Source organism: Malus sylvestris, chromosome 1 (genome assembly GCF_916048215.2).
Source record: "Malus sylvestris chromosome 1, drMalSylv7.2, whole genome shotgun sequence".
Taxonomy (NCBI): domain Eukaryota; kingdom Viridiplantae; phylum Streptophyta; class Magnoliopsida; order Rosales; family Rosaceae; genus Malus; species Malus sylvestris.
Window position 1 is genome coordinate 12,671,607 of NC_062260.1, and position 72,089 is coordinate 12,743,695.

Consider the following 72,089-nt stretch of genomic DNA (forward strand, 5'->3'; position numbering starts at 1 on the left):
CCCCTTTGGTTTTCTTCACCCCACCGATGTGGGACAGTTTAACACTCCCCCTCACGTGTAACCTCATTTAGTGGTTCACACGTGGAGATCCACATCGGTGATTGAAACTCAGAGGTCGGCTGACGTTGGGCCCACTTGTTTTCAATTGGAACTCAGCGGTCGTCTCTATATTAAGAGCTCAGACTTGTTTCCTTCCGGGTGGTGACAAGCTCGTTGGCTTGCACGGGCCCGCAACCGTGGGCTCTGATACCATGTTAGTTTATAGATTTTATGCTGTTTTGGGAGCTTTCTTGTATAAAAGAAAACAAAGAGTTGCAGAGAGTATTCACAAAGATGAGTGAACAAGAAGTTTCATTTCTCTTCTTTCTGGCAATCGAATGGACATTACCGAAAGCACTCACATTACAGAGCATTAGCACATTTCTCTCTCATATCAGAGAAAATACATCACAACCATTCATTTCATCTATCATATGAGATAGCTACAATTGTCACTCTATATCATTAACTCTCACTTAATCTAGAGCATCCATTTGGAATGTAATCCAAAGGCTATAATTAAAACAGGTAAACTGAAATGTTTTATTTCAGCTAAAAAACACTTAAACACTAACATGGTATCATCTTAAATAAAAAAAAAAAAAAAAAAAAAAAAAAAAAATGTTAAACTGTCCCACATCGGTGGGGTGAAGAAAACCAAAGGGGTTTAAATAGTATTACCCCACTCTAACTAATACCGAGGCCTTTTGTGGTAAAACCCCACACCTGAGGATTGTGCAGGTGGTTAAGTGGGGACAGTATCGGTGTCGTTAGAGTGGGGCGGGCCCAGCGATCCAAAAATTCCAACATGGCCTCAGAGCTTGGTTGCATCCTCTGCAACTGGGCGTGAATCTGTGAAGCTCACAGTGAAGAGCTCGAACTGACCGTTGAGTTCTCACTGAAGAAAACGCGGAGAAGAAAGTGTAGTGATCTTAGATCTCGTCTCACATGGCTGGATCGAGTGGAGCTGATCTTCGTGCACCGGTTTTCAATGGTGAAAACTTTGATTTCTGGCAGATTCGGATGAAGACAATATTCCGATCGCACGAGCTATGGGATATCGTCGAAAATGGTGTCGAAACTTCGACGAAGAAGGATGAAGAACTTACTGTAGCTGAAAGCAAGTTATTGAAGGAGAATATAGTCAGAGATGCGAAGGCACTTGGAATCATTCAAGGCGCGGTTTCGGATCAGATCTTTCCGAGAATCGCAATCCAAGAGACTGCAAATGCTGCTTGGAATGTGCTGAAACAAGAATTTGTGGGAGATAAACAGGTACGGGCTGTGAAACTCCAAGGCTTACGCCGGGATTTTGAATATACTAGAATGGGTGAAAATGAAGCTTTCTCTGCATATCTAGTTAGGTTATTTGATTTGATTAGTCAAATGAGAAGCTATGGTGAGGAGATAAGTAATCAGAGAATCGTTCAAAAGTTGCTAATAAGTTTACCTAGGTCCTATGATAGTATTGCTTCTGTGATTGAAAATACTAAGGATCTAGATATTGTTGATGTTCAAGATGTGGTAGCTATTCTCAAAGGTTATGAGCAAAGAATTGATCGGCATGATGAATCTCATACTGAGAAAGCATTTGTTAGTCTCAGTATTGCTCCAAAACAGAATAAGTACAATGGGAATCAAGGGTTCAAACCACAGAAGAATTGGAAGTCTAAATGGAAGAAAGGAGATCATAGACCTGCAAATCAAACTGGAAAAGTTGCAGGTACTTCTGAAGGAGCTAAGAATCCCTGTATTCATTGTGATAAATTGCATTTTGGTGAATGTTGGTTCAAAGATAAACCAATGTGTCATAGTTGTCATAAGTTGGGGCATATTGCAAGAGATTGCCGAGTCAAGAAGGAGAAGACTAATCAACATGTGAATTTTGTTAATCAAGTCAATGATACTCCTACCATGTTCTATGTCTGCAATAATGTTAATGTGAAGAAAAATGAAGATATATGGTATGTAGACAGTGGTTGTAGTAACCATATGACTGGGAGGGAGGAGTTACTGATTGACATTGATAGAAATATGACTGCTAAGGTAGAGATGGGTACAGGACAGCTCATTGAAGTCACAGGGAAAGGAAGTTTAGTAGTTGATACCAAAATGGGAAGGAGATATATCAAAGAAGTGATGTTAATTCCAGGGTTAAAAGAAAATTTGCTCAGTGTAGGGCAAATGATGGAACACGGTTACTTTCTTGTGTTTGGAGGTACAACTGCAGAGATATATGATGATAGTTCAATGTCTAATCTGATAGCTAGAATACCAATGAAGGGAAATAGAAGTTTTCCTTTGAGACTTATACCTGAGATGCAGGTTGCTCTAAAGACTAGTGTGTTTCAGTCTTCTAAAATCTGGCATAGGAGGTTAGGACATTTGAATTTGAGCAGTTTGAAACAACTCAAAGAGCATGATATGGTGTTGGGTTTGCCGGATCTTGAAATGACAAATGAGATATGTGAAGGGTGTGCTTTTGGGAAGTATTGCAGAGATGAATTTCCAAAGGAAGCATCATGGAGGGCCACACAACCTCTTGAACTCATTCACTCTGACATTTGTGGACCCATGCAGATTTCTACAAAGGCTGGAAATAAGTATTTTCTCACCTTCATAGATGACTGCACTCGGATGTGTTGGGTTTACTTCTTAAGGAACAAGTCAGAGGTGTTTAGTGTATTCAAGAAATTCAAGCTCACAGTTGAATTGCAAAGTGGATATAAATTGAAGAAGTTGAGAAGTGACAGAGGAGGAGAATATGTATCTGTTGAATTCAGGGAATTTTGTGAAGAAATGGGCATGGAAAGACAGTTTACAGTGGGATACACACCTCAGCAGAATGGAGTAGCTGAGAGGAAGAATAGAACCATAGTTGAGATGTCAAAGTGTATGATGATTGAAAAGGGTGTCCCATTTGAATTCTGGGCAGAAGCTGTTAATACATCAGTGTATATTTTGAACAGATGTCCTACCAAGTCTCTTGATAAGAAGACTCCTTTCGAGGCATATAGTGGAAGAAAACCAGGGATCAAACACTTAAAGATTTTTGGTTCTGTGTGTTATGCATACATTCCAAGACAGGTTAGACAGAAATTGGATGAAACAAGTACTAAATGCATATTTTTGGGATATGGCACATGTGAGAAAGGGTATAGACTCTATGATCCTATCTCAAAGAAAATAATTGTGTCAAGAGATGTAATAGTCAATGAAAATGCTTGCTGGGATTGGGAGTCACAATCTGAGAAAATCATCAGTGTATCCATACCTGGAAAGAAATTGTGTGAACAAAATGTGGAAGGAAATTCAAGTGATAAGAGTGATGAAAATGATGAATTCTTAGCATCTTCATCTGAAGCAAATGAGTCAATTGAAAATGATTCAAGACTGGTGCAAATGCAGAGTAACACAGGTCCTCAAGACTATGATCATACTCCTTTGAAGTTCAAAAGTTTGACAGAAATATATGCAAAATGCAATCTGTGCATTATTGAGCCTGAGAACTTTGAGGAAGCAGTAAAAGATGAATCATGGCAGAAGGCAATGGAAGCAGAAATAGGCATGATAGAGAAGAATTGCACCTGGGAACTTGTTGATAGACCATTTGATAAGCCGGTTGTGGGTGTCAAGTGGATCTATAAAACAAAATTGAACCTAGATGGGTCTATACAGAAGAATAAGGCAAGGTTAGTGGCTAAGGGATACTCTCAAAAGCCTGGAATCGATTTCAATGAGACATTTGCTCCTGTGGCAAGACTTGACACTATTAGAACTTTAATTGGGCTTGCTGCACATAAAGGATGGAAGCTTTTCCAACTTGATGTGAAGTCTGCATTTCTGAATGGAGTTCTAAATGAGGAAGTATATGTAGACCAACCACTTGGCTTTGTGATTAGAGGCAAGGAAGACAAGGTTTACAAGCTCAAGAAAGCTTTGTATGGGTTGAAACAGGCACCAAGGGCCTGGTACAAAGAAATTGATTCTCATTTCTGCAATTCTGGTTTTCACAGAAGTCCAAGTGAAGCAACTCTCTACATCAAAGCAACTGAGGCAGGAATACTTATTGTTTCTCTGTATGTAGATGACATCATATACACAGGAAGTTCAGCTGCATTGATGAATGAGTTTAAAACAGAAATGATGGGAAAGTATGAAATGTCTGATTTGGGACTATTGCATCATTTCTTGGGGCTTGGAGTCATTCAAACTGAGAGTTGTATTTTTCTGCATCAAAAGAAATATGCAAGGACTCTGTTGGAGAAATTCGGATTGAAAGAATGCAAACCTGTTGCAACTCCACTTGCAACAAATGAAAGATTAAGCAAAGAAGATGGAAGTGAAATAGCTGATGAAAGTCTTTACAGGCAGATAATTGGTAGTTTGTTATATTTAACAGCTACAAGACCTGATATCATGTTTGCTGCAAGTCTACTTGCTCGGTTCATGCATAATCCAACCAGGAAACATATGGGAACTGCAAAGAGAGTGCTAAGATATATTCAAGGCACACTGGACTATGGAATTGCATATGAAAAAGGCAAGGATGCTGTGCTTATTGGATATTGTGATAGTGATTGGGCAGGAAGTGAAAATGACATGAAGAGCACCTCCGGATATGTTTTTAGTTTTGGTTCTGGAGCATTTTCTTGGGCCTCAATCAAACAAAGCAGTGTAGCTTTGTCCACTGCAGAGGCAGAGTATGTTAGTGCTGCAGAGGCAACTGAACAAGCCATCTGGTTAAGGTTTGTCTTATCAGATTTTGGAGAGGAACAAGTGGAACCTACTCAAATTCTATGCGATAACACTTCAGCTATTGCAATCTCTAAGAATCCAGTGGCTCATCATAAGACAAGACACATAAACAGAAGATTCCATTTCATCCGAGATGCACTGCAGAATGGTGAAATTGATCTGATTTACTGCAAAACTGAAGAACAAGTTGCAGATATCTTTACAAAAGCATTGGCAAGAGATAGATTTGAGTATTTGAGGAAGGCTTTAGGAGTGATTTCAGCTAAACACTTAGAAGGGAGTGTTAGTGTTTAAGTGTTTTTTAGCTGAAATAAAACATTTCAGTTTACATGTTTTAATTATAGCCTTTGGATTACATTCCAAATGGATGCTCTAGATTAAGTGAGAGTTAATGATATAGAGTGACAACTGTAGCTATCTCATAGGATAGATGAAATGAATGGTTGTGATGTATTTTCTCTGATATGAGAGAGAAATGTGCTAATGCTCTGTAATGTGAGTGCTTTCGGTAATGTCCATTCGATTGCCAGAAAGAAGAGAAATGAAACTTCTTGTTCACTCATCTTTGTGAATACTCTCTGCAACTCTTTGTTTTCTTTTATACAAGAAAGCTCCCAAAACAGCATAAAATCTATAAACTAACAATTATCTTAATAAAAAGTTGTTAAAAATTATTAAAATTGTTTAAAATTTCAAAAAAAAAATATTTTTTTTCTTTCTATAAATACCTAACCATCATCTTCCACCTTACACCACATTTCAATATTTTCAAACTTTCATCCAAAATAGCAATTTCGGATAATGACATGTGGCACGACAAGTGTAACATCCCACATCGCCCATGGGAGTGGATCCTGTAAGCCTTATATGTATATTCCTATCTCTACCTAGCATGAGGCCTTTTGGGAGCTCACTGGCTTCGGGTTCCATCGGAACTCCGAAGTTAAGCGAGTTCGCGCAAGAGCAATCCCAGGATGGGTGACTCACTGGGAAGTTCTTGTGTGAGTTCTCAAAAACAAAACCGTGAGGGCGTGGTCGGGGCTCAAAGCGGACAATATCGTGTTACGATGGAGTCGAGCCCGGGATGTGGTGGGGGCCCGGGCAAGGATGTGACAACAAGATTGGTTAAAACTCCTATCCGAAATTAAAACTATTTTTTTAATTTTATAAAAAAATTAATAATATTTTAAATGGGCTAGGTGCCAAAGCATTTTGTAGGGATGGAGATCGTTTGTGCCAGCGCATTTTTTAGACTTTGTGCCAGCACATTTTTTAAGGGTGGAGATGCATTTGGCCAATTAAATTGTTCATGGGGTCTCTCACTGTTCACTAAGTGGATTAAATAGGTTGGGTGCCAGCACATTTTTTAGGGGTGAACTTGCTCTAAATATGCTACTAGCCATGGCAAAAAAAAATATTAACCTACATAAGGGAGCTTTAATAAAAAGGGTTTGGGCTAAGTTTATTTTAACTATAAACTATCTTATAACTTTGTTTAATGAAAAGAATTTAAACTTTAATGAAAATGACTTAAATTTTTATGAAAATGACAAAAGTTTAATATAATAAAAATAAAATAGAAAAAAGTAATTTAAACTGAAGTGAGTCTTTCACACACACTATTTCAGAAACTAAGATGTATTAAGCTATTCTTGAAACTAAACGGTACTTTTCTGAAACTGAACATTATTTCTGAAAATTAAACACTAATTATTTCTGAAATTAAACACGAGTACTACACTGTTCTTAGAATTGAACACGGATACGACACTATTTCTGAAAACTGAACACTAATTATTTCTTAAACTAAATCCGAGTACTACATTATTTCTGAACTACACTATTTCTAAAAACTGCAGGGATGGTGGTTTTGTGGTAATCTTTCGTCGGGAAATAGAGGCGTTGGTGTGCCTCGGTGTTTATAGAGAAAAGAAAAAGGGAGGTCCAAGAGTGGCAAGTTATGATGTAGACTCCGGCCTCTCGGCCACTGGGTTTTACAGAGAAGCGAAAGATGGTGAAAGTTGAGAGAGATGGAGAATTGGGTGTGATAGAGATGAGGGCAAAGCAAAAATGGTAGAGTGATGATTGCACAAGGAGGAAGACAAATGAACATAGGAAATAGGGGAGTGGAGGTTGGACTAGGATTCGTCCTTCCTTTTCTATCTCCTTCCATCATTTTCTCTCATATTTTTTATTTTGTTTTTCTCTTTGTATAAAAAATTAACTAGCCGATGAGCACACACTCTGTGTGTGTAAATAATTTCATTTTATTTTTTGTTTTTTTATTAAGGAGTGTGATTAGTTTTTAAAATTTTAAAAAGAGTATGAAAAAATAATGGTGGGATAATTTCTCTTAATAAGTGCATATTTTATCTTAATATTACATAAAAATTTTAAAAAGAGTATGAAAAAATGATGGTGGGACAATTTCTCTTAATAAGTGCATATTTTATCTTAATATTACATAATTATTGTTTTGTCCTCCTTATGTAAATATTGTGTTCAAAAGTGAGGGTAAAACAGGAAAAATAAGGATATGATTGTCAATTTCTCAAAAGATACAAAATTACTATTTTTGCCCTCATTATGTAAGTATTCTGTATCAAAAGTATGGGTAAAATAAGAATAAATAAGGAAAAAAGTTGACAATGAAGGTTCTCTTAATAACAGTATAAATATAAAATGTTGACGTGATTTAACCGTAATCTTTCAAATAGAAAAAAAGAAAATAGAAGGGAAAAAAGAAATGAGATAATCCTATTTCACGGAGGTTAGAAAAAAAAACAAAAGGAATGGATGTAGTGATTAAAAAGCAAAAGAAATGCCAATGACGTTTAAAAAAAGCAAGAAGTTGCAATAACAGTGTTTTTTCGCATCCACTGATGTGGTTTCCACCAATGAAAACTGTTGGAAATGTGCCCTAAAACCAATCATATGATGATACTTTACGGACATTTCAAATGTTAAACTAATCTAGTTTAACATATAAAGGGCAAAGATTATTGTTTGAGCCGTCTCATATAAATGTTATATGCTTAAACGATAAAGTCCAAGGAATATGTGATTGGGAGAATGCAATCTAATGAAGTTAGATTAATGAGACCATTCTTTCGTAGACACATCCTAAATGTTCCTGATCATAGGATTACCAATTGGGCATTGACAGTCCGTTAAGATCAGTACGTACTGTGTCTTCTCTCAGGGAGAGTGACTAGTCTCGAGTCATTGGTGTGTGTGACATCAAGACAAGTACGTAGGTGCTCAATAAGAGAATGAGTTCACTGAACGTGATCAACGAAGAGTTCTTATATTCCATGTCACATGAGAACTCATGGTTGGGATAATGCAAAGTTGTCCTTTGACCTGAGGCATCACAGTTGTCTTGTGGTTAAGTCCTTAATCTTTGATTATGTCTAATTCACCCCCTCGGGGTGTCACGGCATCGTTGGGGTTAAGCCACTTAGCTATGGAGACAAGTGAATGCGCAACAAGGGATCTCTAACCTTCAAACAGTTGAGGGAGAATACTCTATGATATGATTTGGAATCTCTGGCCAGAGTATGAATGAGATTGGGGAATGCGTTCCAAATCACATTCAAGGAAATCATATAAGCAAACGATTCACATTGGATAGTAGACATGAGTAAATAAACTATCATACCAAACAATGTGGTCAAGAGTATTAGATTAGAGAAGGACCGTATTGCATTTGTAATCCCGAACTGAATAGGTTCTCTAACCTCTTCTGATTAGCTTGGGTAACCATGACATGCTGCTAGGCGTTAACCATGGTTTGTGGAAGCCCTATACGTGTATAACCACTAAAGGGAGAATTGAAAATTGTTTCAATTCACAATCGATGTAAAATGGTTTTAATCGCCCACTGCCTCGCTAAAAGGAACCTAATGGATCGCACACCATAAAAGGTGGAGATTGAAGATTAAACGGAAATGAGTAAGAATGATTAAATGGTTTAATCATTTAATTATGGCAAGGATTAATTAATATGTTAATTAATCAAACGAATAAGTTCGTTAAAGACTTCGGGATAGTTTTGGACCTTAAGGCCCAATGGGCTTCGAACGTCAAGCCCATTAACTTAAATTGTATGACAATTTAATGAATAAAGATTCATTAAAGCCCAAAAGCCCAAACATCCCTAAATGGCCGGGCATATTAGATGAATTAGGGTTTTGGTTGTTTAGGTTACTTAAAGAAGTGACTATATAAATGACTTTATAGCCAAAATTCATTAAGGAAAAATTAAGGGTTTATTTTGGGGGAAAAATTGGTGAGAATTGTCTCTCCATTTTCTCTCTAAAGAGGCCAACACCTTGGAGGGTACATCTAGCAATCCTACTACTCCAAGGTCACTCATTTCTTCTACAATCAAACCTTGGTGAAGAGACTTAGAGGTTCCCTATTTTGGGAACTTGGAGAAACCTATTTTTCCATCCAAATCCATGGATCTAAGAAGCAAGGAATGAAGGCCCTATCTCTTTGGGTGATTAGCCTTTGCTTATGCAAAGAGGAATCTACAAAGGTAATAATTTCAACTCACTTTGTTTTGAGTTGATTATTGGTTCACCAATCTACTAGGCTTTGAATTTCATGGTAATGTTTTGTTTTTGAGTACATGCAAGCATGATTCCGCCTTTAATTGTTAATTGCATGCCATATGATGTTGCTCAAATGAACATGTTTTTCAAAATAATTCCTTCAAGTGGTATCAGAGCCTAGGTCTAGTAGTTGGTGAATCCTTTTGGGTTTTGTAGTTCATAAGTTTATGATTTAAAAGTTGTAATTGTTACAAGCTTTATTCTTGCTTCTTTGAATGTAAATTTTGTTTGAAAATTTGCCATCTCAAATGTTGTAGATGTAGTTCATATGAGGATGAATATTGGAGCTAAAATTTGGTCCCATGATTTTAGGGATTTTCGGCCAAATCCAAAGGGTGATTTTTTGGGTTCATGTTTGTCTTGTTAAAATGGTTTTAAGGTGACTTTTGGAACCCCCTAAGTACCCTAGGATGTTAGCCTCATTTTGAATGATAAAAATTTGAGTTTTATTGCATGAAAACATTCATGGAGCTCTTATGGGTTTTCATGGATGTTCTTCATATGTTCTTGATGTTCTTGCCAAGAACACAAAGGTTTGTGTTTTGATTCAAAGTTTTGATTTATTTCATAAAGTTTATGATATATGTTTTTCAAATGATTTATCATGTATTTAAAGTGTTAAATATTTGTATAAATGATGATGGAAACATCAATCATCAAAACATATATTAATTTTATGAAAGTATTTAAAGTGTTAAATATTTGTATAAATGATGATGGAAACATCAATCATCAAAACATATATTATTTTTATGAAAGGTGAAAGCACTACTTGATTGTTTTTTGACAAAACTAATAAATCAAAACACCCACCACTCCATTTTATCCCTAAAAACCGGCCACCCTAATAAAATAGGGTAATTTTGGGGCTTTTATGCAATTACATAAAGTTTTGATACTTTTGTGTATTTGTACTTTGACCCGAAAGTTTACGTTTTGACGTTAAGGCCTAAAAACGCTAAAGGACAAATTGTTTTGCTCCTTTAATGAAGTTTTTGAATGTATTTAAATTTTGGGTTCTAGTTGTATTTACATGAAGTAGTGACTCCTTTTGGGTTTTGTAGTTCATAATTCCTACATAAGGGAGCTTTAATAAAAAGGGTTTGGGCTAAGTTTATTTTAACTATAAACTATCTTATAACTTTGTTTAATGAAAAGAATTTAAACTTTAATGAAAATGACTTAAATTTTTATGAAAATGACAAAAGTTTAATATAATAAAAATAAAATAGAAAAAAGTAATTTAAACTGAAGTGAGTCTTTCACACACACTATTTCAGAAACTAAGATGTATTAAGCTATTCTTGAAACTAAACGGTACTTTTCTGAAACTGAACATTATTTCTGAAAATTAAACACTAATTATTTCTGAAATTAAACACGAGTACTACACTGTTCTTAGAATTGAACACGGATACGACACTATTTCTGAAAACTGAACACTAATTATTTCTTAAACTAAATCCGAGTACTACATTATTTCTGAACTACACTATTTCTAAAAACTGCAGGGATGGTGGTTTTGTGGTAATCTTTCGTCGGGAAATAGAGGCGTTGGTGTGCCTCGGTGTTTATAGAGAAAAGAAAAAGGGAGGTCCAAGAGTGGCAAGTTATGATGTAGACTCCGGCCTCTCGGCCACTGGGTTTTACAGAGAAGCGAAAGATGGTGAAAGTTGAGAGAGATGGAGAATTGGGTGTGATAGAGATGAGGGCAAAGCAAAAATGGTAGAGTGATGATTGCACAAGGAGGAAGACAAATGAACATAGGAAATAGGGGAGTGGAGGTTGGACTAGGATTCGTCCTTCCTTTTCTATCTCCTTCCATCATTTTCTCTCATATTTTTTATTTTGTTTTTCTCTTTGTATAAAAAATTAACTAGCCGATGAGCACACACTCTGTGTGTGTAAATAATTTCATTTTATTTTTTGTTTTTTTATTAAGGAGTGTGATTAGTTTTTAAAATTTTAAAAAGAGTATGAAAAAATAATGGTGGGATAATTTCTCTTAATAAGTGCATATTTTATCTTAATATTACATAAAATTTTTAAAAAGAGTATGAAAAAATGATGGTGGGACAATTTCTCTTAATAAGTGCATATTTTATCTTAATATTACATAATTATTGTTTTGTCCTCCTTATGTAAATATTGTGTTCAAAAGTGAGGGTAAAACAGGAAAAATAAGGATATGATTGTCAATTTCTCAAAAGATACAAAATTACTATTTTTGCCCTCATTATGTAAGTATTCTGTATCAAAAGTATGGGTAAAATAAGAATAAATAAGGAAAAAAGTTGACAATGAAGGTTCTCTTAATAACAGTATAAATATAAAATGTTGACGTGATTTAACCGTAATCTTTCAAATAGAAAAAAAGAAAATAGAAGGGAAAAAAGAAATGAGATAATCCTATTTCACGGAGGTTAGAAAAAAAAACAAAAGGAATGGATGTAGTGATTAAAAAGCAAAAGAAATGCCAATGACGTTTAAAAAAAGCAAGAAGTTGCAATAACAGTGTTTTTTCGCATCCACTGATGTGGTTTCCACCAATGAAAACTTGGGCACAGTCCATTGTTTTGTCCACTCTCGCAAAGCATGGAAACACGCGTCTTGTAAGTTTTTTTTTTTTTTTTTTTTACACTTTTCTTTCTTTTTTTTCTTGATAGATTTTTTTTATTAAAATGTAAAATTTTGTAATCATTTTCATTAATTTTCTTTTTTAAAATATAATATAATTTAAACACGCTTTAAATCTATATTTGCTCCGGCACACTCCTTATATTTGATTTATACAAATAGAAATCAACTAGCAATTGAAACCTCGCGCAATGCCGCGGGTTTTAAGACCATTTAAGGTGGTATTATTATTTATATATATAATATGTTTACACAAATTGATGAAATTTTTTACGGTGTTAATTACAAAAGCTGATACTATTTACAATGTTGTTTACATTTATAACATACTTTATATGCTGCTTTTCATGTTATAGTAAGTCTTGTGCTATTTACATGTATACATATCTACTGTTTGAAAAAACTAACTTACTGGGATGTAGATTTTCCTACTTCATTACTCTCAAGCTCATCTCCATCTTCACTATGTAGAGGGGTTTCTATTCTATGTCTTCCTCTGCAAGTGTTTTCAATTAGTTGCTACAAATTTTGAAAAATAGAGTTGTTAGTGCGGGGGATGGTTTGTTAAATTTAATTTGAAACAGTACAACATATGAGAAAACAAATGGGGACAACATAAGTAAAGCTAAGACTAAATGAATGCATTCGAACATTGGAAACAAATAACTCGCATAGTGCAACACTCATCAGCGCTCTTGAAAATAGGCAAAACAGCACACCCAATTTCCTTCCAATTAACCGAGACATAGTCATCATTTCCTTTCGGTTGGCTAAAATTATTAAACAACGTAGTAACAAAGTCGAACAGGTTAATCTTGTCACTGGACTGTGACTTAACAGAGGCCCACAATGTGTTAGTTCTGTCCAATAATGACTCTGCATTTGCTACTTGTTTCCTAGGTTCTGAACTAGAAAATCCCCAAATGGGCAAACCAAATTTTACCATCGAAACCAAAATTATAGTAAAAAAAAAATATCATTTTTCTTTCACAATATACTCAATCTTCTTAGTAATCAATAATTCAAAAAACAAATCCTATCAAATTATAGCATAATCAGGCTAAAATTCAAAACTCTAAACCCACAAAACCCAAATTAAACAAATAAATTTAGAATTCATAACACAAAAACCCAAATTAAACGCAAAATTTAGAATTCATATCACAAAAACCCAAATTAAACACAAAATTAAGGTGCTTTCAGAGAAATAAGTATAGGAACACGAAAAACCGAAACCTTTCTAAAGGGCAGAAAGAGAGAGAAAATGTAATTTAAGTTCGGAAACTTACAGACTCTAGGTTAGTCATCCTGCATTCAGTGTGCAACAGAATTGCTACTTCATGTGGTGATTCGCCTATCATTGTCCGGCAAACGAAAACCCTGCAAGGACCAAAAATTCCAAAAAATTAGTATATATCACTCCTTGCAAAACCCCAAAAATCAGAAAATTGGAATATAAAATTTGATAACATTATACCTGAGAAACCCCAAATTCCCAGTCAAAGGAAAATTAATACAATCTTTGCAAAAAATAATCAGGAGATAAAAACTCAAATCTCAGAAAAAGAATCAGCAAATTAATCATATAAATTGTGATTTGGAAGAAAATTTAGGAGGAGGTAAGATTGGAAACGCACAGAGAGGCAGACCTTGTATTTCTGCCAATCTGAATGCAATCACCTTTTCCCATTGGCCCTTCACAAACTTTTCCGAGTACCCACCTACACACAGAAACCATATCTATTAAACTCTTTCGTACACATATGAATATCAAAACGAAAACCCCAAATTATCATAGCATTCCCTTTCTTAATTTTTGTAAAAGGAAACACAAATGGATGAAACAAAATCAACAATTTTATCTTGTAAATCATTACCACAGAAAGTTAAAAGCACTTCAATTATGGAAGGAGGGAAAAGGGGTGCAAATAACTGGTGCTCAACAGAAATCACTGCCTAGTCATCAACTCTCTGTAAGCAAAGATTTTATTTATTTATTTTTTTGTTCAAACTGTAAGCAAAGATTAGAAACCCTGAATAAGTATACCTGCATAGTCTCAGTAGAAGCCAACTACAAAGAAATTCTGGGTTTTGCATCATCCCTTTAAATAAGAATTGGAATCGACCATGCTACGTAACTGGGCGTTGAGGACTTAGAATTTGCAGTCAAATAATGTTAAGAAAGAATAAATTTCATCCTCAATTAATAGAAAAATAAAAAACAAATTCAAGGCTTCAAAATAAAATATAAAAAAATTCAAAAGAAACCAAAACAATTAATAATTCTAACAATTCTTAACAACTATTCAGTAAAAGGATAAAAAAGCCCAATTTCCGATCAAGAAAAGTACAGACTTTGTATGAAAATTTAAGATTTACCTCTGATTCACCTTAAACCATAAAGAATCGCATGCAACGGGTGATTTTGGTTTTTGAGACGAAAGGTAGATGATTGATTGTAACGGGGAGGTCCGATTCGTCAGCGTTCGGCCAGAAACAGTTCGCCTCAGGCACTAACTTAATAAATAAAAATGGATGAGAATTTTTACAAATAGATTTATATTGAATGTAAGGAGAGGGTTTCTTTTCGGTGGTTTGTTGGCTTGTAGATTCCGGGAACGACGAACTCGTCACCGACCACAGTGGTGACTCGCAGAGAGGAGCGAGAAGAAACGGCCAGAAGGGAGAAGAAAAAGGAAAGAAAAAATAAACTGTATATACTTTCCCATCCATAAAGTGGCACAAAAGTACTAAAACAAGCTTATCAGGGGCAAAATAGGGAGTACACTGTTCTTGTGAGCAGTGAATCAAAGTTTTTTGAGTTTTAGTATAGATTGAATTTGGATAAGCTTCTAGTTGTCCATGCTGTCTACCACATCGAGATTTTTTTCTTTAATTTTTTTTATGCTACAACATTAATTTGAATTTCCTCTACAATTAGTTCAACTTCAAAACTCTTATTCACCAAGTGATAAGTATGGTGGTTAGGAGAGATGTGTAAATGTGCTTGTCACATTGCATATAATTGTTACGGCAACAGTGTATTTGTGCCATGAAAATTGATCATTTGTGAGATGATCCATATACTCAATTATGCAGAAATAGAATTTATTCACACTACACTTGGATTAAAAAAAAATAAAATAAAAAATAAAAAAAATAAAAAATATGGACCTACATGTATTGTGCACTCTCGTGTAGCAGCCGTGCCCAATAATTTCTCCACGCGATTATTGAGAAATAAGAAATAGAGATATATCCATATTTCTAGGAAGTTTAACTCAAGAAGTTGTAAGAGGATTTAGACTTTTGGTTAAGGAAAATGCAAACTCAATGACTTTTGTGTTCTTGAAGGAAATTGTATGCAACCATTTACAAAACTTGATCATTTTTTTTATTAAAAGAAATTTATATTCGAACAAGATATATTTGTCTATTCCCTCAATATATTACAGTCATTGTAAATTCTAAATTATCAAATCTTGCATGCAATTGCTTTGGAGAAAGAATATAATGATACTGTTTGGGTTAATATTTGAATATTGGGCTTGAATGAAGGAAAGCCTAAGGATGCCAAATTAAAGGAAGATTTGCCCGAAACCCAGCATCAAGCCCAGAAGCAAACTAAAGCCTTCTCAACCAAAACATAAGCCACGTGTCTATGATGGAAGTGACAAGTGATGGAGACTAACTATCAGTCAAAAAGCACTTTCTAGTCGCAATACAAGTAAAAAGCTGATGATTCATTACCCTCCAAGAGCTTTCGGGTAAGAGCAATGCCCTGACCCTCGGGCCAAATCGCCTATAAAAGGAAGGAGAGACAATAGAGATAAGGATATTCAACCAATCAAACAAACAAGCATACCAACTCTGCTCTTAAGCCAATTCATACTTTTCAAGCCTGAAATCAACTCAGATTCAGTCTCGTTAGCAATAGCCTCATCATAAAAGTTATCTTTTGTCTAGTATAAAAGCTCTGCTACCTCCCTTAGTCTTGTAGTATTGATTCCTTTGTGTAAACTGTTTACCATTCATCCCTTTTAGCATACAAACCTTGTAAACTCAAAGAGAAGTGACTGCAAGAAGTTCAACCTTGCCAGACAAGGTGAAATCTTGCCTGAATTTCTTTGTTTGTTCTCTGAATTAGTAGATCTATTACTTAATGCATTCTCCAACATGTATTCTAGTTATTTTCACCTGTTTTCCTATTTTAAAAGTTCCATTTGCATCTGGAACTGGTTAACTTAATGGATATGTTTTCATTAAGAGCAATTTGGAAACAAACAAATGACTTAAGGGGCTATGGACTCCCTCCATTCAAACATACAAGATCATGAACTAAAAGTCCTTGTTTACAAGGCAAGAAAAGAACTTAATATAGACTTAACCCATATGTGACAATCCTTTGATAACAAGAGGTTTGAGTAACTTGGGGCGCAAGTAATCGACTTGAAACACACTTGTTCTACATCTGCTATACTGAGATAGCAGTGGCGTACGTAAGTATTGAGTTAGTTTTGATTGCGAGCCTCAAGGCCTACACCTAAGGCCCCATAAAAGCACATTTTAGAACTAACTTCAAGCTCTTATTGTAGCACACAAGGCAAGCAAGAGCCCGACTACCAAATAGACATGTCTAAAGTGCCAATCCCTTAGGGAGCTGTGCTGAGGTCCAGAGACCTTATCCAGATAAATCTTTGCCCAAACAGATATGGGCTTCTAACCTGCCCTTCAAACAATTATTTTTCAATCTGTAAAGATTATGATGAATCTCAATTCGCAGAGTGAAGAGAATAAAGAAACGAAAGAAAGTGATGAAAAACATCACACTTGCCCTCGTCGGGTGGTTAAAGAGGATTGTCTGGATTTCGTGTCTCTTTATTACAACACTAATTGGGTTATATCCGTCGTGCACCAATGCTACTTTTATCTGTTTTTTTTCTTCTATCAGCACCTACTTTTCCAGGATCCTCAACAATATACAGTTATCCTAAAAACATAAAGAAAGAAGAAGAAGCAATGTGCTCACTTTTTGATGTGCCAAGTTGCCAACAGCAGCAATAGGCTCATCATTGTTCTTCTTTCTTTTGGTTACAAATGGGACAAAAGTCCAGTTAACACTAACAACAATTAATCTTGGCCTTAATCAAAACAATGCCCATCCAGCACCAAATATGAAGTACTTCATGCTTCTTGGTCCAGGGTTTTCCTAACGGATAATTGGCGGCCTGCCATAAAAATTCAATAGTGTTGATGCACAAAACCGGAGGGGTCTTGGAACAACGTAAATCCGACCGTGAATCTGCAAGAAAGTATATAACACAAGATGTATCGTGGTTCACTCCAATGTTTGGGCTACGTCCACACTGATGTTGATTGTATCTCTCTAACTGTATGTATGGGTTACAAGGGTGAAGGGGAGTCTCCCAGAGAAATAGAGTTTGAGAGTAGGGACTGTGGTGAGGATGAGATGTGAGGGTGAGAGCTCAGTATGTGAGGATCAGGCCTTGAGAGCTTTGCTCTGAATATGAAAGGCTTGAGGTTTGTGAGGGTGAGGAGACCCTTTTATAGAATAAAGGCTCCTCACTTATTACATATTTGCCCTTCCATTTATTACATAATTACATTTGAGTCCCCTGAGTATTTATACGAGGTCTAAATACGGAGGCCCTAAGTATGGTACAAACAGTAATCCCCCAAGTTTTCAGTCAAGAGAGTGTTTTGGCTGGAGACTTGAAACTTAATCCATGTGTGGGCCGAAGTAACTAGATGTCGTCTAGGACTGATACTCGATATGAGGCGGTGCTCAATCTGAAATGATGCTCAACTGGAAGTAGCACATGTTGCGAGGCTGCTCAGCTTGTGGCTTATGTTGCCTTGGTTGGCTCAGCTTGTAGCGTTGAAGGTGAGGGAGTCTCTTTTATATAATAAGGGCTCGCTCCTCAATACATAAGTGATGGGTTAGGAATGATGCTCGCGGTGAGACGGTTGCTCAGCTGGTGGCGATGCTCTCTACTGAAGATGAGGGAGTCCCTTTTATAAAATAAAGGCTCGCTCCTCAGTACATGAATAATGGGTTAGGAGTGATGCTCGTGGTGAGGCGATTGCTCAGCTGGCGGCGATGATCTCTGATGAAGGTGAGGGAGTCCCTTTTATAAAATAAGGGCTCGCTCCTCAGTACATGAATAATGGGCTAGAGTTGATGCTCTCTAATGATGATGAGGGAGTCCCTTTTATAAAATAAGGGTTCGATCCTCAATACATAAATAATGGGTTAAGTCCCCCGAGTATTTTTCATGAGGCCCAGTTGAGGCCCAATATATGGTACATAATGTAGTCCCCTAAGTCTTCAGTCAATAGAGTCTGTTGGCTGGAGACTTCAAATTTGAACCATGTATGGGCCGAAGTGGCAGTTGTTTGGAGGCGGTATTTGTATACCCTGCACTGAAGCTTTGTAGGTGAAGCTTTGCAAGTGAAGCTTTGAAGCTGGAGCTTTTGTAAATGAAGCTTTAAAAGCTGGAACTCTGTAAATGAAGCTTTCGAAGCTATAACTCTGTAAATGAAGCTTTTGAAGCTGACTGACATGAGTGATGCTCATGAATGTTTATGTTGATTGACATGAGTGATGCTCATGAATGTTGACATAAGTGATGCTCATGAATGTTGACATGAATGATGCTCATGAATGTTGACATGAGTGATGTTCATGAATGTTTATGTATGATTGACATGAGTGATGCTCATGAATGTTTATGCATGATTGACATGAGTGATGCTCATGTATAATTTTGAAGTACTGGGCGTACTTTTGATCACCCGGTTGGTGATAATAGCGGCAGGCTGCCGAATAATTTTGGAGTATTGGACGTACTTTTGATCACCTGGTTGGTGATAATAGCGAATAATTTTGGAGTACTGAGCGTACTTTTGATCACTTGGTTGGTGATAATAGCGTTGGACGTACTTTTGATCACCTGGTTGGTGATAATAGCGACAGGGTGCTGAATAATTTTGGAGTACTGGGCGTACTTTTGATCACCTGGTTGGTGATAATAGTGGCAGGCTGCCGAATAATTTTTTGTAGTACTAGACGTACTTTTGATCACCTGGTTGGTGATAATAGAGGGCTTGGCTCTTTTGGGCATATGGGCCTTTGCTCTCCACATAACATTCGAGCCCATTATTTTGGGCTTGCCTTTTTTTTATTTTTTATTGATTACTCTTTGATGGGGTTATACAGATATTTCCGAAAGATAAGAAAAATAAATCACATCATTCAAAAATAAAATCCGACCCTCTGCTCGATGGGTCATGCCCATAATTCTTTTTTCTGCATGCCATCACCACCGCAATTATGTCTGCTTCTTTTTATCTTCTTTTAATCTTCTTTTGCTTTATGCTTTTCTTTCTGCTTTCTGCTTTTGTTTCCTTTTTTTTTTGCTGCATGGTCCACGAGTCCACCGCAATTATCTCTGGTCCTCCCTCACTTTTTATCTTCTTCCCTTTAATGCTTTTCCAATCACTTCCCATGTGAGAATCCACTATCATATTTTGAAAAAGCATTTGAATTTGTCTGACATTGTCCAACGCGGGGGTTTTGCTATTATTGCCCAATACTAGGGTGTTGCTGGTATTGCGCATAACTAGGCAGTTGTGGAATCATCAGCATGAACGACATTGATGAGCTGCAGATAAACCCTTTGGCCGACCAACTTATACACGCCATCGAGAACCGAAGCGTTGAGATCGTTGAAGTGCATAACATTCTTATTCATCAGCACCACAGTCCCATTGATCTTTCCATGATTCCCATTTTGTTGTTGCCATGTGAGCTTTTTAACTATATTCCGCAATATTTTGTTCTTCTGCTTGGGGTTGTACTCACAAAATCAATGGGGTTTGTATCTCCAGCGTCGACACCTTGCATGGGGTCGTCAGAATCAATATCAGCTTCTACGACTTGACTCAGTTGGCGATGACGATGTCTCCGAAGTTGGAAGTACCAGAGAGAAAGAGAGAGAGAGAGATGAGAGAAAGAGTTGATGATGTCTCCAGAGCTGGGCGAATGTTGATAGAGCTTGGAACATCGGTGGTGATACATCCGGCGAGTCTTCCAGCATCAGAACCCATAAGTTTCTTGAGCTCCGACCGGACCTTGTATAACATATGCCTCCAGCTTCCTCTGTTTTCCTCTAGTTTTCTCCATCTTCTCAGAGCTCGAATTCTCATAAAGATGCCTGCAAATCATTAACTTCCAGTTTCTCCAGAATTCTTTGTTTAGTGAGTAGCGGAGATTGAAGAGACAGAATGAGAGTAGGCGTGATGAGAGGAGGAGGAGGAGGAGGAGGAGGAGGATGGGGAGGGGGAGGGAGCAATGAGGCGGTCGTAGATCTACTCGCCGACGAGGTAGACGCCGAATGCAACGATAGCAATGCCGAGGCCGGAAGTGGCGTGGTGGAGTTGATTGGAAAGCATAGGGTGCTTCCTCCACTCATCCCTCCTCCTGAAGAACTCCCATGTCGTCCCCAGCGCCTTTTTACTCCCACCCATTTCTTTCTTGATTGATTACTCTTTCTTGTTGTTGAGATTCCCTTCCTTCAAAGTTCAACAACCTGACTGACCCGGACCTGCACGGCTACACTAGCTTATTGAAATTGAAAGAGCAAAGCAGAGCAAACCCAGATCCAGCCCTACCGATACACACACAGAGAGAAAACCACCATTCCTTAGCTTCCCCAAATCCAATCGAGATCCTCTTGGGTCCTGTAATTGAAGAATACGAAGCGTTGGAAACTGGAATTCTTCCACAAAAAATCAAAACAAACTCCCAATGAATCTGAACTTTTTCTGGGCTTAAAGCTTTCTTCGAATCGGGACCGGATTGTGTTGTGGTTAACAACTTTTGAGAGAGATTGTGCTGGGGTTCGTGATCTTTTTATAGAGAGGATTTTTTGGTTCGTGGTTTGTGAGAGAGAAAACTAGGGAGATTCTGGACACAAATGGAACAAACAGGTATCTTCTAAGAGGTAGTGGCACCCCCAACCAACAAATAGTAAGGGGAAATTTGTAAATCCACTGTTTAACATTAAAAAGCAAAGCAAGAAAGGGAAGAAAAACCAAAGGTATTTTCGTGAAATCACTTTTGGTAAACAGTGCACATTAACTGAAGTTTTCGTATAGATATAATGATACAATACTAATAGTGTCGTATTATGGCGGTTGGAAGCTGATTGGAAATTTCACAAGGCATGGAGGATCGAAGAAGATGCTGGTTTTTGAGGTGCAGAGAGAGAGAATGGAGAGAAAGAGAGAGAGAGAGAGTTTGTGGTGTTTTGTTTGAAGAGGTGAAATAGATCAGAAGTAAAAGAGAGGCAGAGAGAGTTTTGATTGTCTCTTGGGTTTTGCAGATCCATGGTGGAGGTGAAAAAAATGAAAGAGAACCGACACAACTTTTTGTATCGTTTCCCACAGACGGCGCCAAATGTTGATGCACAAAACCGGAGGTCTTGGAACAACGTAAATATGACCGTGAATCTGCAAGAAATGTAAAGAACACAAGATGTATCATGGTTCACCCCAATGTTTGGGCTACGTCCACACTGATATTGTATTTCTCTGAGAGGATTATGAGGGAGAGAGCCTCTGTAATGTGAGAATGAGGCTTTGAGAGGGTGAGGGGGCTTCTGAGAGTGAGAGAGCTCCTTTCTGATTGTGAGGGTGATGAATCCCTTTTATAGAATAAGGGCTCCTCACTTATTACATATTTACTCCTTCTTTTATTACATAATTACATTTGAGTCCCTCAAGTATTTATACGAGATCTAAATACGGAGGCTCTAAGTATGATATAAAAAAATAGTATTTAATTAAAGAACACATAGATAAAGCCACTTCTTAAAGAGAATATACTAAACTTTATCGAGAGAAGATAAATTAAATAGAGTAACCACGCAAGCTACGTATTTTACAAGTTCCGTTCGCAATCCTTTAATTTCGGAAAAATCCCTTCAAAATCCTTTAGTTTTAGAAGATTCCCATCGTAATCCTTTAAAATTCTGGAAACAATCAAACATCAATGTAAAAGAAAAAAAAATTAAAAAAAAAAATCAAATCCACAACATAATCAACCTTTTTTCGGCTATGTAAGTCTGTATAGAGCAGGCCCACAACCCATTTAGGGTCTTCGCCCTCCCAATCTATGTACTTCAAATACCTATCAAATTGGTTTTTATTGAGAGGAAGAAGGCTCATCTATTGATTTGCCCCTTAAAACTAGGGAACTTTAACGAAAAGTAACTGGTACTGTTCATTTTAACGAAAAACCACATTTTTACACTAAAAAGTCAATCTTGGTACTATTCACTTTACCCTTTATTTTGTCTTTATAATTAAAACTCAAAATTTTCTCTAACGAAAAGCATCAAGTACTGTTCACTTTAACGAAAAACCATATTTTTACATTAAAAAGTCAATCCTGGTACTATTCACTTTACCCTTTATTTTGTTCTTATCATTAAAACTCAAAGTTTTTAAGCCATTTTCATTAGTTTTCCTTTAAAACTAGGGAGTTTTAACGAAAAACTCATGGTACTGTTCACTTTAACGAAAAACCACATTTTAACACTAAAAAGTCAAACATGATACTATTCACTTTACCCTTTATTTTGTCCTTATCGTTAAAACTCAAAGTTTTCAAGCTCTTTTCATTAGTTTTCCTTTAAAACTAACATGTTTGTTGACACACCCTTTAATATAGGTACATATTTGCTACCACACAATCTAATATTGATACGTGCTATTGTATGTGAATTTTACTTGTATTAGTGAATATGTCAATAAGTGTGTTAGTTTTATAGATGGATAAAACTTGAAAAAAAAAAGTTAATAGAAGAGTTATGAATGTTAATTGATAAACCTTGAAAATCAAAGTTTTTGAGAAATTGAAAATCAAAGTTAAATAGATTAAAATTAAAAGTGAATGAAAGAGTGATAAAGTATATACCTCTGGTAAATCATGGATACAATTCTTTAGAACTGCATATGATTCAAGCTCTTTAAAGCTATCATCATACTGCGCTTCATCTTGGTCATCAAATGTCTCAAAACTTTGCATCATTTTCTCTACATAAATCAAAATCTAAAACAATTAAAGATTATGATCTGCCTTGTTTGTGATCATGTACAAAATTTTAAATCATCCTTGAGTCCCTTTTATAGTGAAGAGGAAAGATCTAGAGTCGTTTTTTAAAATACAGTGGGCATAAATCTGTGTGCGGTATTTAGTTTTGATACACCTTATCTAGTGTTGTTTATTTAGACATGTTCGAAATGATCCATCCTTATCTTTAGATTAATTACTAGATATTGAAAGAAATCTTCACAAATTAACTCTTACATTCATTTTCCGAAGAGATTCAATGCACAAAAAATATGACAAATAAAAAAGGGTTAATCTTAGTTTATTACCTTAAAGTTTATTGGTTTTCAACATTTGATACATAAAGTTTTTTTTTCATCCTAGAGTGGTACCTAAAGTCATAATTTTGGGATACTTTCATACATCCATTAAGTTTTACATCAAAACCTCTGTTAACTAGTGACGTGGCATCCACATGGACAATGACTTGGCGCCACGTGTCAATATAGCGTCACGTGGATATTAAAATTAAAAACATTAAAAATTAAAAATTAAAAATTAAAAAATAGGGTAAAACTTCTTTTATTACCCTGAAGTTTTTTGGTTTTCAATATTTCAAACATAAAGTTTGTTTTCATCCCAATCTGGTACCTAAAGTGATAATTTTTGGATAGTTTCATACATGCGTTAAGCTTTCTGTTAAAACATCAGTTAATCTATGATGTGGCGTCCACGTTCACAATGATTGGGCCTGAGTGGATATTAAAATTTTAAAAAATTTAAAATTTAAAATAAAAATGAAAGGATTGAAAACACAAAATCGGAGGCGGCTCTTTCAGCGCTGTTGTTTCGAATTCGACACTTGGCTTCGATCTTTGCGTTAACGTGTCGGGGGCAGCAAGGCCGAGTCTACCTAGGTTGGGGTTTAAACACCTTGGGAACTTGGTGTTTTTAATCCCTTCACTTTTATTTTTTATTTATTTACTTTTAATTCTTTAATATTCACATGGGCTCTAGATTGACATGTGGTGCCAATCATTGTTCATTTGGGTATCACATCACAGGTTAACTGCTGTTTTAACAAAGAGCTTAAAGGATGTATGATAATGTCCAAGGATTATCACTTTAAGTACCAGACTGGGATGAAAAAAAAAAATTATGTATGAAATGTTGAAACAAAAATTTCAGAGTAGTAAACTGAGATTTACCATAATTTTTAAGTTTTCCATTTTTAATTTTTTGATTTTTAAAAATTTTTAGTTTGTTTAATTTTTTTAATATCCATGTGGCACCATATTGACACGTGGCGTCCAATTATTGTACACGTGAGTGCCACATCACTAGTTAACGGAAGTTTCTAACGGAAAACAAAACGGATGTATGAAAGTGTCCTAAAATTATGACTTTAGGTACTACTCTGGGACGAAAAAACTTCATGTACCAAATGTTGAAAACCAAGAAACTTCAGAGCAGTAAACTGAGGTTAACCCAATAAAAATTAATGAAATGTGATTTAATTTATAATTAACATACTATACATAAATATAATAAAATATCTTTGTAAAAAAACTCTTGATTTTTTTTGGGTCTTCATTTATCTACTTTGTTTCGTGAAAATCTTTCAAACAAATCGTAGATGCAATCCAATCATGACTATACGAATTTATATGAGTGAAAAAGTTGAGGAGTAAGCACCTTGCAAAATCAGACACAAACGTGTATAAAGAACCTCCTTCCTCCTCTCAATAATCCAACGCTTTGAGTTCATTGCGGCTGTTCAAGTGTAAAAATCTTTTTGATCGGCCATAAGGACCATTTAATTATCCGAGAAGTTGTTCTTAAATTAACCTGGAGAAAGATTGGGCATTTTACACCCTTTTTTGGCCAGAAAATTCCAATTGTGAAATGGAAATTATCCATCTTCGCCGAAATATGTAAATAAAACTTAAATTTACATTTTGTACTGAGTTCTACAGTTAGTGGTATTCATCTTTACTCGTAAATGAGAGGTCTTAGGTTAGATTTTGCCAAACGCGAAGTTGAACCACATTATTATTTGCACATTACGAGGCTAAGCCCACTATTTTCCCTTGATGTAAATAATATCGTTTGTTTAAAAAGAAAAAAAAAACTTAAATTTACATTCATTTTTACATTTTTAAGTGTAGGTCCCCCACTAATCAAAGAAAGAAAATTAAATGGGATCTCAAATTTACATTCTCATTGAATAGATTCTTCATTTGCATATGCAAAAAATGTAAAATGAAATATAAATATAATTTTCGTATCTCAAATTTGTTTTTCTCTTTGGAGATGCCCTTAATTACTTCATCCTAAACATTAAATTATGGGCAAAAGACTGTTTACTACCCTTATGTTTCGTAGTTTTCAACATTTAGTACATCAAATTTTTTTTGTCCCAAAGTCATACCTAAAGTGTAAATTTTGGGACAGTCTCATACATCCATTAGTCAAACTGTTAAGTCTGCCGTTAACAGTGACGTGGTGCCCATGTGGACAATGACTAGACGCCACGTGTCATCCACGTGGAAATTTAAAAAAATAAAAAATATATATATTATAAAATAATAAATAAATAAATTTAAAAAATAAAAAACTTTTTTTTTTTTTCTTCTTCCACCATCCTTTTCCTCCTTCTTCTTCTTCTTCTTCTTCTTCTTCCTCTGAATCTGGGTAGCAGATTCGTTTTTTTTTTTTTTTTCTTTCTTCTTCCTCCTTCCTTCTCCTTCTTCTTCTTCCTTCTTCCTTCTCCTTCTTCCGAATCTGCCCATTTTTTTCTTCTTCTTCCTCCTTCTTCTTCTTTCTTCTTCTTCCTCCTTCTTCCGAATCCTTCTTCTTCTTCTTCCTTCTTCTTCCTCCTTCCTTCTCCTTCGAATCTGCCCAGTTTTTTTTTTTTATCTTCTTCCTCCTTCCTTCTCCCTTCTTCTTCCTCCTTCTTCCTTCTCCTTCTTCTTCTTCTTCCGAATCTGCGCAGATTCGGTTTTTTTCTTCTTCCTCCTTCTTCCTTCTTCTTCTTCCTCTTCTTCTTCTTCTGAATCTGCCCAGATTTAGTTTTTATTTATTTATTTTTATAATATATATATATATATATATATATTATTTTTTTTAATTTCCACGTGGATGACATGTGGTGCCCAGTCATTGGCCACATGGGCGCCATGTCACAGTTAACGGCAGACTTAACAGTTTGACTAACGGATGTATGAGATTGTCCCAAAATTTACACTTTATGTATGATTCTGGGACGAAAAAAAATTGATGTACTAAATGTTGAAAATCACGAAACATGAGAGTAGTAAACAGTCTTTTGCCCTTAAATTTTATTACACAAAGTCTTGATAAATTTTTAAAAATAAAATCTCTCTCGCATATTTATTTTGTCATACGAGAACGTAATATCTTATTATCCCATGTAATTTGTATTATGAAGTCATTAAGAATTATGAAGTTGTTGAAAAACAATCCAAAGTGAAGCCGCAAGTTTGTGCATAGTCCCTTGTTTTTCACGAATCCAATGTAAGGACAACGACAGGAACCAAAAAAGCTCACGTTGTCTGAAACACGACACCAGGCAACTCTCTTTCTCTCTGATAATATAGTCAATGCGGATCTCATGCAGCCGAAATCTTGAAAATGACATATATAGCGACGCCCACACCTTTTTCTCTACTTGTATGCTTACACAAGACATTTACAATGTGCGGCACAGGCCGCCCCGCACCCACCCAATAGAAATAAAATACTCTTTTAGTCGACATGTCCCGGCATAATCCTTTGTCAAAGGATTAGGAAACTGCTCCGGATTCTCTTTGTTTGGATATTATTGATTCTTCTTAATTGGTTGTGTTCAATTTTAAATAAAAAATTTAAAATGATTTCTAATCATGATGATTGGTAAACGGAAAAGATGAACTGATCATTAGGATCCTCACAAAGAGGATATAGTTAGGATCATGTTCCTTTGTCAAAATGTTGTAGATTTGTACCAGCCTTGCCATGAAACCTACACCAATGATGCGTGGACAGATGTTTCTAACAAAATTATTCGAAAAAAAATATCACGTTGATACTCACACCAACACAAGTGAGCAACTACTCGTAATATAACTCTTTTAAAAAAATTGTCTACTAAAAAGTTTACCCTAATTCGTTTATTTATTTACTTATGCCTAATACTTGATGAAACATAATCCTCCACACATTGAGCATTGTTACCATCTACTATACTTTCTTATTTAGCAGTTACAACAAGTTAATTAATTTACACTAACTTATACGTACATATAATTTTGGTTTCCCTAATATCGATATATTAAGATTGTATAAAATATATTATAATAGACCGAAGTTTCTCTCCCGCAATAAAAAGCGTGGACCGATTACCAAAAAGTTTACCCATTTAAAGGCCCAAAAGTCGGATCAGGATCCTCTCCTTGAGTTAAGGGGTGTGTATACTCTGAACAAGCCCATTGAGCAGTTGAAATTTTATCCAACAGTTACAAACAAAAATTCTCTTTAAAAATTATAATAATTATAGCTGTAAAATAAAATTTCAACAGCTCGACGGTATCCTCATCCTTAATTCAAGAGATGATCCTGATCCCCAAAAGTCAACTTGGAAACCACCCAAATAGGAATGTAAATTACACTTGTCCCACTCACTTTCTCATCCATTCAAAATACGGCGCGTATTTTTATATAATAGTCCAGTTCGGATTCCACAGAAGAAACGTGGCTGTTGCTCTCTCCTTTCTCGCACATTTCCCTCAACGCTCCTATATACCTAGTTCCTCTCAACGCGCACTCTTCATCCACCATGACACCCAGTTCCCGGACCCTCGAGATCACGGTCATCTCCGCCGAGAATCTGAAATTAGATCGAAAACCCATCAAGAAAAACGCCTCCGTCACCGTCCGGACCGACACCAACAGTCAGTTTCGCACCACTGAAATGGACACTGAAGGCGGCTCCTACCCTCGATGGAACGAGAAGCTCGTGCTCGACATGCCAACTCACTCGAGGTCCATCACGGTGGAGGTCCAATGCAAGACGTCGTACGGCGTCAGGACGATCGCGACGGCGTCGATTCCGGCGTCGGATTTTGTAGGTGGGTACGTGCCGGAGGGCTACCTGCATTTTTTGAGTTACAGACTGAGGGATCACATGGGGGAGAGGAATGGGATTATTAATATTTCTGTGAGAATGAAGGTTCCGGAGATGTGCGCTTGCTCAAGTTCAACGACGTCGTCTCACTCGAAAATGGGGTTTCCGGCGGCTGGGAATAATAATTCTGGCGGCGGCGTTGCGATAGGAGTTCCCGTTTGGTACGGTGCTTATCAGAAAAATTATTGAAGATTCACCTGCAGAAATCAACAACAACAAAGCTTTATCGTACTACGTATAGTCGGCTGTATGAAATCTACAACGTTATTACGTTTAGTTTTGTGCAAGCTTCTTTTTATTTTGAGTCCCACTCACAATTTTGTGTGTAAATATTAGAGGATTTAGACTTTTCTCGTTAAGAGTTATGTTTGGAAGAGCATCTATTTAAATTATATTTTATAAATTATATGATGTGGTTATTGATTAACATGCTTATTTTTATTAATAACGCATAACAGTTTGCAAATGTTATCTAAAAAATTGTTCTACCTCGTTTTACTCTTTGGTTAAGGAGAATACAAACTCAATGACTCTTGTGTTCTTGAAGAAAATTTTCTGCAACCATTGAATTCATTGTTACAAATTACAATACTTGATTGTTTTTCTTTGGACTAAAAAAAAAGAAATTTATATTCCATCAATATATATAGAGCCTTTAAAGGAAGAAATTCACATTTTTAAGAAAAATAAGAAATTGTGGGGTTTACACGGCATCAAATTCAATTAGACCATTATTATTTTTCTCGTGAATGAAATAGAAGAGTCCGTAAATTTCCTACTATAATCTTAATGTGTAGTCTAATACTTGAAAATGATAAATTAGATTGATCTCATCTCATACTGGTTCTCTCTCCTAATTTCCTCATTACTTCTCTTTACTCTACGTAAACATTGATTATTAGTAGTAATATGAAATTTGTTTGGAACATGTTTGAAAACAGAAGAATATCTGCTAAGCCGCTTAATCAAATCAAACTAGTCATCAATGAATTAATTTGGTCAGGTAGTATTTCTCGTTGAAGTTATTGAAAGATATCTCAATTTCAAACTTTATCTTTCTAAGTAATAGAATATTAAAAATAAAAAATAAAAAACTATCGCGATTGACTTAAGGTATAGGCAGTTCTGTGATGATCTGGTCGATGCAAATTTCGAGCGGTCTTAAGTTATCTAGCCCTGAAAATTGACACGTAAATTACAATATCACCGTCCACCTTTTCCTCTATTTTTATGCTTACACAACACATTTACAATGTGGCAGCAGGCCACAGCCGGAAGTATGTATGTATATAATATATACTATTAACAAGGCGGAGGAATCAACAAGCTTTTACCGTTGAAAGTTGAAACAGTCAGCCGCCAGCGGCGACTGTCGAGTAACGCAGATCACCTTGGACTTTATCAACGGTTGGCCTTCAGAAAAGTCATATGCTTTGCGTCATTGTTAAGTAAACAAGAGGGAGAGAGATGTAGAAACCACAGTTTCTAAATATCCCTCTTATATTTATTCTTTGTAATTAATTTTACAATGGTGTGGCAGTGTATATATAGAGAATATACTGCTCTTACAATTACAATTATACCCTTGTCCAATCTGTCTATTTACATAAGAAACCTAACAAACATTTAACAAACATCTAACTAATTTTATTTGATCCTTTACACCCCCTCAAGCTGAACTTGGATGCATCAAAAGGTCCAAGTGAAAGCTTGGATTGCAAATAGAAAAATTGGGATTTAGACAGGGATTTGGTATGAATATCAGCTAACTGGTCTTGAGAGCACACATACTAAACTTTAATAAGATTTGCAAGTACCAACTCTCGGATATAATGGTAATCAAGTTCAACATGCTTGGTGTGAGCATGGAAAACTGGATTGGAAGCAAGAGATATTGCAGACGGGTTGTCACACCAGAGAGAAGGAACTTGAGGAAGGTGAAGACCAAGATCCTTGAACACTTTACAAATCCATGTTATTTCAGCTGCTGTCTGGGCTAATGACCTGTATTCTGCTTCAGTGGAGGAATGAGCAATCGTTGGTTGCTTCTTAGCACTCCAACTTATAAGATTGGATCCCAGAAATATACAATATCCACTAGTAGACCGTCTATCAAATAGACAGTCGGCCTAATCAGCATTAGAATAGGCAGTGAGATGAATATTACCTTTCTTGAACCACAAACCATGACTCATTGTGGCTTTTAGAAATCTGAGAATGCATTTGGTTGCTTGAAGATGTGGTTCTCGTGGAGCACGCATAAATTGACAGGCTTGATTTATAGCAAAAGATAAATCACGGCGTGTCCAAGTTAAGTATTGCAATGCACCTACAATGGATCTGTACTCTTGTGGATCAGGTAACAATGAACCTGTGTGATCAAGTTTGATGGAGCCAAGAGGTGTGAGACATGGTTTAGCACCGGCCATGTGTATCTTTTGAAGCAAGTCAAGAATATACTTGCTTTGATGTAGGAAAAGACCTGCAGAGGATCTCTGAACCTCTAGACCCAAAAAATAATGCAAGGGGCCTAAGTCCTTCACAGGAAAAATGGTACTTAGTTTCTGAATGAAACTTTGACAAGCGGCAGGATTTGGACCGGTGACAAGAATGTCATCGACATACACCAAAACAATAATAGGAACATGTGCTTGAATCACAAACAAGGAAGCATCAGATTGTGATTAATGGAATCCCAAGGACTTAAGGACTGCAAATAGTTTGTCAAACCAAGCCCAAGGGGCTTGTTTGAATCCATACAAGGATTTTCGAAGCTTGCAGACATGATTAGGATAATTTGGGTCATTGAAACCAGGCTGTTGTTGCATATAGACATCTTCTTGAAGGTCTCCGTGTAGAAAATCATTAATGATATCCAATTGGTTGAGAAACCAATCATATTGGACTGCAAGAGATAGAAGAATCCGAATGGTTACTGGTTTTGCTACAGGACTGAACGTTTCCTTGTAATCCAAACTAGCTTGCTGATGAAAGTCTTTGGCCATAAGCCTAGCTTTGTATCGATCTATAGTGCCATCCGGATGTTTCTTAACGCGAAACACCCACTTACAGCCAACAATATTTTGATGGGAGTTAAAAGGGACTAGAGACCAAGTGTCTGTGAACTGTAGGGCATTATACTCATCCTGCATAGCAGATTTCCAATGGGCATGTTTTGAGGCCTGAAGAAAGTGGTGGGAATAACAGCAACAATGTTGGGTAAATGATGTTTGGTGGCTGAGTAGGCTTTTAGTTTAAAGATGACAATTTTAGATCATGTGATCATAGGATGGATATTAGTGACAGGTGGTGAAAGTGTAGATAAGGGGACTGAAGAGGGTGCAGAAGAATGATGCACTTGAGGATTCACTTGATGTACTAGAGAATGTGTGCTTGAGAGATTGACCAAAAGAGTAGGTGATGAACTTGAAGGTGGGAAGAGAATAGATGGAGCAGCAGGTATAGGGAATTGCAGGTTGACACAAGGATTTTCTTGGGAAGTATCAGCAAGGGAAGTAGGTGCAAGAGGAGAGGCAGATGATAGAACATGAAATGGAAAAATTGTCTCATCAAATAGTACATGCCAGGAGATATAAACTCGTTGTGTAATTGGATTAAGACTGCGATACCTCTTATGTTGAAGACTGTACCCAAGAAAGACACATGATTTACTCTTGCTATCCAACTTGGATGTAGTATAGTGTTTGAGCCATGGATAACAACCACAGCCAAAAACTCGGAGGCGAGAATAATCTGGAGAAGTGCAGAAGAGGAGTTCCCAAGGAGATTGTAGTAGACCACCAAGTGGAAGTCGATTGATTAGATAAGTAACATGTGAAGCACTTGACATTGCACTAAGAGTGTACGAGCAGTTTCAACTAAGTGACGATGTTTCCTTTCAACACATCCATTTTTCTCAGGAGTATGAGGGCAACTAAACTGTTGTAAAATGCCATGAAGTTTAAGATAATTCTGAAACTGATGACTTGTAAACTCACCCCCTGAATCAGACCGAACAACCTTTATTTTATTACCAATAGTGTTCTCTACATAGGACTTGTACTCCACAAAGGTTGAAAATATAGAAGACTTAAACTTTAAAGGAAAATACCAGCTATACTTGTTGTAATCATCAACAATAAGCAAGTAATATCTATAGCCATTGACTGATACAATAGGAGATGACCCCCAGACATCACAGTGCAAAAATTTAAGACTTTTAGAAGATACAGATTTAGGAGTACCAAATGGAAGCTTGTGGTTCTTTGCCAAAGCACAGTTTTTGCAGAAGAAGTCTGGAGACGATCTGCCTTGTACAACAACTTTAATCGTAGATAGAACTTTTTAAAAGATAACAGAAGAGGGATGACCAAGTCTGTTGTGCCAGATGCGAACATTAGCAGAACTAGTTACTAGAGCAATAGGAGATATAGTAGCTTTAGAGGGAGAAGATGAACCTTGAAGAAGAAAGAATCCATTTCTAACTTGGCCCCGCAAAAGCGTTCTTCCCGTAAAACGATCCTTGATAAAGGATCCATGAATGTCAAGAGTCAATGAACAATCATTATCTTTGATAAACTGATAGACAGAGAGTAGACTACGTTTCATATGAGGCACATGAAGAACATTTTGCAATTTAAAAGAAGAAGCATGAGTATGCAAAGTAGATGTGCCAATATGAGCTATAGATAGACCTTTACCATCTCCAATGTACACATTGTCTTCACCATGGTAGGGAGTAGGAAATTGAATATTAGATATATCATTTGTAATGTGAAAGGTAGCACCCGAATCTATGAGCTAAGAATTGGAGGACTTCGTAGTGTAATGAGCACACATGGCAGCAAGTTTAGCTGAAGGAAACTTGCCTGAGATTTCTGGATTCATTCTGTCGAAACAATCAAGAGCTTCATGGCTAGTAGATCCACAAATTTGACAGGTAGTTTTATGACCTGAAGAAGAGGCATGACGGTTGAATCCAGAATTATAAGAACCTCGAGGGAAACCAGAGTTAGAGTTGCCACGATTGGAACCACGATTGTAGCCTCTATTGGAACCATGGTTGTAGCCTCGGTTAGAACCACGATTGTAGCTTCGGTTAGAATTATACCGAAATGAATTCTGAAGTGGTGATGCTCCAAGAGTCTGAGCAGCAAGAGCTTGTGGTGGTGTGGGAAGTAGAGGCGGTTGGCCATGCACAAAAAATGCATGAAAAGGCTCAAAGGATGAGGTTTTCTTACGATGCTTCATGGATAACTCCTTAGTGAGCAACATGCCATGTAATTCATCCAAAGAAGTAGAAGAAAGGCAAAGTAAGATAAAATCAGTAAAGGATTCAAAGTCATTAGAGAGACCAGCAAGAGTCGCAGCAATGAGATCATGATCAGTGAGAGATTCTCCAGCAGCAGTGAGAGAATCTGAGATCTCCTTGATTTGTTAAAGAATAGTCAGACATGATTGAGAGCATTTCTAAATATTTTGAAGCTTCGAACGCAATTGATAAATGTGTGCATTCGAGACACCACCAAAACGCTGCTCAAGTTTGAGCCAGAGATCACGAGCAGATGAGACACCGACTGTAAACGGAATGATTTCCTCAGAGAGCGTCGAATTGAACCAGATAAGCAGATTCTGATCTTTCTCATACCATTGGTCAAAATTGGGATAAAGTGAGCGATTGGGAAGAAAGAGAGATGGACAGGGCTTAGTGCCATCAACAATCCCAAGGAGCTTGTAGCGACGAAGGATCGGAGCAAACAAGGCTCGCCATGGTAGATAATTGGATCGTCGGAGCTTGATCAGAACCATACTGCCGATGTTCTGGATCGTGAGAGAATTATACATGTGAGAGGAATTGAGATTTGGGGAAAAAGAAATAGGGTTTGAATGAGGCATCGACTCAATTTATGAAGAGGATTCAGAGGAAGACACCATTAAGATTCAAGAAAAAGAAGTCGAGAATCTAAATCGAAGTAGAATAACAACTCAATCAATTACACCGGAGAAGAAGATCAGAGAGGAGCAGAAGAAAATTGCAGGATCGAAAAAGCCGTGCGGCGATTTGGCAATGGTACCATGTAGAAACCATAGTTTCTAAATATCCCTCTTATATTTATTCTTTGTAATTAATTTTACAATGGTGTGGCAATGTATATATAGACAATATACTTCTCTTACAATTACAACTATACCCTTGTCTAATCTGTCTATTTACATAAGAAACCTAACAAACATTTAACAAACATCTAACTAATTTTAGTTGATCCTTTAAAAGATAGGGATAGCAATGGTCCTATTTGAGGACGAAAATGCTATATTTATTTTCATAACCACAAAAAATTAACTATATTTATAATCGCAAATTAACTATTAGGATGATCCATAATCATATTCACCAAGAAACGGATTTCCTATCAATTAACGGTTATATCTATCTTCGTCGATACTAAAAATGTATTCGTTTAATTTACGGATTCTAATATAATAGATACTAATTTTATCATTATAAGATAATTACATTGATGATGTTGGCTGATCTTTGATCTCTCCCATAAGCACCATTGAATTCTCGTTGGTTTTGATTCAAAACTTTTGAACTTTCCCACAAATTAAATGCAACTTTATGAATATATTATATGTATATAATATGTACTATTCGGGTCAGTTTCGAGGACGGATATGGATCGAAGACCTCTATAACCATATCCGAAACCATAATCAAATAATATTTCCGATTTTTCCCCATATCTGAAATATAACCAAATTTTCAACCCCAAATCCGTTCCATTCAAACAATTATTTACGATTGTCAAGTTTAACGGTTTGAATTGCCCTTCCTAGAGAGAGAACTCTCAAAGAAGCAAACACTAGTGGTTGGGAGAAACATGTCACTGGAAACGGCACAACATCAAGATAATGATATTGACACACCCCAACCGGAATCGAGGCATGTTGGCCGTCACGTGAAGGTGACGTAACCATGAGCGCAGAGCGGAAGTGATAGTGATATGAAAATGTGAGTAAATAAAAACCAACTAGCTAACTTACACTAGATAAATATATATAAGTGCGAGTGGAGGTACTTAAGGTGTAGATACACATATTCAGAGCATAGGTAACCTAGATGCAGTCTAGCAGGCTAAGTATTAATTATACAAGACATGAAAGAAATTCCTACATTAATTGAAGTCTGTCAGAACCGCCGTAAAGTCCTCGTAAGCCACCAACGTCTAACTAGAACTTGTAGGGGCGCAATACAAAAAAAAAAGTGAGTGGGCAAAAACAAAGCTTTTTAAAACCATTTCTCTTTCCAAAAATAATAACCCCTTACCGTAAAACCCGTATAATTTCGTAGAAATTAGTAATACATATGGATGTAGAAATCATGCTCGAGAGTAGTGAAAACCAAGTATATGCCATGTCAAGTATCTTAGCAATGAAATGAGTAAGCCAGGTGAAATAAATCAATGTAAACTGATATGTCGGCCGAAGTCACCTAACATGACCTGTACGTCTAAGCCTATAGCTCATCTACCAATTCCTACACACGAGTCGGAACCACCTAATGTGGTCTGTAAGATAGGCTGGGTGTAAATAAATACGCTCAAGTGCTACGATCACGTGAAGGCTGTGCGAAGTATCGCAAGTCAACTACGAGTTGGAACCACCTAATGTGGTATGTATGTACGACAGGCTGGCACCTGCCTTGGATCCAAGGTGAGCGTGTGGTGCGGGAGGTGAACGATCACGTGAAGGCTAGGCCCTGGCCTCGGGCGAAGCATTAACACCGGGGTGCAGGATAATGAGCACTAAATGCATCTAAACATAACCATACACACTACAATCACTATCATCAATATGCACTCACATGAAGCTTACCTGGTGTCCGCAACGTCATGCAATAACATGCATATCTATACTAATGCATATACTAAAATGTAATGCAATTGACATGGCATTTAAAAACGTAAATCCATTTAAAACAATTTATGGGAAAATGGAAAACACATATACGTATATATAGAAAACCAAAAGCCCACTCACTGGTATGTAGCAAGGTTGTAACCGCGAGTCTCGTCTGGCTACGCTCGTCCTCCAGAAATGTCTCACCTATATGCGAAACAACTACTTTAATGTTAATTTTAAGCACATAACCAAAACCGTGTAATAACTTCTCATACGTTACTCAATTGGAGTGTTTGAATATACCATCGTGGCCTACTCAACACCACGAGCATCCTTATATTTTTAGAAAAAATTCTAATGTTTCAAGCACCCTCATGCGCAGCCACGCATAGGCACGTGCCTGGCACACTGACGAAATCCCTAACATCGTTACGTAATATTCCGTTAAATATTAGAATATTCTGTTTAAAAACTAACGAAGTTACCTGACGCCATCAGTATATTCCGTCAAAGTTAACGGAATATTCTCTGTCTTCTCCGGTGGTTTCGCCAGAGCCGCTGCCGGCCGCAGTCTGCAACGTCGAATTCTGGAAAATCTTAAAACCTTAGTTTCTACTTCATTTTTCAACCAAAATTCACAAATCTTATATAGATTTGAAGCTCTCAACAAGGAGAACATAATCTTACCTATTTGGGGACGTAAAACCTTCAGGAACTGGTCAGAAAATAGCTCAACACAATCAGCCAAAATTAGAACTCGACAAACCCGAGTATACTAACGTTCAAACCATTCCAAAACTAGCCTAGGATCCTTATAAAGTCGATTAGGACCCCTTTTTAAGCCTTAAAATCTCATGAAATGTCCACGATCATGTCGGAGTAACAGAGTACCTCACCGGAGCTTATGGTTCTTCACGATTCCGACGTCCTTTCTTTGAACAAAGGGTATGGTTAGGCTCGCAGGCTTGCAAGAAACTCAAAGGTGGTCCTTAGAAGTTTGATCTGTGAGGTTTTAATGGAGTTTGAAGATTGGAGGGCTTGGGTCGTACGGACGAGAAAGAGAGTTCGAGAAGGAAGGAGATAGGGGGATTGCACGTGTGTGTGTGTGTGTGGTCACAGATTGGCCAAAAGAAGAGCAAATATCATGCCCTAATTGGACTATAGAATTTAGGGCTTAAGCAATTGAGTCCAAATGGAAATAAAACCAACCCCAATTCCACTTTTTCATTCGTAACATTTATGTTACGAAACCGATTCGGCACTAACTTGCGTTAACACGCTTATGACGACGCGTACAATTAATTACGTCAACGAGAAAAATAATTTAAAAATATATATGTACATCCACGTCACTAAGCCTTGAGGGCATTATCGTCACTTTACATACTCAGGGATAAATAAATATATAATTTGGGACGAGTCGTCACAAATATTCCAAGCGTATATATTCTATACTAACCTACACTATGTTTGACCAAACAAAATACTCATCTAAACTAGGGGGGATAAGAGAGGGTTATTGCAATTAGTTGAAGAAGACCCTTAACTAGCAGAGCAATCTACCACTTTCTAGTGATGCTCTCCCATTGGTCGTTTATTTACTAGTTACCTTGTCAAAATTTGTGGTCCATGATCTAAAATTTCATGAATAATTGTTCTTTCGAGTAAAACCATTAAAACTTCCATTCAGAATATAGAGTGTAAACGGAAAATAGGAAATGAAAGTTTTAATTGATTTACCCAAAAAACCCATTGCTTTACATTGTGACAAGTTCAAAGACCAATACTCATTAAGTTTTAATTAATGGGCCAAAGCTCCAATTCCACTAAAATTTAGGGACCGATCCAATTTTCTTTTAAAATTAAAAATGTCTACTAGAAAGTTTACCCAAATGTTTTTGTTTAATGCCTAATCCTTCATGAAAAATAATCCCCCACGCATTAATTAAGAGCACCATATATTTTATTTTCTTATTTAGCATTATAACAAGTTAGTTTACACTAACTTAATACACATAATATATCGATTTCGGTTTCCCTAATATCGATATAATTGATCCCGTTTACACTTGCCCGATTTCACGTCGGTCATGAGGCTTCAAAATGTTGAACTTACACATGGGGCAGGTAGCATTGATATATAACCATTTGTCTATGCAAGTGCAGTGAAAGTGATGAAGGCAAGGAAGCTCGCGTAGTTCTGCTCCATTCTCGTAGACAGAAAGGCAGATGCAGCATTCCTGCAATTTACGAAAAATATTCGTGTCACAAGGGACAGTCATATACTTTTTCACAGTGATGAATTGCCAAATCGAACGTCAAATGATCACTTGGGAGAATAGTAGATATCCAAACACAAGATTGTATGGTTTCATTCAAATCTATTGTACATGGCCAGCTTCTCACCATCGAACATGTTCCCCGCATTTCATCTAACTTTTTATTGAAACTTTCACATTAAATGACCGGCATGTGACATTTTTGGACAAAAAATGGGGATGGAATGTGGGTAAACATGAAGGTAGGGGGGACGGGGACTGGCCGATATAAAAGTTTGGGGTGAAAATCGGCAGTGGGGTTTCAAGGGGTAAAATCAGTAGCAGATTAAGGGAGAAAATTAGTGAGATGCTCTTTTATAAGAAATCGGAAAGGGAGGGGGATTGTAAGGGAAGGACTATCAACAAAATCCAAAATAAGTTTGGAACGAAAAGCTATGGCAACAACAATCCTATTACTGGACCAGCTATGGTAGCTATGGTGCATGAGCTGCCAAAATTACATAACAGAATACAACTATAAGTATAAGCAATTAGGAAGTGGTAGGATCTGATATAAGGGCACAAGGAAACTTACAGCATCAACCAGGGAAATAGGACGCTCAGTTGGTGCATTGGTGTCACATTCGATCATGAATCCTTCAAAAGCTTGGACCTCACCATTAACTTTCTCTGAGTCACCTACCCTTCTGAATTTGAACTTTGGCAATCCATCAATCTCTTCTTCTGTTGCCCCATCCTGTTTCATCCAGAAGTCGTATGAAGTTATATAACTACATATATGATTGAGTAGAATCGAATTAATTCACTTGTGCAAGATAAGAAAGTGTAATGACACCTCATTCAAATTAATTGTCTCTACAGAAAACTCAAACTCAAACATTGGCATAAAATAGAAAGCATGAGATCTAATTCTTCAACTTAAATAGGGAGTTCACATCTGGTTCGTGACAAAATTCAAGGAGAGAACTGAAGTCATCAACAGGTAAGAATTCCTTATAAACATTGAATGAGATTATGAGTTAGCAGCCTTCACATGTATCGGAGCATGTCCAATGGGGAGATGCAAATTTGGGATGTAAAATCACATTTTACGTCCAAAATTGCATCTCTAGTGGATATATAGAGGATTTTACTCCAGTGGGTTGGATGCATTTACGGGATGTAATATTGGGAATTTAATCCCAGCCGTTTGGAGTCAAATCAAGAAAGTAATTACTGCCCTTTATTTTTCCTTTCTCTTGGCTTCACACGTTTCACTCATTCTTGAAATTGTTTTCATTCGTGGGGCCCTCCAAAGTACGACGCAAAACAGATGCTAATTTGCAACTATTTACACATTTGTCGGCTAGTTGCTGGTTTTATAGCCCAAATACAACTCCCATTCGAGCAAGAGGTCTAAATGTGCCTATACATCTCCATTTAGTACTGGAGATGCTCTCACACTTTGTCTAATAATATAAGAAACCACAAACATACAAAACACAACAATGGCCAGCAAATCTATTATCCTATTGGCCAATCGCTGCATAGTCAAGTATCATTGGTTTCCATTCACATATTTCCATATGTGTGCATAATGTGCATGACACGTGCATTGACGAGATCTATTAACTTGCTATTATTACTGAATATACCATATCATTTTGTTTATTCTCTATGTAGAGGTATGTCATATAATCACGTACAGCGTGAATTTTAAGCTTAGATGAGAGCAAAAAAATTTTAATTAGCTCAAGTCACATGATCAGAGGAAAGATTATATGAAGCTGACTCTTTCTAGACAATAAACTAAACCTTGCATACAATCCTTATGGAGGTCTACCTGATCTGTCACAGCACATAAGATTCCAATTATGCATGGAAGGAAGCAGCAGATTGCAATTCCAACAAGACATGAAGCAGCAACATATACAATGATGAAGGTGACATCAAAAACTAGAAATGAAACACATAGCCTACAAGAAAAGAGCAGAGTGTAAACAGTTAAAACACGTGCGTGCACACACGCACACACATTCAAGACAATCACTCAAAAGAAACCACTTCAGAGTAAAAACAGTTCAATCCTAACCAGTAAAGGCGAGGTGAACTGGATAGCAAAGTCTGGCCGCCATTAAGCACCCAGTAAAAGCCAATGCTCCACCATATAAATGAAAACATGCTAATGGCTGACTCCAGACTCGTGGTGACACTGTTGCACAAAAAATGAAGATAGTTAAATATACTTGATGGCATAGAGCCACACAAGATTAGTTCTAAGTGGAGAATATCACATTCACAACAAATGCACCGCAAAATTGAAAACAGACTGACTTTAGCTATCAGATAAAGGACATCGTAGAATGCACACCCTGCTCGATTGTACGTATCTAAATAGAGAACAGAATTGAACTAATTAAAAAAAAAAAAAAAAAAAAAACAAAAGCTTGCCAAATGAGCAACTATATACTATATATGAACAGCAATATTACTCCACAATTCGAAAAATGCTAACCCTCTTATACCGACTTAGAAACCATACTTCCCATGTCCGTTGAACTAAACCGATGAACACGAAATTTCCTATCCACTATTCCATATAACATTGTCACAACACATGCATAAATGCATACTTCAAAAAAAATTGATCATACATGCAACATTTGAATCAAAAATCAAACTTTTACATCATAAAATCATTGATGTGTGTACTTTTAATCCTAATTTCTACAATCAGTTGAGAATAATAATTATAATCTCCAAAATTGTTTACCTTGTATCATCATCAGCCAAACCATGCTCACCCCCATAACCCCCAACATTACCCCCTGACCCCGAACTCTCACTCCCAATACTCCCCCAACCCAACTCACCCGAACCCGCCTCGCCCTCCTCGCGCCTCCTCCGATACTGCGCAACCACACACCCAACATGAACAACACACAGCAAAATGTACCCAACAACCCAAACCCTTATAGGCACCAATGGCTTCTCCTCCACGCTCAGCCCCAGCACAGTGAACCCAACAATCACGAAAACCAAATTCCACAGCAGGTCCAGAATTATGGCGGGCTTCGAGTAAGTCCAGAAGTTCTGCCGCTCTTCCAGCTCCTCCACCGCATTCTCCCGGACCCGAACCGACGGCTCGCGCAGCCTCATTCGGCGCCCGCTTACGCGTGAAAGGATTCGCATCGCGCCCCGCAACGGTGGCGGGCCGTGGCGCATGAGCCGCCGGTTTTGGAAGAGCTCGTCGCCGAATGAGTAGCCGATGAGTGGGTGAGTGTCTACAGAATTCATCACGATAAAGCAAATGGCTTTCGAAACGGGTTTGATTTCGGGATTTGGGTTTGTGAGGACTCAAATTTATTTATTTGGGTTGCTGTGATTCATTGGATTGAACGATTTGAAGGGTAAAGGTGAGAGCTTTTTGGGAGCTGGAAATTCGGTTTGGGGGAATCAAAATGGGTTCTGGAGTCTAGAGAGAGATGGCTGAAGTTTTAAAATGAAGCATTCGAGGAGAGGGAGAGAGAGAGAGAGAGAGAGAGAGAGAGGTTTTAAAGGGGAGTTACTGGTGCAGAGTGGCAGCTGAGTTGGGTTTCTGCAGTAGGATTTTGGAATTTTTCAGGCTGAATTGATGGAGGTTTTGTTTGGGACTAAAACTGCCTTTGTTCTTATCTCTTGTTCTTTTCAAATTTGAAGTCTGTAAGCTTCTGTTTCTTTCAAATTTGCAGTTCTAGTCATGCTGGTTGGCTTTGTGCGTTTCACTTCATATTTCCTTTGAGAGCAATTCCCAAGCAATACTTATTTGGCAAATAAATTTCCTAGCATTTGTTGGCAAGAAAGAAAATCCTCACCCCTTTCATTGATCAATTGAGTCATATGTGTTCAAATTTTCGGTGCTATGTAAATTCGCGTGTTTTATTAAACATTTGAGTACTGCAATCAATCACTCACGTTGATATGGCTCTAACGGTCATATGTATTCAAATTTTTGGCGCTATGTAAATTCGGACATTTTATTGAACAGTTGAATACTGCAATCAATCGTCCGCATTGATATTGCTTTAACGGTCGGACACATTCAAACTTAAGATGCCACGTAAACTTAACACAAGTTTTTCGTAAATGCAATTGTTCAAATAATGTATTTAAATTTTAACAATGTAAAGAGTGCACAAATTTAAGACAAATTTCAAATTAAACTCGCACGTTTTGTAACATGTAATAGTTCAAATTTCATATCTAACTTTTATCAATATGAAAAAAATAAATAAAAATTGAATTTAAGACTTCTGTTTACAATGGAAAGAAAGTTAAGACCAATTTTTTTTCAAATTTTTTTTATAACTAAATGGAGATTATTCATAATATAGAGTACCGCTGTATGAGGTTTTACAGTATTATACTCTGAGTTAGAAATCCTACTTTTTATCACCTTGTTTTGGCCACTATGTTAAAACTTTAGCTAATTATTATAACACAATAACTTAAGAGAAATGTCATTGAGACTCTCTCAAAATGAGAATCTCTAAAAATTCTTTGTCATCTCACAGTCTCAAGTCGATTTTCATACCAATATTATAAAATATTATGCCAAAAACATAAGGTGAAAGAAAGTTCATAAAAAATCTCTTTTGCATTTCTCGGAACTTAAATGGTAATTAAAGGTGTGATGTGTGTGTACAAGAGTACAAGTTGAGTAGTTTTACGTTATGGATAGTACAAGTTGAGTAGTTTTACGTTATGGATAGTGATGTAAGTGTAATTGTCCGAACTCGAAATGCTTTTCATGAGTTGGGATAAGATTAAAGATTGTACGACACACGCCCGCTCCAACTGCCTTGTTTCCTGCCCTGCTGCCGCCGACTCCTTGTTCCCTAAACTTCCCGCCCAAATGATTTTCATCAACTCCACACTAGCTAGTAGCTTCTATATAATAATATAATTTAATTTTAATTATTTTTCAAAAATTTCATTCTCATCCTTAAAAAGAGAAACGCTAAACTTACTCTCTATCTGTATCATCGATTTAAAAGGGATAGGATCCACTAACACATGTAGGTCTTATATATATTTAGATTATGGTACAAATAGATAATAAAAAATAAACCAAAATTAAGTGAAATGACACATAACAAATGATTAAGTGTATGGTAAGCATACGTCAAAGTTTATGATGGTGAGCAAAAATATTCCTAAATAAGAATAGCATTTTTGTTAAAAAAAAAATCACTTTTAATTATTACCTCATATATTTTTTCTATTTTGAAATTTTATCATCCATTTTCTTCATATGATACCCATGTGTTCACTCATGGTAATGCTTTAAATCATAATTTCATTCGATTCATCTTAGTATATTTTTTTTACAAACATTTCGGTAGACTATTTTTTTATAATGTATTTGGTTAATATGTATTATTCATTTAGATGTATTAACTCACTTAATATATTTACATACATTTTGGTATATACATGTTTAAGTTTTTTTTTTTTTTTTTTTTTAAACGATAAAATTTTATTAAAATTAAATTCAAATAGAAATGTTATAAAAATTAAAGAAAAATCAAACTCTATCTATGGTTGTCCCCCTTCCTATTCACAAACGAAGCCATCGAATGAGCTGCCCTGTTGCATCACCAAGGCACAGATAAGAACTCAATGGACTCCATGTGATGACCCGTCCCTAATTTTCCTATGTAATATCTCCCCGAGTATGTGTATTGACGGCTATGCCCTTAGTGGCAAACGACGTGGACGTGTTTATTTCCTCCTTATTTATTTTATCGTAAATAAATTGTGCACGTTATTACTAGACTCTGTAGATTTTATCAGTGTGAAAACACTATTCCGGATAGATTTTCGATATTCTTTCTGTACAAAATCTAAAACCCTATCCCTAGCCTTCTATTTAGGTCATCCTGTGCACTCCACCAATCCCATCCATTCCCTCATTTCTGTCCTCCAATCAGAAAAAGAAAAAAAATGGACTCTTTCTCTCTTCCTTATCTCTCTCTCTCTCTCCCGTATACTCTCTTTCTCTGCAAACCCCTTGAACCCTAAACCTCACAGATCGAACCCAAAAACTACTCCATTGTACTCCTCTCATCTTCACGAACACAACCATGTTCTTGAAACCCGAAATGGACAAGTTTTCAACGTCGAACTCGTGAGGTCCGAACTCAGTGATCTGAGTTCATCAGATTTTAGGCCGAGTTAAGGAGTTTTGAAGGTAAAGGAAGCCTTCCCACAACTCCCCGAGGCCTCTAGGACATTTTTTAAGAAGCTTGGACATCGAAACAACCGAGTTTCGAGGAGTTCACTTTTGGCCAGAACTTTCGAGGCGTTTTTCGGCTACCTCCGTCCACTTTTTGGACTCCAAATAGGTATAACCCGATTCTACTCTTCATGAGCTTCAAATCCATGTAAAGTAGGTTGAAAATGGATGAGAAATGAAGAAGTTATGCTTATTTGAAAATTTTCCAGAAACCCGGCAAAAATCAAGTTGCAGACGGCGACAACGACGAGGGCAGGTGACCAAATATTCCGTCAGAGTTGACAGAATATTCTTGACAATGTCAGATAACGCCATTAATCTCTGTTAGCATTTAACGAAATATTCCATGGAATATTTCTGACGGCGTCAGGCTAGCTGATGGCACTAGCCTGCTCGCGGGGGCGCGTCTAGCCATGCCATTGTCGGTGCATGGGGGCACATGAAGGGTCCAATTTTTTTTCTAAAAATATGGGGATATTCGTGACGTTGAGTAGGTCACGGTGGTATATTTAAACACTAGGTTTGAGCAAACTATGGGAGTTTTATTTAGGTTTACGTATATGTGTTTTAATTAATTCGAAATTAGTTATTTCACATATAGGGGAAACGTATCCCGAGGATGTTCGAGGCCAAGTTAGGCTCGGGGGCTACAACCCAACGACGTACTTGTGAGTGGGCAGTTTATTTTTATATCTATACATATTTATAGTTTCCAGAATTGCATAAATACATCATTGTACGTTTATATTGCCAAATAATTGATAACTGCGATTTAATTGTGATAAATGTTGCTATATGGTTGAGATATTACTGTCATAACATTCATACATATTTGTACATGCTCATCTTGCTGCACCGGTGTTAGTACTCGTCCCAGGGCCAAGCCCAGTCCTTCATGTGAATGTTCTGTTAGACATTGAGCCTTATTAAACAACCAATCAAGACCAAAACATGAATTACAACTTAAAGATAACTAACCAGAACTTGAAACATAGAAGAACCAAGAAGAAAAGCATACCTGCGCCAGTTCTAGAACTTGAAGCCATTGCACCAAGCTTTCCAGTGAACCTTCTCTTCTCTCGCAGATGACTAAGTACTCGACTTACAAATAGGCTTAAGTTCAGATATAAGCGTGTGTCTGTGAGAAAAGAGGCCACCATATATATACATATAGTTCTTTCCATAATCAGATAGGATTCCCTATTAAAATCCTAATATGAAACAAATACTTGTTTCCTTGTCTCATAAGAACTGATTTAAATGCTATACAAAATCCTTTATCGTAAAGGATCAGCATTCCCCTTGTTAATAAGACTTTTCTACCAACTGAATACCTATAGCCAGTCCCCAAAACTTCCCTATCTTATACTCATTCCAACATTCTCCCACTTGAGTATGAGAACAGTTTTAGGCACTCAACTTATTCAATTTCTGATAGAAGTGATCACTAAGTCTTATACCAAGAGCACTCAATCACAAATCATTCATATACATTTTAAAACATAGAACTCTGTAACCTGAATTGCAGCCATAATGCAAAACCGTTCTTCAGAATTACATATATTTAATTTGCATTTTCCATCATTGTGAACCTGATCATCAACAGCAAAATATATAACAATTTGCTCCCACTATTTCATAGCATTGACAGCACGATTCAAAGATAATCAATTGCCCTAAACAATGTATGAATCAATAATTCAATAACAATTGCTTAAACAGACTAACTGTTATAAAAAGCATCAAATGAATTATCTCAAACTTTATTTCTCAAAATAACAGATCATAAACCTGATCTCTTATTCAAAATAAACCAAAAACAAAACTAGCTAATCTGATACTAGCATAAAACCTGTCTATATAGCCGCACCAGCTCTCTGAACTTCACAGCAGCTATCAACAGCTGTTTTTGTTATGACAGATCACTCCCATTAATCAAATGATTCCAGGATCCCCATCCGAGAAACATGAGCTTTAAACACTCCAATTGGTAGTGATTTGGTCAAAGGATCTGCAATCATAGCATCAGTGCTTAAATGCTCCACCTGAATTGCTCCTTCCCTAACCTTTTCTCGAACCTTAAGAAACTTTACATCCATCAGTCTTGAAGCAGAAGTTCTCCTATTATTCTTGGCAAAGAATACTGCAGAATTGTTATCACAGTACATTTTAATAGGTCTTTGCACAGAATTAACAACCTTCAAATCTGTCACAAATTTTTTTAACCATACTGCCTGTTTCATTCCTTCAAAACAAGCTACAAATTCTGCCTCCATTGTAGACGTAGCTATAACAGTCTGCTTTGCACTTTTCCATGAGACTGCTCCACCACCAAGCATGAATATATAGCTTCCAGTGGATTTTCTATCATCTATATCACCAGCCAAATCAGAATCAGCGTAGCCAACTAATTCCAAAAGCTCATCTCTGCCATAAACCAACATGTAACTCTTGGTTCTTTGCAGGTACCTTAAAACCTTCTTTGCTGCTACCCAATGTAACTCTCCTGGATTTGCTTGAAACCTACCTAACACTCCCACTATAAAAGCAATGTCAGGTCTTGTGCAAATAGTTGTATACATCAAACTTCCCACCAATGAAGCATAAGGCTTATTTGCCATTTTATCCAGCTCCAATTTTGTCTTGGGACACTGAGCCTTAGAGAATTTGTCTCCTTTGTTTACTGGTACTTCACCATTATTACAGCTTGCCATGTTGAATCTCATTAGTACCCTTTCTATGTATCCTCTTTGTGATAAACCAAGTACGGATTTTGATCTATCACGAACAATTTCAATACCAAGCACATAGTGTGCTTCCCCAAGGTCTTTCATTTCAAAATTCTTGCTAAGCATGGTCTTTGTGTCTTTGAGCAGCTTCATATCAGAACTCGCCAGTAGGATGTCATCGACATACAACACTAGAAATATAAAGCTTGGTCCTGAAAACTTAACATAAATACAATCATCTAATTTGTTTTCCACGAATCCTTGTCTTGTAACTACTTGATCAAATTTTAAGAACCACTGTCTTGATGCTTGTTTAAGACCGTAGATCGACTTAGTAAGTTTACAGACCATATCTTCTTTCCCCCTTTCAACAAATCCAAGAGGCTGTTTCATGTAGATGTCTTCTTCTAGTTCACCATTTAGAAAGCAGTCTTTACATCCATTTGATGTAGTTCCAGATTGAAATGAGTAACAAGTGCCATGATAACCCTCATAGAATCCTTGGAAGAAACGGGAGAAAAAGTGTCATTGTAGTCCACTCCCTCTCTCTGAGTGAATCCTTTGGCAACCAACCTAGCCTTGTACCTTTCAATATGTCCCTGAGCATCTCTCTTGGTTTTATAAACCCATTTGCATCCGATGGCCTTGAATTGAGGATTGTAATCCACTAACGTCCATACTTTGTTCTTTGACATAGACTCTAATTCCTCATTCATTGCAATATGCCATAATGATTGCTGCGGACTATTCATTGCCTGAGAATAAGTAAGAGGATCATCCACATCGCCAAAATCAAACTCACACTCCTGCAAATAAACATAGTCATTCGACATTGTGGGTTTCCTGATTCGTGATGATTGTCTTAATGGCAATATCGGTTCATGAGGAACTTCAGTGTTCAAATCCATTGGTACTTCAGAGTTTGAAGTATGATCCCCTTGCATCTGAATTTGAGTCCCAAAATCAACTTCCATTCTGTCCACAGTAGGTGGAGCTGCCAATTGATCTTCTTCCAACTCAATTACAGATGAAGGAGTTATTAAAATTTCCTTGTAAGCATCATTGCTTGAAGACGTCTCTTCATACTCAGGTTTTTCAAAAATGAACCTTCCTTGTGATAAATCTGCAACATCTTGATCTTCAAAGAACCTGGCATTGTTAGTTACTTGAATTCTAGTATGAGCTTGGGGACAATAGAATTTGAAGCCTTTTGATTTCTCTGAGTAGCCAATGAAGTAGCACAATTCAGTCCTTGAGTCCAGTTTCTTCTCATGTGGATTGTAAATTCGAGCCTCAGCTTTACATCCCTAAATATGGAAGTGATCAAAACTAGGCTTTCTCCCATTCCAAACTTCAAAAGGTGTGGATGAAACTGCTTTGCACGGGACTCTATTTAGTATATACGTTGCTGTCTTCAATGCTTCTCCCCATAGAAATCCTGGTAACTTGGACCTTGTCATCATACTTCTTACCATTCCAATCAAGGTTCTATTTCTCCTCTCTAAGACTCCATTTTGTTGTGGCGTTCCAGGTGTGGTGTATTGAGCCACAATGCCTTGTTGCTCAAGATAGAGAGCAAAGGGACCCTTGCATTGTCTAGCCTCAATGTACCTGCCAAAGTACTCTCCTCCTCTATCTGATCTAACAATCTTAATAGTCTTTCCTAATTGTTTCTCTACCTCAGTTTTATAAATTTTGAAACAATCAAGAACCGATGACTTCTCACTAAGTAAATACGTATAACAAAATCTTGAGAAGTCATCAATAAAGTTAACAAAATAAGAGTTTCCACAGATGGTTTTAGTTGGAAAAGGACCACATATGTCAGTGTGTATAATTTCTAGCAAATCATGACATCTCTTAGCATCCAATTTCCTAAAGTTAGTCATTTTGCCCTTGACACAGTCAACACACTCAGTTGCAGTAGTAAAATTCAATTCAGGAATTAACTTGGCCTTAGACAGCTTCAAAACCCTTTCTTTGGATATGTGTCCTAATCTTTTGTGCCAAAGGATGAAAGAATCATCGCCACAGTGCATTCTTTTGGTGCTTATGTTTAAAATATGTTGGTTAATAGACTCCACAGTACAATTCAAACACCATAAGTTGTCACTCAAGTATGCAGTTCCTAAAACACTATCTAGATGGTTCTTTTGAAATTTTTTTAAGCATTCATCATCTCCTAAAAACCCAAAACCATCTTTGACTATTTTAGATGCAGAGATCAAATTTCTCCTCATCTTTGGCACAAAAAGCACATCATTCAATCTTAGTACAAAACCAGATGATAATTTTAAGCAAACAATTCCAATGGCCTCTATTGCAACCTTAGTTCCTTCACCCACAAAAACGTTATAGTTTTTAAAACAAGTTTGTTTTGATGTCATAAAACCCTCTAAAGAATTTGTAATGTGGACCGAGCAACCAGTGTCGAACCACCAAGAATTCACAGTAATTTCAATCAAATTTGACTCAACACAGACATTAACTTGTTCTACACCCTTACTCTTAAGATAGTCCTGAAAAACTTGACAATCTTTCCTTAAGTGTCCTTTAGTTTTGCAGAAAAAACACCTAAGTTTAGCAATATTTTTGGTTTTGACTTTAAGATTGTTAGATCCCTTAAAAGAGCCCTTTACTTTAGCAGATGCATTAGACTTAAAAGAGGTTGTCTTTGTATGAGAATTCTTACCAGAATATCCAGATTGTGAATTGAATGCCTTTTTCCCCTTGTCTGATTGCACGAAATTCACCATTTCAGCATCCTTTCCTCTTTCTTGCTTTTGTCTGTTCTCTTCTTGAACACATTGTGCTATTAACTCATCAACATCCCAATTCTTGTCTTGAGTATTATAAGACACTTTTAATTTACTAAACTTGCTTGGAAGGGCTTGAAGAATCATGAATACTAGTTGTTTCTCTCCAATGTTGACATCTAGAGAATTCAACTTCTCGGCGGCATCGGTCATTTTCATAATATGGTCTCGGATGGAACCTGTGCCTTCAATCTTATATGTGGTAAGCATTGCCATGTATTGACTGATTTCTGCCTTTTGAGATTCTTTGAACTTCCTTTCAATCGCATTCAAATAGTCAATGGCCAAGTCATGCTTCTTGATCCCACCTCGAACCGTATCTGTCATGGCACTTTCAAGTATAGAAAGTGCTACTTTGTTAGCTCTAACCCATCTTTCTACATCAGCTTTCTCTGCCCGAGTGCTTTGATCAGTCAAAACTGGCTTGGGAATGTCGAGAGCTATGTCAAATTCATTAAGTGTCAGTAAGAGTCCAATCTCTCTTCTCCACTTCTTGTAGTTGATGCCTCCGGTGAGAATGGGGATATTAGCCAAGTTCATAGTCCTTAATGATATTGCAAATGCTGCGCCAGTCATGAAATCACCAATATAAACTTATTAGTTTCAGATTTCATTCCAACAGCCATTTGCACATCATGACTATAATCACAAACTCATATATATAGACTTAACAACAATTTATTGATAAGCATACATAGAATAAATGATATAACAAGAACTCAATCAATGCACTGCACAAATCATGTATCCTTGACACCAAATAAATTGATGGTGTCTCATACACGTAATAGTTTCAAAGGTTATTAAAGTTGAATCAAAATTCAAATTTTGCAATTAAAACTGATATCTCTAATGTGTTTCTTCCTTCAGTAGCAAAACACATTCATATTTACTAAAACTTACGCAGGTATATGAAGAAACCAAAAGCAATTAACAACATACCTTTAATTTCTGATTTCAAATTCTCATAAGGAACAGCGGAAGCAATTTAGAATTTGAAAATAGAAATTTCTTAAAGCTTAGTTGAAAAACCCAGATTGTTATCCTTAGAAGGAATTGAAACTAATTCAAATCTGGGAAAAACCCTCATTCGGCAATGGTTTGGGGTTTCCGACGGTCAAACTTTCCTTTAATCTTATAGGGTCATTATTTAGTCGTTTTCCACCACTGCCTTTTTTTTTTTTTTTTTTTGCAGTCTCCAAAACCAAACTTCGATTCTCCATGAGAGCAAAAGTTCGTTTGGTTTTTTTTTTTTTTTTTTTTTAAATGAAAACATGTACGTTTTATCTCGTACAGATTGAACTCATGTTTATGTATCTTGTGGCTCTGATACCACATGTTAGACATTGAGCCTTATTAAACAACCAATCAAGACCAAAACATGAATTACAACTTAAAGATAACTAACCAGAACTTGAAACATAAAAGAACCAAGAAGAAAAGCATACCTGCGCCAGTTCCAGAACTTGAAGCCATTGCACCAAGCTTTCCAGTGAACCTTCTCTTCTCTTGCAGATGACTAAGTACTCGACTTACAAATAGGCTTAAGTCCAGATACGAGCGTGTGTCTGTGAGAAGAGAGGCCACCATATATATACATATAGTTCTTTCCATAATCAGATAGGATTCCCTATTAAAATCCTAATATGAAACAAATACTTGTTTCCTTGTCTCATAAGAACTGATTTAAATGCTATACAAAATCCTTTATCGTAAAGGATCAGCATTCCCCTTGTTAATAAGACTTTTCTACCAACTGAATACCTATAGCCAGTCCCCAAAACTTCCCTATCTCATACTCATTCCAACATGTTCACATCGCACCGTTCGCTCGCCTTGGATCCAAGTTAGGTGACAGTCCTGTCGGGTAGCCTTTACGTGATCGTAGTACTAGAGCATATTGATTACACCCAGTCTTGTTCGTGTCAGAAATTATCTGTTCGAACTCGTGTGTCAACTTAGATGGATGAGCACTTAGCTATACTTGACTATCACATGATTATATTATTGTGGCATTTGATACATCATGACTTGGCATATTTCTGGTTATAATAATATTTCAATGTTGTTGATTTATTGTTTACATATCTACGTAGTATGTTTTAAGGAAATTATACTTGTTTTACGGCGAGGGGTTAATATATTCGAAAATAAAGGATTTCGTATAAGCATTGTTTTGCTGACCCACTCAACTTTATTTTTCGCCCCTCTAGGACCTAGATAGCTGTACTCTTTGTGGCACTCAAGGAATCTCGGTAGTTCTGACATTCCCTTTTGTTTAGACATACGAACTTATCACTGTTATGTAATAAGTGTACTTTAGTTACTTTGACTACTCTTCTGTAGTCTCACTGTCTATTACGCTCTGAATAATTGTAGTGGGTTCATCCCACGATTACGCACTCTTTCACAGTTTAGTATAATTAGTTCTAATTAGTTTTAAATTTATTCACTTTTTACATCACTTACTCTTATGGTTACGTCACCTCACAGTGATGGCCAGCATGCTTCGACCCTCCCAGGTCGGGATGTGTCACTCCATTTGCATAGCTAGCTGTCGTATATCCAATATAATGTTATCAATCATAATATCAACATCCTTCTCACCCTTAAGCGTGGAATCAAAAGTTGAATCAAATTGTTTAAGTAATTAATTCATTTTAATTAATAACAATCTCTTTTCCAAAATAAGAATATTGAAACGGATAGGATGATAAATGATTATCATACACTTTTTTATTCTTTTTAAACGTTGATCTTTGATTTTATCCTTTAAGGAGATGGATCCTCATTCTTGCAAAAAATTCATTTTAATCCAAATCATTTACTCATATAATTCTCATCGTGAAATTTTGATATTTTTTTAGAACACTGCATTCATTAATTTTGATCATCACAATTAGATTTCTTAATCATTTCCAATTTTACTAATATTTTTTAAAATTAAATGATCAGTTCATATCATTGAAGAAGAATGGTGAGTGGGCTCCAGAACTCGTCTCCATTTCTTTTAATAAATGGAGATCGCTCCTTAAGGGATATATTAAGTCCAAACATGAAAAGGAAAATGAGTATGCATAACGAGAAATGAGCGCAAGTGGAAATCTCTTTCTTATTGTATAAAGCACTTTACTTTTTTTGGTTCAAAGTATAAGAATTTTACTTATGTGAGTCAAGTATTCGAATAAAAAGGTAATGCTAGGAAAATTAAATTTGTAGATAAAATTTTAAAAACTAAAGGACATGGAAGTTGATGATTGGTTTAACATTTAAACGTTAATAAACGTTTTCATTTCTATTGATGACACATCATTTAATTTACAAATTTTACCTTCTTAGCATTAACCTAAAGACAAAACATGATTTTATAAAGCTGGTGTAGATGACATTCTCAAGTGTCAAGAACACCACTCTCTTTCTCAAAAGAATTATCAAGTTGTTTTGTAGGCAAGAAGAAACAACCGAAACCTTGTTTTCTCTTTTTAAACAAATGTAGAACTTTTTTTGTTCTTTTGAAAGTTCGATATACAAAGTGAACGTGAGCGTAGGAGAAATTTTTCGGGGTACTCGATTAGATATTCTTTTCTTTCTTTTAATTAAATAAATTCGCTTTAGGTGTCAAATTCCCATTGGTGGGAACATCACCTGGCATAAGTGCCGAAGCCCCGAAATTTTTCCCGTGAGCGGACGCGCATTGGATAAACTAATGTGCTGTGTTTCATACAGTTTAGACTAGTCAGTGTCTTAAGGTTGTGTTCAACATTGGGTTTGCTTCAAACAGGTAAACTTGTTCATGGTTATATGACAAAGGTCCAATTTGACGCTAATGTTTTCGTTGTCACGGGTTTGGTGGACATGCATATATGCAAAGTGCAAGCGCAATTCAGAAGCTGATCATTGTCTTTCGGAGACTCTGCCGGATAGGAAAACCCACGTTTTGTGGACTGTCATGCTTACTGGGTACTCTCAAAATGGTGATGGCTTTAAATCGATGAAATGTTTTCGAGACATGCGAACAAAAGGGGTTGAAACTTGAATCCAATCAGTTTATGTTCCCTCGCGTATTGACAGCTTCTGCGTTAGTCTTAGCGCACAGTTTTGGGGCTCAGGTGCACGGATACATTGTTCAGAGTGGTTTCGGGGCTAATGTGTTTGTCCAAAGTTCCTTGGTTGACATGTATGTCAAATGTGGAGATCGTAGTGGCGCAAAGAAGGCATTAAGAAGCATGGAGGCTGACGATGTTGTTTCTTGGAACTCCATGATTGTGGGGTGTCCAAGGCAGGGGTTCGCAGAAGAAATGAAGATTGATCACTTTACGTACCTATCTGTTCTAAACTCCCTTGCCGCTTTGAAGGACATGCAAAATGCAATGTCTACTCATTGTCTGATGGTCAAGGCCGGTTTGAGGCTTATCAACTCGTGGGAAATGCTCTTGTTGATATGTATGCCAAGCTTGGGTGTTAAAATGTAAGCTGTTTTGCAGCCTTGAAGGTTCGACAGCAGAACCAAGAAGTCCAAGCGTTGCTATTGGTTCCAACGGCTAGTTCCCATTTGAAGTATAACGGCTAGTTTTTTATATAAGGGTAGTAGGTGAAGTCCTAGTCACTTAGAACAGATGCAAGGCTAGGATTAGAACAAGTGAAAGGCTGAGATTTACAAATTCAGCTGTGAATTCAAGGACATGTACTATCTGCAATTCCTGCAGATACGAATGTATGTTTTTTTTATGATGAATTTATGAATGAAATGCTCAGTGCTGCTGCTATGTTTTGCAGACTGAAATTCCTTTGAATTCTTTCGGTTTTTTGTTCAAATCTTGAACCATACTTCTCCCTTACAATTCTAACAAGGGGAACATAGGTGCCGCGCTTGAGCTGTTTACGCACATGTCAGACAAGGATGTTTATCTTATGGACCTCCCTGGTCACAGGCTATGACATAATGGCTCTCATGAAAAGGCACTTAGATTGTTCTGTGAGATGAGAACTGGAGGGATCTATCCCGACCAATTTGTAATGGCCAGTGTTTTGAGTGCCTGTGACAGTTTTGGAATTTGGCCAACAAATTCATGCAAACTTTATTAAGTCCTGTCTCCAAACATCCGTACGAGTAGATAATTCCTTTGTAGCGATGCATGCAAAGAGCGGGTGCATAGAAGACGCAAATAGAGTTTTCGACTCTATGAAAGTTCAAGATGTGATTACTTGGTTATGTCCAGAATGGTATAGGAAAGGAGTCCCTAAAATTTTATGATCAAATTCAAATGATTTGCTTGTAGCCATGCTGGTCTTCATCAATGAGTAGGGTTTATGGAATACAACCAGGTCCGGAGCACTATGCATGTATGATTGACCTCTTGGGGCGCTCGTGGGAGCTTAATGAGGCAGAGGTATTAGTTAATGAAATGGTTGTGGAACCAGATGGAAATGTATGGAAGGCACTACTTACTGCATCTCGAGTACATGGGAACATAGAAATGGGAGAGCGGGCTGCAACGAACCTATTTAAATTGGAGCCTCTAAATGCTGTGCCTTCTGTTCAGTTATCTAACATGTGTTCTGCAGCTGCTAGATGGGAAGATGCTGCAAGAATCCGAAGACACAAGTCATTCAAGGTCCGCTGGAATATATTCAAAGGTTGACGAGCTGATGATTTTGATCAAGGAAGCTGGATACGTGCCGTGCCGTGCCCCTCTGACAAGAAAAGAAACGAGGTAATCTCAATTTTACGACACGATGGTTGTTCTCCACTAACGGCAAGGATATGTGGACTCTATATTCATCTTCGGTGCTATTCCTGGAGTGATGGGCACATACTTGTCAGTACTTATTCATATGGACTTAGCATGACCCGACGATCAAATTCTTGGGGCCGGATATGAATTTTGCAAAGGAGCCTGACCTAGCATATCACGCTGAGAAGTTGGCTGTTGCTTTTGGGCTTCTAACCACACCACCAGGGGCACCAATCCGAATTTTTAAGATGAAATTTATATCAAAGCTCTTTCTTCGGCATATTATATTAAGAGATTCAAATTGATTTCATCATTTCAAACAAGGGAACTGCACTTGTGATGACTACTGGCACTGTGGTACAAGGTTCATCTGTTAACACCAAATGGCTCGTTCGCGGTGCTCTTCCTCTTCCTAAAGACCATGACCCGTCCACTTGCAACACTTCAGAGGTTGAGGGCGGCCATCGACGCCCTCAATCCCATAACAGTCAAGTGGACACCAACTGCAAGAGGAGCAATAGAAGAAAAGGCAAACCGGAAAATGAAGTCGAATTTTTGAATTTCTGTGTAATAGGGAAGAGTATTACAATGAGAACCTAATTTCATCTAAATGATCCCAATCAGTCAGTCTCCACATTACTCGCAAAACACTATATATCACAACACGATTTAACATTATATGTATGAGCTCATCTTTCACAGCCAACGCATACAACATACATTGTAAAAATTTGGTCTTGGAATCTCCAATAAGCCGAAGCAGTCCCCACTCCCATCCACCAGAAAATTCCACCCGCAAAATCCATTCGAACAAAGTCTCCAGTGCCTCCTTCTTCCATGACTGAACCGAAAGGATCGAGAGACAGCAAACCCTTGGGGTTCAAGGCAGCATGGCTCATCTGAGCATCCAAGCAATCAAAACTGCATTTACCTCGTTAACTTATGTGACCCCCTCAGGTTTGTATATCAATTCCTAGCATGCTCCGGGATTAGACGATGTCGGAGTTCAGTGGGTGCTCCAGCCAATTCTGCAGGGAGATCGACATCAAGATAAAGACTAGAGGCGACAACAGCTACAACCAGGACATCGAATGGTGAAATATCTTACCCTGAGCTGTGAAATTGAACAGAGGAGGCAATGCTCGTCCATTAGGCAAGCTTACGTTTGGGTCTCTCAAATCATCAAAGAAGGGGTGAGCACATGCCTCCAACTAAAAACAAGGAAACAATTTAGTATTACAATTATATATTTCACATATTTTAATCGAAACTTATCAAACGCAAGTTCATTTTCTTACAGCAGTGCAACGTAGATTTGGTGAGTACTGGAGCAGTCTTGACACAAGATCCACTGCTTCTGGGGGCATTCGCTTGTGAAATATCTAAAGATTACAAACACAACTAAGATTTCGACTAGCACAAATATATCCAATTGACCATAAATACTGAATTAAAATATTGAACGGACCTTGTGCCATGGGTGAGCTTTGATCTGAGGAAACTTGAATTCGGTGTAATTGGGATTCATGCACTTTATTTCTTCTCTGGTTGGTGTCCCTAGAATCTAGAATAATACCCAAAAGAAAGATGAGAAAACAAAATAGCACAAATATCACCATGACAAGAAACAAATGGTTTACATCTAACCTACCTTTATAATCTCCACCAGCTGATCAACACCACTCTCCCCGGGAAACAGTGGCTGCAAAGATATCAGAAATAGCCATGAGAATAAAACAAACCATAACTCATACAAGTTAAATAAGAATATGACACGCTATACACGTACCTGTCCAAGAAGAAGCTCAGCAAATACACAACCAACAGACCACATATCAATTGCAGTGGTATATTCTGTAGCCCCAAATATAAGTTCTGGAGCCCTATAATATCGTGAGCAAATATATGATATGTTAGCTTCACCTGGCACCTAAAGATGAGAAATAAAAGAATTCATTAGTTCCAAGACCATCAATTCCAAATATCATCAAAGCACCCCCAGATTCACAGAATACAAAACATACCAACATCTTTGCACTCCCAAAATCACATATCTTCAGCTGATGCGTGTGAGGATTGACCTGCATATGCATCAGAACCTCAGCGTCAGTACGATGACTGAAGATACAATCTCAGATCAATTAAAGTTGGACTACTACGAGAAATTTAACTCTTGTTCATACATGATCAACACAAGTCAAATTGATATAAGAAAACCTTACCAGCAAATTTTGTGGCTTAATGTCACGATGACACACACCAATAACATGGTGCAAGTAATTTAATGCGCGACAAATCTACAAAATAGAAAACAATTCAACTCTTTAGCCATAATAGGAATCAGAACAACCTGACAACGTGGAAGAAAAAATAGATGGATTCCAAAATTACCTGGTACGTATATAATTGCACATAAATAATGGGAATATGTTGGTTCATCCTGATATAGTGCTTTGAAACCCGGTAAACTGTTTCAGATATATACTCGAGGACAAGATTGAGGTACAGCTCGTCTTTGTCAGTAGTTGAAAAGAAACAGTGCTTCAATTGAACAACGTTAGGATGGTCAAGTAAGCGCATAATTTGAAGTTCTCTGTTTTTATATCTTTTATCCTGCAACACCTTTTTTATCGCAACTGCTTCACCCGATTCCAGACACTTAGCCTGCAGAATAAATCATCATAAGCAAGGTAACAAAATGACCCTGAAATCTGTATCAGTGGAACAGGAACCAAGAGACCAAAATAATGAACAAATGCAAATAACTCCAACTACCTGAAAGACAACTCCAAATGAACCAGTACCAACTACACGCTCTGCCATGTAAGAGATAGTCTGTAACCGAAAATGAAAAATTAGTAAAACCAGCAGAAAACGAGGTCATGCAGAGAGAAATTCAAAAAAAGAATAATCATGAGGGCTTCCTAGGAGACAACATAAAAAATGCAGAATTACTAAGCACACCTGTTTAGGTTGCCCATTTTGACCACCAACTGTCGTTGCAATTATATGACCTGTTTCTGTTCCATTACCATTAATAATAGTTTCTTCCATATCCTGCACAGGGAAAATTTACACCATTTATTCCGCAACCGATATTCGCTTGTTTAAAACATGCCTTTTTTATAAAGCCACATATGGAGGAAGAAAAGATCACAGAAACAAAATCAACGTCAACAAAAAAAATACCTTGTCATCATGGTGGTTGGCCTTCTCATCTCTAATTTTCATTTCATGCATTTCTTTGGGAAGCTGATCGTAACTAGATTTAACTTCTTTGGTCTCGGTCTTAGCTACTGACGATACACTGGATGTGCTTGCAGCAGTTTCCACTGATGTTGAAGTCATATGTTGCTCTAGACCAGTGGCACTTCTTTCAACAGTATTTGGCTGTTTATTGGCCTTCTTCTCGTTGTCTTGATCCATCTTAGCTCTCTTTGTGGCAGAATCAATTCCCTAAAAGATTAAACTTTGCTAGATTAGAATCAATTCCCTAGAAAACATAAATAAACTTTGCTATATTAGAATCAATTCCCTAAATAGTGATCCTTTCATCACAAGAAAATTACCTATTAGCCTAATTGCATGGATCACTACGTAATCCTTTCATCACAAGAAAATTAGGAAAGTACTAAGATGCAAACATTAACATAAACACGGAAGATCCATATTCCAGAAAAAGGTTTAAAAAAAAAAAAAAAAACTCATCGCTAACTGGGCGCATTAAAAGCCATGCAAAACCATACGCAGTACGTATGAGGCAAAAACACACTTGATTAAATCCCACAACTCAAATTGAAACACATTCCTCAAGGTTAGCGGTATGCTTCAGTTGAACATTGCCCCGGAAATAAGAAGAAATCCAATATACTTGTCTACAATAACATTCTGACTCATTGATGTGCAAACCCAAACAGCAACGGCATTCATGACGTAGAAAAGCATTTTCCTCCAACTTTGTATACATATACACAAAGTGGGCATTACATGTGATGCCTCGTAGAAAAACCAAAAGTAGTCATTTGTTCAGTCACCAATCCGAACAAGGATGCTGTTTTAAAACACTAGTATCCGTGGTAACACAAACAAAATCCGACGCTCACAGATAATTACACTCACAATGCATGATAAAAATGCTAGGACAATCAAAACTAGTAACCAACATTAAACACCTTAGCCATATACAAGTAACAAAACACCAATCCAAATCTCCTTTCAACCTTGATCAAATATATGCATAAGATTGCAAATCCATACGCCCCCTGCGGCGAAAGAGTTTCTACCAAATACAAACGCTAATCAACGGAAACCAAATGATCCTTCAAATCCCCACAATACACATATATAGATGTTATCAATAATTACATACAAACCCTCCACCATGTTTTTGCACATAACCAAAGCGCCCTAAACCAAAACATTCAACATTTTTGCCTTATTTTCCTCCATTTCCGAGCTACCTAAACAAGCTCAAATCCTCCCAACCAAAACATGAAAATAATACACACACGCAAACAAACAAGATACAAAAACTTACAGGGTCCGACGAAACAGAGGTCCGACCCGAAGCAATGCTCTTGAGCCGGCGCATCATATTCATCTTCGTTCCTTGTTCTGATTCAACAACCCAAAACCCTAATTCGAATGTCCTCCCAATGAACAAAAATCAAAGAAGAGAGAGAAATGCCAAGCTTTCTCTCTCCTCTCCTCCCCTGATTCAAATCAGACCCTGCAAATCCCCCAAAGAGAAGAATCACACGAAAAGAAAGGAAGGAAGAAAAAAACCACAAGCTCCCCTTCTTCCCCCTCTCTCTCTCTCTTTAAAAATTTTCAGGCTTTCTCTCTCTAGAATTGCTTTTGTATTCTTCTCTCTCTAGATTTTATCTCTGTCTGTTAGCTGTTTTTTTTTTTTTTGGAATTTTGATTCCGCGGTCAAACTTGGACCGAAGAAAATCATTCGTTCCAGCCTTGCACCAGTTCTTTATCGTACCTCGGTCAAAGGTTCAATTCCGGCCGTTGATGGGGGATCAAACGGCGCGTGTTTGCGGATTTTCCGGAAAAAGATGACATATTAAATTTACGGAAATGCCCGTGACGGAATATTCGCGTTGAGGTGCCTTTTTGACTGGTCATTGGACGGTTTGTTTTTGCGGTCAAGTTTTCAAAGGCTTTGGAATTTTATGCTTAGGACTCAATTAATTGTGCTGGCCACGTTTACCGTAGGAATCGGTCTATTTTTCTTTTAAATGCGAAATTGTTTTTTAAAAATATTATTTTTAAGAAAAAAGAATTGGAAAATGAAGGGCATTGCCTAAAAAGTAAAAAAGAGCATTGGAAAAAAAAAATTATTAAAAAATAGTTAATTTTAGTTGTAAACCAATTTGCGAGAGGTAATGAGGTGTTTAGGCAATGATGGAGGGTCATTTGAAGGGAAGGGCGTTGTTGGTGTAATAATTGAATGAGCAGTTTAGTAAATTTAGTATTTAAAGGTGAATTATATTTAGAAAAGTTCACGCGTTAGCCGCGTAACTCACGCAACAGTGATAAAAAAAAAACCACACAGTGTGCTAGCTTTAAGGATTAAATAACCGTCTATTTAAAGTTGGTGTACACTTTGAAGGAAATAAGACAAATCACAATCGCATGAATTAGCCGCATAACTCATGCAACAGTGATAAAGAACTGAACAATTGTTAAGAAATGTATGAGTCTATAATTTCTATGGTCATTCTACCAACCAAACTTCATTAGCGCCGTTACAACATTTCCAAGTTGCCACTTGCCAACCAACCTAACCCCTTGGATATCACAAGTTTCTAAGTGGGTGTACTAACTGCATATTTTTATTCGCAATAAGTTTTACTAAACATAATTTTTGTCGATTATCCAGATTAATATACTAGATATTACAAGTTTGAGTTATAAGGGCGAATTATGATATGAAAATCTTGTGTGAGCTTAGGTGAGCCAACCCACAATCTTCAACCCAATGTGATTTGATTGCTAACTTCTCAACTTAAATTCAACTTGTAGTTGAAGTTTTTCTAACTCACCATTGACGCTCTGGTTTTCGAATTTAATAAAAATTGTCCAACTATCTCCAACTATGATAGGGAATATAATGTCTTTTTCTTAACCTATGAGTTGATTTGGGTTTTAAGATTGAATTAGATTGAATTACTCACTATATTATAAATATGTTAGAGCATTAGGGGAAGAAATGAGAAAATTATGTCCAACTTAAAGGTAGAAGATGAACGAAAAATGGTAAATTTTTTATTGAGAAAACTATGGCATTTTTACTTATAGTGTGAAAGAATGAGAATATGAAAGAATTGAGTATGAGATTAAAAAAATAAAAAATAAAACCTATGGTAATCTCATACCTTGACTTTTCAGGTATGAGATACTCATATGCATTTATTTTTCTTCATTAATTGGTTGTTTTTTTTTAGTGCAAAATATAAGCCACATTATGGGCAACCTAATTTGGTATCGAATTCACCATCTACGAAATTCGAACCTAAGATCTCTCACTTACAAATGAAGAGGAATTCCATCAAACTGTAGTACTGAGTAACATGATTAATTGTTTGTATATACAAGAATGAGAATGATACTCATTCCTTTTAAAAAAATTATTATTAGTAAACACAAGAATGCCCATTGAGTACCACAATCCATTGATAGTTGTGGAGCAAAAAATAATCAAGAAAATTATGAAGGCAACACGTGGATTTTTTGATGAAAATGACAAAATTACCCTTGAGGCACACTAGGATTCCCATGTGCACGCAACAGACAATAATGGCTCAATCAAGGTCAATAATGGCTCATTATATTAAAGACTTTTATTTACTCTCTTAGACTTTTTGGCTTTCTTCAATTGGTTAAAACTCTTAATAAATAGGAATTTTAATCTTCTTTTAATCTGCCCCATTGATACACATTTCTAGAAAACTTTGTATTCACGCGTAGCCCGACCTTCATATACTAAAACTACCATAACTCCCTCTAGAAAAATGATATTCACGAACCGTAAAATTCTACGGAAAATAAATATATGTGGATTTCCAAACATATATGGCACATCTTCTGGTTCTTCCCGAGTCAATACAGTTTAACCCACAAACTCAGCTGATCTGCACAGGCTGTGCTGACGACATAGGATTGTAAAAGCCCTTTTTAGCTCCTTTTTCACTTTTTGTTGTTACAACCTACAAAACAAAAATATAATGTAAAATCTATATAGAAGAGTAAAACATAGGTGTAAACAAAGAGAATTATTATATATATAATAGCAAATTTACGAGCATAACAAAGGCGTAATTGAGGATTCCATTTCTTTCTCCATAAAGGCAGAGGGAGGAAAGAACACGGGAGGAAAAGGACACACCAGTAAGAACCTAGCAACAACAAGAAAAATCTCTCATTTTCAAACCACTCTCCCCACCATCCCTTTCTTTTACCTTATGTAAAGGCTCTAGGCCATCTTCATTGTATTTTGTAAATCTCTCTTACATAGTGAAAACACAAATGCATATGCAACTCTAGTGGACGTAGCCAATTTGGTGAATCACTTAAATCTTTGTGTTCATTATTACAATATTTGCAAGCTTTCATCTTAATCTCGAAGACAATTCTTCACGTCAAATTCCAAACCAAAATTCTGACAAACCAGTATTAATTGAACAATACTAGTTTCAAAATGATACATAAACAATCCAGGCATCCAACATCCGCCTTCTCCATCTTTTCACCTTTGTCTGACCACCACCACGATGCAACAACTGCTACACTTGGCCAGTCACACTCACCAATGGTAGCCATGATGAACGAGATGGTGGATGACGTTGTTGTGGCTAAGCTCTCATGAGAACCACTCCATGTGCATCATCTGTTCCATCCAAAGTGTCTATTACCACACCTTTAACTGTGGAGTTGGCAGAGAGAGATAATGATGTTTTGTGGAGAGAGAGATGATGAGGAGGAGGGGGTCGATTTGTAGAAAAGAAAGGAGATAGAAATTTGAAAGAAAAGGATTAAGCAGTGGTTCTTGAGGGAATATAAAGGAGAAGCAAAAAGATGATAAAAAGACATTAAAGGGTAGAGTCTTGTGTGGGAGGAAGAGGAGAGTCGGGTGGAAGAAAATGATCAAGTTTGTGGGTGAGAAAATAAAGGAAATGAGATAAGGAGTCTAAGTGGTGGGTTGAAATAAAAATAAAAGATGAGAGGTTTGGAAGGGGAAAAGCTAGAAGTAGAGTTTCATGCCTTGTTGCTTTTGAGATATTTCACTTTCAATTTTCTTTACTAACATGGACATCTAATTCTTGTCTAAATAATAACAGGTAACGGTCAGGCGAGAGTGAACAAGACGATTGTAATTCTATAGAATGGTAAATGATCAATATTTTAAATGATAGTATCAAACATTATTACATTGGTTACTAGTTAGTTTAATCTATGCTCATATTTATATATGGTGAGTAAGTAATTATTAATCTTTATGTGCAGTACATATACATATGCATTGCAAAGCAAGAAAAAGAGTTGTGTTGTGTCAAGTGCTCACTTGTCTAAAGTGTTTAAGTTGTAAGAATATTCAAGGGCTGAAATTTGCCTTGAATATAAAATAATGAACCTTGTATACGTCAAGCGTCGGGGGAAGGGCTTGAGTATACAACCGGTTGGTTATAAAATAATGAAATTTTGTATATGTCAGGTGTTGGGGGAAGGGTTTGAATATACAATTGGGCGTCGGGGGAAGTGCATGTATAATAAAGTGGAAACTGAGAATTTAATTACAAAAATTGGGTTTAAGGAATGAGCAGGAATTAACTCATATTCTAAGGTATTCGGAGCCAAGTGGTATAAGCATGGTATAGAACGTGCAGGCTTGGGTGCCTTAGGTATGTGTTGACAAGATTAGAAGGGAGTGAGTACGTTCATGAATCTCACTTGCATAGATTTTATGCATTTGAAATAATTATTATTTTGTTGGTACTTTGTGTTGTGAATTAATTTGTTCACTATAGTTATTCCGCTATATATTCAATAAATTTTATATAATAAACTCAAGCATTTAGTATGTAAAAGTTGTTAACTAGTGTTATAGAATATATTGTGTTTCAGTTATTAATCAATTTTATTTTAATTTTTCCACCATATCTTGGTTGTAGAATTTATTTATATAACTACGATATAGCTCACACCCTAGCTTGTGAATAGTCTTTATTCGCGGGTCGGGACGTGACAAAATGGTATCAGAGCTTAGGGATTAGATACTCTAGGATTGAACTTGTGATGATTACTATGTTTGTCAAATTAGCTTAAATTTTATGATTTATGATTTTGGACTAATTACATTTTGATTTTTATATAGAGAAAGTGACATTGGAGTCATTACATTAATGACTAAACAAGTAGTTTTTGTTATCTAGATTGTGGGTCTTGGCTTGTATTAGTATGCTACTAAGACAATGAACTGATGATAATTTCAGGTTACTAATAGGAGGAGTCAGAGCCCAGAAAGTAATGGTATAAATATGTGTGTGCATGTGTGCATATTTTACACTTCTAAAGCTCTTCTCGATGAGGAAACTAGATACTCGAAGATAGAGAAATTAATTTTGGCACTAGTTGTTGCGGCTCGGAAGTTCAAACCATACTTTCAAGCTCACATAGTCATCGTCGTGACTCAAAATATCCTGTATGTATCAATCCTACATGGTCCAGACACTTCTCAACGAGTAATGAAATAGACATTAGAACTTGGCCAATACGGTTTAGTTTTTCGACCCCGCACGGTAATAAAGGCCCAAGCCTTGGTAGACTTCATAACATAATTCACATATAGCCTAGATGATGCAATAAAGCTGCCCAACGACACCCTGGAGGCAGCAAAGCACACCCTAGCTGCACCTGCTCCACCCAATGTAGACTTCTAGCATTTGCATGTCGATGACGCATCTAACTACAAAGGCTTGGGATCAAGTGTGGTTCTTGTCACCCCAGACGGTTCGATGCTCCAGCAGGCGATCACTCTAGGCTTCAAAGCATCGAATAACGAAGCGGAGTACGAGGCCCTACTAGCAAGCCTCTAAATGGTAAAAGACTTGGCGGTGAAAAAGCTTGCAATTCATTCTGATTCTCAACTAATCACCAGCCAGACTACTAGGGAGTACACTGCAAAACATCCAAGAATGGTGTAATACCTAGAGAAGGTACGAAAGCAACTTGAGGCATTTCAGACTTACACCCTCACTCAAGTTCTACGAGCAGACAACGCTCACGCGGACGTGCTAGCTATCTTAGGTTCCGTCCTCGACCACCAACTCAAACGCTCTATTCCGGTGGAGTATATAGACAAGCTAAGCATAGAGGTAGAGCCAATAGCCGAGGTGTCACAGGTTAGTACAACTCCAAATTGGTAAAGTTCCATTATAGACTACTTGGTTAATGGCACACTCATCACGGAAAGGTTTGAGTCTAGAAAGCTCTAAATAAAGGTAGCATGCTACTACATGTGGAACGAAATTCTCATTCGAATATCCTACACTGGACCACATCTCCACTGCCTAGCGCCTCCCAACGACCTAAAGGTTATAAGCTCAATCCACGAAGGCGTTTGTGGAAATCATTCTAGATGTCGATCCTTAACACATAAGGCTTTTAACATAGGCTATTATTGGCCAACTATGCATCAAGATGCTAAGGAGTTAGTAAAAAAATACGACAACTACCAATGCTACAAGCCGGTACCAGCACTGCCTGCCAATTTAACTACAGCCGCAGACGAGTCATTGGCTGTTCATGTAGTGGGTAATCAACTTGGTAGGGCCAATGCCGCCTGCTACTGGGGGTAGAGGCATGATGATCATGGTAACTGATTACTTCACCAAATAAGTGGAAGCAGAGCCCATGACAACCATAACTCAAACAGACACAAAGCGCTTCATATGAAGGAACATCATTTGCCGATTTGGCATCCCTTAATCCATCATCACGAACAACGGTCTGCAATTCATAGGTAAAGATTTGATGAAGTTCTTCCAGAAATATGGTATCAAGAAGCACATGTCCACGCCGAGGTATCCCCAAGGTAATAGGCAGGCCGAAGCATCTAACAAGATGATCCTTAACTGCCTCAAGAAATCTCTTTCCGAAAAGAAGGGAAAATGGCTAAACGAACTTCCTGGATGTCTATAGGCATATCGCACAACCAAACAATGAGCAACAGGTGAGACTCCTTTCTCTTTGGCATTTAGTTCAGAAGCAATCATTCATCCCAATGTTATTATGCCAAGTATCAGCATTCTACTGTGAAGCATCGAGCAAAATGGAAAGGAGATGGCCACAAATCTAGATTTGGCAGATGAAGAACGTGAAAAGGTCATCACCCTTATCATAGCCTACTAGCAACAACTTCTCTCTAACTATAATAAAAGGGCCAAGATCCGACAATTCCAGCCTAGAGTTCTAGTCCTAAGAAAAGCCTTTATCATTGCCCGCAAAGAAGGCTTCAAGAAGATGGATCCTATATGGGAATGTCCGTACAAGATCAGCAGAGTTGGCGACAAGGGTAGATACATCATTACCACCATGAACGACAACAAGATCGACAAGCAGTAGAAAGCCTACAATCTGATAAAGTACCATGTGTGACCTCCCGCTACATCAAAGCCCGAAGACTCAAGCAGCTTGACGGCCACCACCTCGCAAGCTAAGAACTATCCAGTTGTTATGCAGTTTCTACTTTACAGCTAAGTTTTCGTTCGTTTGGCTTGACTGCATACTTACAACAACTGATCACACCTGCACTTGAAAAGAGGATCGTGCCATTCTTAGGGATTTATCGCAGGAAATGCGCCCCTAAGGACCAACCATACTCTCCAGTGCGAGAGGGTAAACCAATTCCCCGACACTCACATGTGTCTGCTCTCCAATACAGGAGCATTGATAGGAGCATATTTATGCGACTTAGTTAGCTTGTTTTCGTGCATTTTCATAGCTATTTTCTATTTATTAGAGTGTTTTAAGCTATTTTCGTGTGTTTTTAGTTTCAAATGACAAAGTTGGCAAGAAAGTGCAATTTGGAGCATTTTGAAGCAGTTTTGGGCCAAGAATGGATAGCACATGCATGGAGCAAGGTGGATGGACGTTTTTGAAGATCAAGAGGCTAGGAATATGTTGAAGTGATAAAGAAACTAAAGTCAAGACTTTGAAGATAAGGAATCAGCTAAAAAAAAAAGAACATTATCCAAACCAACCTTATCTTATCCAACATTATCCAAAACCTTATCTTATCTTATCCTAACCTTATCCTAATCTACCTAATTTCTAGCTGCAATTAGGGCATCTAAATGACATTAGGATACTTACAAATCAGGTTTCTAGAAGCTAAACCTTATCCCTAAAACTGTGCCGCACCCAGCCCTTTTAAAAGCTATGTTTCTTGCTGCAAAGACTACTCATTTTCCTCCCTGGAATCTGATGAGAAGTGTCCTTGTTCCTTGTTGATTTGGAGTCCTTATTCCCCTCATTCTCAGCCTTTGTCGTGTCTTCCTTTCTCCCTATAAATACATTGTGCCATAGCAATTCAAAATCACCTATCTCTCATCACAAAATCGCACCACACATCCATCATACACAGAAATCTCTCTTGTGTCGCAGCCTTGCAAGGAGAAAGGAGAGGAAACCCTTTGCCGTGCCCTGCCATTCAAGCTTAGATTGCTGGAACATTCCTAGGTGTTTTCTATCTTTTGTTTTCAATGTTTAATTTAAGTTATCTTTGTTTAAATTCGAACATGATGAACTAAACTCGTCTTAGCTTGAGGCGAATTCAAAGCCATGAACATATATTGCATATGAATTGATTACGTTAAGTTATTATTTCATGAATCGTGAATGCAATTTGCTTAACTGTTTAATTCAGAACTTATTCTTGTATGTTGATTAAGGGTGCACACTTGGTTTGCATGCATGAATTTGATGCTAAAATATAAGGGAGTTTCACCTAATAGTTATGAACTTATATTTATAAGTAGTGGAGGTCACTGGTCATGATCATGTTAAATAAAATTCCTAGCAGGAGTATCATGTTGTTCATAGTTACGAATGTCTTGTCAATGCTTATGATTTTCATAGAACTTAATGATCTTTGATATGTATCTCTATCATGATGTTTGTGTAGGGAACTTGATAAGAATAATTTGGTTGCGACGCTGGGTACAATTCAATGAACTTAGGAAAATATGATGGTTAATTAGTGTTGTTCATGGTTAATCTGGGGCGTTGTCATTCATGGTTTATAGGAAGAATCACTGGAAATCGATTCGTATGCATATGAGTCATGTGTGGAGAAGGACCCTCTAGCTAGCCATTCACCCATTAAAACACCCAGTTTCGTCCACAGTTGTTTAGAGTCTTTAAATCTGTTTCCTTTTACTTTAAATTCGTCAAAAACCACTCCCCCTTTATATTTTGTGTCTTTTAGTTAGAATCTATCCAAACTGGTTTCTTTTCATTGTTTTGAGTCTTTTTAGTTCAAATTTCGTCCAATGTCATCCTTAGTGTTAGTTTTAAGTCAATTTGTTTGTTTTGTGTAGTTTTGAGTAGTTTGAGTCATAAGAGTCTAGTTTAGTGTTTTTAAGTTTAGTTAAGTGTAATTGAGTCTAATTTGAGTCGATTAGCAGTCCCTCCTAATCCCCCGCCTAGAACAATCCCTATTTATCCATACTACAATTGTCAAAAAGAGGGTTTAAGTTTGAGTGCCAGTTTATATCACACCAAGGATAAACTTTACACTCCGAATATCCACACATGGATGAGTCGGGCTGCTTTGGTATAACTAGGTGCACGATGGCTTAAGCAGGGATTCCTAGAAATAGCCACAATGGTATTTTTCAAGGCTTAGCTAACTGAAGGATTTTAGATCTCTTGGCCTAATCCGTGAGGAACCTGGCCTTAGAGACGGAGGAGGCACATTACGCAGTACGCCCTATGGACGGCTACCCTAGAACCCTAAAACTGCTACGGAGTGTACTAAGGTAGCCAACGGTCTCCAGAAAACTGCCTACGACTTGCCATTCGAGCAGTGAGCCGCGTTAAACTTATACAACCGCACATTTTTGTGAAAGGTTAAACAAGTTAGCGTGCATATACAAAGCTTTATTCGATGCTGACATGCTACACAACCACTAAGCTTCACCTCTACCAAAACATGAAATGCTCACTTAAGATCTACACTGATTCCTAAAGTGTTGTGATACTTGCTACGCAACCCACATAATTGGTTACATAAAATCAAGGAGTTCTCTATAACCTTTACTTACGAAATTCCATACAGCTCAAAGGATTGAAAAAAGCCAAGGTTAACAGCCAAGTGGTCACGCGAACTTGTCTACTTCTGTAAGTAAGGTGTCCAGCTGTCGACCCTATGGCTAACAACTTAGCAAAGTTTTATACCAACACCCATAGCTACATAGGCTACGCGGGCCTGTCTGCTTATAGAAAAGTAGCACGTCTGCCGCTAGTCTAGAAGTCAAAGGTTGGGCATGAACAAAAGAAGCAAATATGAAGAAAAGCGAAGGAAACAAGTTTATTAAATTTTCTAGCAAAATTGATAAGCAAGACCATAAACCCTAAACCTTAGATATAACTATTGAAATTGCACTCTTCTCAAAGAAATATCCCCCAAAGACGAATTCCATTTAGAGGTAATCATCGCTTATGCTAGGCCCAGAGCGGAGGATATAATATATCTTTCTTTCCTTTAGTACTGCCATTTAACTTCTTTAAGTGTCCGGTAAGGCATTCTTTTCATAGCAAGAAAAATATGTTACTACGGCTTTCCCCCATTAAACCAGTTTTCATATAAAAAGTCAAGAAATTCCTTAGCAAAGGCCGAATGAGTTCAAGTAAAGCAAAAAGTATCAAGGAAAACAAAGAAAATCCTAAAGACTACCTAGAAGACTACTTTTCAACAGCTTGGACATCCCATAACTACTTAGTCCCCACACCTTCAGCAGCCGCAACACTCTCAGCAGCGACACCTTCTGGTGTTTCACCCCCGGTTACTTCAGCCTAGGCACCAACTTCTCCAAATACTTCACCAATGGAAGCCTCATAAGTAAAAGCAAGCAAGTCTTCCGGAGAAATAGAGAAGCTCTCGAAGTTTTTCCCAGAAAACCCAAAGTCGGACGGCTTCCCAAAGAGATGGTCTATATAACCCAGCTTGTAGAAATCGACTTGACTCTAAACAAGCAAAGTCTCGAGCCCAGCCTTCTCACCCTTTAATTGCTCATCCACTTCCTTCTTCATACTTTCGTTTATCTTTAGTGCACCTTGGAGTTCCAACACTTGGAGTTTAAGCCTATTAACAATCTTTTTGAAGTGGATCACTTAATTATAAGCAGCAATCAATTCTTCATCCTTTGCATAAACAGGGGAACGAAGTTCAGAGACAGCACGCTCAAGATTTTGAATTTAAGGTATGTAACATCCAATCTCATTCTCTGCATTTTCATACTTAACTTGGATCGTGTCAAGCCTAGTCTTCAAATCAACGATCTCTTGGTGAGCAGTCTCAAGCTACAGAGAAGTGGGGGCAGAGATGTTAGACCCTTTCAAAGTGACGAGCTCAAACTCCAACTTCTTGATCTTCTCGATCAAAGAGTAAGCTTCGGCTGCCATAGTCTTTGCCACCCCCTTGGCAGCCTTGGTATCCTCTTAGTCAAGGAGCATAAACTTGGCTGCCAGAATCGCCGTCATATGCATCATAACAAGCAGACAGTCCTCTTATATTCAGTTGTATGCTTCACAAAAGAACTTAGGCAGACAACACCTTTAACGCCATCAACAAACTTGGCACACACGTCCATGTCTTCAAGCAGATTCGGTTTCAAGAGAACACAAATCTCAGCAGCCTCCATGGAAATGGGCTTGGTAGATTTCTCACAACTGCCCACACAAGCAGTCTCCTTTTTCTCAGTAA

The 72,089-nt window shown here is 37.1% G+C and overlaps 5 protein-coding genes and 1 pseudogene across 6 annotated transcripts; 2 read left to right on the forward strand and 4 right to left on the reverse strand.

Moving 5' to 3' along the window:
- Window positions 1–10,768: 10,768 nt before the first annotated feature.
- LOC126604501 (uncharacterized) lies at window positions 10,769–23,223 on the reverse strand. Its single transcript, XM_050271809.1, has 5 exons — window positions 23,056–23,223; window positions 14,101–14,213; window positions 13,691–13,774; window positions 13,343–13,433; window positions 10,769–12,572 (listed from the first exon to the last, which is right to left on the reverse strand). Exons 2-5 carry the CDS (start codon window positions 14,151–14,153, stop codon window positions 12,462–12,464), a joined length of 339 nt encoding a protein of 112 aa, XP_050127766.1. The 5' UTR covers window positions 14,154–14,213; window positions 23,056–23,223; the 3' UTR covers window positions 10,769–12,461.
- A 4,699-nt stretch (window positions 23,224–27,922) lies between these two features.
- Window positions 27,923–28,802, forward strand: LOC126604435 (BON1-associated protein 2-like). The gene has a single exon (XM_050271717.1). It carries the CDS (start codon window positions 28,028–28,030, stop codon window positions 28,562–28,564), a length of 537 nt encoding a protein of 178 aa, XP_050127674.1. The 5' UTR covers window positions 27,923–28,027; the 3' UTR covers window positions 28,565–28,802.
- Window positions 28,803–38,225: 9,423 nt separating this feature from the next.
- LOC126615241 (E3 ubiquitin-protein ligase At1g12760-like) lies at window positions 38,226–42,296 on the reverse strand. Its single transcript, XM_050283079.1, has 5 exons — window positions 41,312–42,296; window positions 40,631–40,750; window positions 40,382–40,514; window positions 39,134–39,295; window positions 38,226–38,520 (listed from the first exon to the last, which is right to left on the reverse strand). Exons 1-5 carry the CDS (start codon window positions 41,833–41,835, stop codon window positions 38,344–38,346), a joined length of 1,116 nt encoding a protein of 371 aa, XP_050139036.1. The 5' UTR covers window positions 41,836–42,296; the 3' UTR covers window positions 38,226–38,343.
- A 3,426-nt stretch (window positions 42,297–45,722) lies between these two features.
- LOC126623677 (uncharacterized) lies at window positions 45,723–52,066 on the reverse strand. Of its 2 annotated transcripts, XM_050292636.1 has the most exons (3): window positions 51,809–52,066; window positions 50,237–50,923; window positions 46,358–46,407 (listed from the first exon to the last, which is right to left on the reverse strand). In XM_050292636.1, the coding sequence occupies exons 1-3, from the start codon at window positions 51,972–51,974 to the stop codon at window positions 46,397–46,399; spliced, it is 864 nt and encodes a 287-aa protein (XP_050148593.1). In that variant the 5' UTR covers window positions 51,975–52,066; the 3' UTR covers window positions 46,358–46,396. The 2 variants fall into 2 exon arrangements, 1 of the variants encoding a protein (XP_050148593.1); XR_007623837.1 differs by lacking the exons at window positions 46,358–46,407; window positions 50,237–50,923 and adding an exon at window positions 45,723–45,833.
- Window positions 52,067–53,447: 1,381 nt separating this feature from the next.
- On the forward strand, window positions 53,448–56,435 carry LOC126611620 (pentatricopeptide repeat-containing protein At1g11290, chloroplastic-like; annotated as a pseudogene).
- A 202-nt stretch (window positions 56,436–56,637) lies between these two features.
- On the reverse strand, window positions 56,638–60,960 carry LOC126623668 (shaggy-related protein kinase theta-like). The gene is made up of 13 exons (XM_050292625.1): window positions 60,633–60,960; window positions 59,285–59,551; window positions 59,060–59,152; window positions 58,871–58,930; window positions 58,487–58,759; window positions 58,318–58,392; window positions 58,120–58,176; window positions 57,885–58,025; window positions 57,747–57,797; window positions 57,564–57,659; window positions 57,394–57,477; window positions 57,204–57,306; window positions 56,638–57,123 (listed from the first exon to the last, which is right to left on the reverse strand). Exons 1-13 carry the CDS (start codon window positions 60,693–60,695, stop codon window positions 57,062–57,064), a joined length of 1,425 nt encoding a protein of 474 aa, XP_050148582.1. The 5' UTR covers window positions 60,696–60,960; the 3' UTR covers window positions 56,638–57,061.
- Window positions 60,961–72,089: the final 11,129 nt, after the last annotated feature.

Coding starts and splice junctions, on each gene's coding strand:
- LOC126604501 (XM_050271809.1), bottom strand. CDS start 14,153: ATGATGCAAAACCCAGAATTTCTTTGTAGTTGGCTTCTACTGAGACTA. Junction 13,775..14,100: donor CTTCTACTGAGACTATGCAG/GTATACTTATTC, acceptor TTCTGTGTGTAG/GTGGGTACTCGGAAAAGTTT. Junction 13,434..13,690: donor AATACAAGGTCTGCCTCTCT/GTGCGTTTCCAA, acceptor TGGTCCTTGCAG/GGTTTTCGTTTGCCGGACAA.
- LOC126604435 (XM_050271717.1), top strand. CDS start 28,028: ATGACACCCAGTTCCCGGACCCTCGAGATCACGGTCATCTCCGCCGAG.
- LOC126615241 (XM_050283079.1), bottom strand. CDS start 41,835: ATGAATTCTGTAGACACTCACCCACTCATCGGCTACTCATTCGGCGAC. Junction 40,515..40,630: donor AGTTCACCTCGCCTTTACTG/GTTAGGATTGAA, acceptor CTTTTCTTGTAG/GCTATGTGTTTCATTTCTAG. Junction 39,296..40,381: donor TATGTGCTGTGACAGATCAG/GTAGACCTCCAT, acceptor TGGATGAAACAG/GATGGGGCAACAGAAGAAGA.
- LOC126623677 (XM_050292636.1), bottom strand. CDS start 51,974: ATGGAAAGAACTATATGTATATATATGGTGGCCTCTCTTCTCACAGAC. Junction 50,924..51,808: donor AAGTTCTGGAACTGGCGCAG/GTATGCTTTTCT, acceptor TGACTGGCGCAG/CATTTGCAATATCATTAAGG.
- LOC126623668 (XM_050292625.1), bottom strand. CDS start 60,695: ATGAATATGATGCGCCGGCTCAAGAGCATTGCTTCGGGTCGGACCTCT. Junction 58,026..58,119: donor TTGGGAGTGCAAAGATGTTG/GTATGTTTTGTA, acceptor TCTCATCTTTAG/GTGCCAGGTGAAGCTAACAT. Junction 57,124..57,203: donor GTTCAATTTCACAGCTCAGG/GTAAGATATTTC, acceptor ATCTCCCTGCAG/AATTGGCTGGAGCACCCACT.